Source organism: Aotus nancymaae, unplaced genomic scaffold, assembly GCF_030222135.1.
Source record: "Aotus nancymaae isolate 86718 unplaced genomic scaffold, 86718_ANA_hifiasm-v0.15.2.pri h1tg000032l_1, whole genome shotgun sequence".
Lineage (NCBI taxonomy): Eukaryota > Metazoa > Chordata > Mammalia > Primates > Aotidae > Aotus > Aotus nancymaae.
Window position 1 is genome coordinate 775,580 of NW_026988446.1, and position 70,942 is coordinate 846,521.

Below are 70,942 nucleotides of genomic sequence, written 5' to 3' on the forward strand. Positions count from 1 at the left end.
AGGAGAAATTCAGCAAGTGTAGGTACTTCCTGGGTTCACCTAGTGAGAGAGCAGACGATAAATTTAACAAAACATTTTACTTAGAATCATAATTTACTTTGAGGAGGCCGTGCTCTCTGATAAATTAGATCTTTTGTGTGCAGATAGGAAAAGTAAGGCCAGTTGGCTGCAAAAAGAGTCCACTTTAGAATTTCCTTTTGTATTGCTGGGACTACAGGGCTAGCTGGCCTTAGAGAAGCTGGGACCACAGAATAATTTCACATATACACATATAAATCTATGGGAGGAGATTATGAATGTATATACATATATATAATGGATAAAAAAATCATCCTTTCTGTTCTTGAAGTTTGTGGTGGATTTTTTTTATTGTAACCCGAAATTGTAAAAAACAGACACTCAGTTTTTCTTAATTACCACAGTTACGGAAAAATTCTAATTTTGAAAATAATCAGTGAGTTATAGCTCAGTATGTATGTCCCTGTGCTATTGTGTGCGTGTGTGTGTGTGTGTGTGTGTGTGTGTGTGAAGTGGGAGTAAGCATGAACACAGCAGAGCGTGCTATTTGACCTTGTGAAGCAGCACGTGATTTTCTCTGTTTCTGGTGTCTTATAGCACAATAAAAGTCAAGCCCAAAATGCAGGAAGTGAGGAAGTAGTTGAAATACTGCTAATATTTAGGCTATGACATAAAGTGGACAGCAGTTTCCCTTTAAATATATATTTCAATGGGCTCTGTTAATGAAACCTAGAAAAAGTAAAAGTAAAATGAGATAGAGTGTAAATAATTATGACATTGTGCATAGTATCAGAGAATGTGTAAAACCTGACACCAAAGATTCTGAATTGGCAAAATATACATATGCATAATATGCATATAATATACCTATGTATACAAGTGTACATTTTTTTATATGTTTACATCTATATATGTCATTTATATCCATAAAACAGCAATCCTGATTATAATAATTTATGTAATCCACTCTCAATTATGACTAATTTTCAGTAGTCACATTAATTATTACACATTGTTAACAATTTAGCAGATTCACATGGTTGGTACATTTTATTTTACTACATTTATTACACTAAATGTCTAGCTGTTATTCCTATGTAAAGCTTCCTATGTACACATGCCGTGTGTATGAACAACTAATGAATTAAGACTGTCTAGTCCAAACGCTCTTCACACTAACTGACCCTGTGAAAACCAACACACTACCCTCAGCTCTGTCACTGGTGAAAGGGAGCTTTTGCAGCTCCTCACTTCTTAGTTTTATTGTAAAGATCAGTGAGTCAATGCATACAAAGCACTTCTTAGCATGACACTGCAAAAGTAAACTACACGATGTCAGCATCATTATTCTCAAAAGCAATTTCTTTTTCTGGTCTATTGACTCAAATGTTTGTACTTTTAGAATATTTAGAGGAGCATTAGACCAGTTTGATCAATTTTAATCCCAAATATTTTGGTAAAATGTCTTTCTTGGAACACATTCAGCCTTCAAACATGTGAAAAATCATCCTTTACTTCCACGAAGTTTGTTGGGGATATTTGTTTCTTTACTGTAACCTGAGATTGTGTAAAACACAGCTACTCTGTTTTTTCTCAATTACTGAGAACTATGAAAAATTCTAATTTCCAAAAATAATCAGTGAGTTTTAGCTCGAAGTTTATGTCCCTGTGTTATTTCCTCTGAATCGCAATTGCTAATACTAGTTTCAATCATAATCCTAATGCTAATTCCTCATCATAAAATTAAAAATAAATAAAATTCTAGAACACTGAATGACTCGTATTGAGAATAATTTTTATGTCTAAATTTGCAAGAGTAGTTTTCATAGAGTTTCTGTTGCCCTTTTTATTTCATCCCTTATAATTTGTCTGGAAAGTGGATAAATGGACACCAAGTATACTCTCATAATGTAGACAGTGACTTTTGACCCAAACGGTGACCCTAACCCATACTTGTGGCTAAATAGAAGACATGAGCTACTCACAACCAGCACCAAAGAGGTTTTGAAGGTGGTGGTGATGCTGACCATACGAAGATCCTTTAAATAATAATACAGATTGAAAAGCATCTAAGGTAGTATAGACAGACAGACACACACACACACCAGGCCGTGACACACACATGCACACACACACACCAGGCCGTGACACACACACGCACACACACACCAGGCTGTGACACACACACACACCAGGCCGTGACACACACACACACACCAGGCCGTGACAGACACACACACACACCAGGCCGTGACACACACACACACAACAGGCTGTGACACACACACACCAGGCCGTGACACACACACACCAGGCCGTGACAGACACACACACACACCAGGCCATGACACACACACACACACCAGACTGTGGCACACAAACACAGCAGGCTGTGACACACACACACACCAGGCTGTGACACACACACACACACCAGACCGTGACACACACACACACCAGGCCGTGGTCAGTTTAACTGCTGTGTAGCATCCTAAGCACACGTAGGCATTGTTACATATATCACTGTAATACGCTATCATCTGTTGGTATCATCTTCTCCAATGTATTTAAGCAATTATTGATTAATAATTTTAATTGATTTTATTTAAAAACCTTCTGGAATAGATTAAATGCTAGAGGTCAGTCCCAATATGCCAAGACTGCTATTTTTTAAATGTTTTCTTCCCACTTTTAAAAGTTTGCTGCCTAACAATTAATTAATATGTTGTTATTTTAATGCCCTGGGAATGCTATCATCTTATCTGGAAGAAGCTGCCTTCTATCAGCACCACTGTAGGATCAATGGAAGGGTATAACGCATCCTCTACAGACTTCACTTTCATGGGGCTGTTCAACAGAAAGGAAACCTCAGGTCTTCTTTTTGCCATCATCTCTGTCATCTTCTTCACTGCGCTGATGGCCAACGGGGTTATGATCTTCCTGATCCAAACGGATTTGCACCTTCATACTCCCATGTACTTCCTCCTCAGCCACCTTTCCTTGATTGACATGATGTACATTTCCACCATCGTGCCTAAGATGCTGGTGGATTACCTGCTGGATCAAAAGACCATTTCCTTTGTCGGGTGCACAGCTCAGCACTTCCTCTACCTGACCCTCGTGGGAGCTGAGTTCTTCCTTCTGGGCCTCATGGCCTATGACCGCTACGTGGCCATCTGCAACCCTCTGAGATACCCTGTCCTCATGAGCCGCCGGGTCTGTTGGATGATTATAGCAGGTTCTTGGTTTGGGGGCTCTTTGGATGGCTTTCTCCTAACCCCCATCACCATGAGCTTTCCCTTCTGCAATTCCCGGGAGATTAACCATTTCTTCTGTGAGGCGCCGGCAGTCCTGAAGCTGGCATGTGCAGACACAGCCCTCTACGAGACAGTGATGTATGTGTGCTGTGTTTTGATGCTGCTGATTCCTTTCTCTGTAGTCCTCGCTTCCTATGCCCGAATCCTGACCACGGTTCACCGCATGAGCTCGGTGGAGGGCAGGAAGAAGGCATTCGCCACTTGTTCCTCCCACGTGACTGTGGTGTCTTTGTTCTACGGGGCTGCCATGTACATCTACATGCTGCCACACTCTTACCACACACCAGCCCAGGACAAAGTCCTCTCTGTGTTTTACACCATTCTCACGCCCATGCTGAACCCCCTTATCTACAGCCTCAGAAACAAGGACGTGACCGGAGCTCTGAAGAGGGCACTGGGGAGGTTCAAGGGTCCTCAAAGGGTGCCAGGAAGTGTCTTTTGACAGTCAGCTCCTTCCCATGCATATGGCAAACGGGAGGTTCTGTGGTCACCGTGACTATGCTTTCATTGAAAGATGAAGCAAAAAGGGAGGGAGTGACATTATAACAACATCGCTTTTTGGTCCAGGGTTTCTGCTTCATGGCTCCATAGTCATGTTACAACGTTGTGGTGCTTTAGGCTTCAGAATCAGTTCTCAAAAAACTGAATCTCTCCCTGTGACCTTCTCCTTCCCTCTTTTCACCTGCTTCTTTTTCTCCCCAAAGCAAGCCTTAGTAACTAAAAGTATAATCCAATCTTTCCCCACTTTTGGCCATAAAAAACTATCTGACTACCTTGTCTGACGGGAGGTCATAAGACCTCTGTTTCAAAAGAGGTCCTCTTCTCATGCCCTGGAGGAGGAGAAAGGCCAAGAAGAATCTGATCAGACAGGGCTTCATGGCTGTCCCCACTCAGTCTATCAATATTAAGTCATACTCTTTGTGTTCAATCATATTTCTATACCTTTGTCCATGTTTCAATCATGACTATTCAATCGAGTCTCCATAAAAGGAGAAGCTATGGAAAACTTCTGGACAGCTAAACTCATGAAGGCGTACAGTGTGGTGAATAAGAACCCACCCACATGCCTGGAGGGTGATGTGCTGCAGCTCCACAGAGACAGACGCTCTTGTGCTCTTCCAGACCTCACCCTGTGTGTTCTTTCATCTGGCTGTTTATATGTATCCTTCATAACTTCATTTATAATCAATGGTAAACATAAGTATGTGTTTCCTTGAGTTCTGTGAGCCTCTGTAGCTGATTAACTGAACCCAAGGAAGGGCTGTGGGATCCCCAATTTATAATCAGTTGGTCAAAAGCACAGGACAATTTGGGGCTTGTGATTGGCAATGGAAATGGAAGGCAGTATCATGGGATTGAGCCTCCCTCTGTGGGAACTGACACTGTCTCAGACAGAGTGTGGCGGATGGTCACGGGAGTATGGCTTGGGGTAGAGCATTTGACTGTAGATGGTGGCAGAATGAAGTTGATTTGGAGGGCATCCAATGGCGTCCCCTGCAGAAGTGATTGTTTGCTTTGTGTGTGTCAAAAAAAACCCACTCATCTGGTCCGAGACACCTTCTGTGTTGATTGTTGTGTGTTATGGAAGCAGAGACCAACACAGTGTCAGCGTGCTTTCTTCCTCAAAGAGCGTTCGTCTGGGCAGAGAAAAATAAATTAATGTAAAAAGCATGTCCTTTTGATCTCTTTTCTTTCTCTCCTCTTTTTTTCTTACATGCTCTCTTTCTCCTGCCATGTTCACATGTATTCTAAATCAATGCGAGAGGGTTCCATAAGCACTAAAATGTTTTTCCATTTGCAAGCTGGTAGAAAGAGTCATTGAACATCGTCTCCTTAAACAGGTAGTAATGTATTCACTACACTTGGGTGCTAATTACTTTCAGTAAAAGTATAGTATTATCTTTTGTTTGTTTACAACACATTAGTGAAAACTATTCATCAGCTACTTAAAATCAGTGGACGGAAGCAAAGGACATTGCCCAGAAAAGACATCATGAGAGCACTGTGTGTCTGAGGGGAAGGGGGTTCTAAAACACTGGAGAAACATACAGGAGGAGGATGGGTTAGGAGGGCAGCAAAATGCTTTTCAAACATCTCGTGAGATCATCAAGGTTAGAAATAGCATTAGGTCGTAGTTAATATTCACGTTCTGTATTGATCCAGGAATTGAGGACAGAAAGTGTGTGCCAATCCATGGTTAGTGTCCACTTATATAGAGTTCACTCATCATCAAAAGGGCGACTTTATCAAAATTATAATTCACCGTGCGGGATTATCATCATAGAAGCATTATCACAGTCATAATCATAATCACATTCATCAATCTCTGTCTAAAACTTAGAAATGTATGTGCCTTGCTGGGTTCATCAACCTTTAACAACTTCATAACAAAAGAAGCAGAACAGTGAGTTTCAGGGAAGTAGGAAAATTCTGCAGGATAACAGTTTTAATTAGTGAACCAGACGGCAGGATTTCAAGAAATGTAAGTGATAGAACACTGTATTCTTCAGATGCAGCTTCCTCATTCATTCTTTATGCTTCAGAGCTTTGACTACAACAAACAAAGCACTCAAGAAGTTTACATTCCAGTGGGGAAAAGACAGTGAACAAAACTAAAACACACGTATCCACTGTGCCGCGTGCAGCCACGCGCAACAGAACACACGTATGCACCATGCTGTGTGCAGCCGCTGTGACTAGAGCGAAACATACCCGTGTCGTGCACCCCTGCAGGTCCATTTTTGAGTGAATTCTTAATAGATGTGTTATAGTTCGAATGTGGTTTATTTGTCCCCACGTTGAAATTTCATCCCCAATATGGTGATGTTGGGAGGTCAGGCCTAGTGGGAGACGTTTGGTTCGTGGAGGCGGATCCTTCACGAATGGCTTGGTGCTGTTCTTGTGTTAGGGAGTGAGTCCTCACTCTGGCAAGACTGAAGTACCTCTTGGGGGAAGTGGTTCATTTATGGGAGAGTGGCTTGTTACAAAGCCAGCACATCCTTCAGGTCTTGCTCCCCCTTGGACCTTCTCCACCACGTTTTGAACCAGCATTTGCTCTGCATCAGAATTCAAACAGATGCTGGCACCATGTTTCTCACACTTCTCAGCCTTCAGAACCACAGTCAAAATAAGCCTCTTTGTGGGGTGTTTCAATAAAGATACTTGAAAATATGGACGTGACTTGGAACTGGGTACTGGGCTGAATTTGGAAGAGTTTGGAGGAAGGGCTAGGAAAACTGTAGGAGCCTGAAGGGTGCATTAAGGATGATTACTGTGAAGCTAAGGAGAAAATATAAAGACAAGAGAAAGTTTGCAACTTTTTAGGGATTGTTTAAGTGGTTCTGGCCAACATGCTCCTAGAAATATAGCAAGTAGAGGCCATTCTGACGCGTTCTCAGAAGGAAATGAGGCGTTTTTATCTGGGAACTGGAGCAAAGCTCAACCCGGTTACACAGCTGCAGAGACCTGGGCCCATGATGTCTGTGGCCTAGGGCTTTATGGGAGGCTGAATGGAAGAGTAATGGACTACCATATCTGGTGGAAGAAATTTCTAAGCATCAAAGGTCTTGTGCTGCTATGTAGCCACTTCTAATTGCATAAGGTTTACTGCTAGGAAAAGGGGAAACAGAGTGTAAATTTTTGGAAAATTTGCAGCCCTATGTGGTAAAGAATTAGCGTTTTCAGGAGAGGAAAGCAGAGGTACAGCCAAGGGACCCTTTGCTAGAGATTAGCGTGGATAAAAAGGAGCCAGGTGCTGATAGTTAAAACAAAGGGAACAGTGTCTCAAAGGCATTTCAGAGCTCTTCCACGCCATCCTTCCCTTTGCAGTCCCAAGGCCTGAGAAGGCAAAATTGTTTTGGAAGACTAGCCTGAGCCTGGTGCCCGTGTTGCCTCAGAAGCCTGCTTCATACATCCAGCAGTGGCTCAAAAGGCCTAATATATGTCTCTGGCTACTGCAGAGAGCCCAGATGGTAAGCCATGGCTTCCACATGGTAAGTCTGCAGGTGCCCACAATAAAAGTGCCATGGAGATATTACATGTGCTACCTACATGTCACAGGACAATTAGGAAATCCTGAAAGTCCAGTCAGAAACATGCCACAGGGATGGCGCCACTGGCAAGAGCCTCTACTAAACAAGGCAATGCCTACTGGAAACACTTATGTATTTCTTTGTGGTATTTGTCAGCTTTTTAAGTGTGTAATTTGTTGGAATTTATTTTCTTACCTAAGAGAATATTTATTGTTATACCTGTGTAATCATGATTTGTAGTCTTTTTCTTAAGGAAGACTCTCCAAATTGCATAGGCTTCTGTCTTAGAAAACCTGAGTTCCAACTGCCACTAATTTAAACACCTTTCAGTTAAATATGAGTTACGTGATAAAGAGCCAAGGTAATGCCGGGGTAGACTGCGGCACAGCAGGACCACAGGGTCTAAGACGTTTCCCCAGGAAGGGAGTGCGGGCCTTGTGAGAATATTGGAAGTAAGGAAAATGGGTCTTATTATTTTTGAAGTAACACAAAGATCTGCTTCTCTTATCCCTTTTACTAATTTCAGTATACATTTTAAATTCTTTGCAATGCCGAAAGTGTTCTTATAATGCATTACAAGTTACAAGAAACGCAGGATGATTACATACTAAGTTAACACTTGAGTGACAGGGTATGACCCCAAATGTAGTATCTTTTGCAAGACAAAACTTCCTTAGAAAGTTTGGATTTTTCTTTACTATTTCAAGAGAGAAATGCCTAAAAATTGGAAATGTAAAAAAGGAGATAAACTTTTAAAACAATGTCATGAATGAAGTAAAAGAGAAAAAGCAATTAATTTAATTTCAGTTGCAGCTGCCCAAAACCTGATTTATCTGGGTGTTTAATTATTTTAATTCTTGCAAATTGAGAGGTTACTTTTTTCTTAATTAAGAAAAAAGCAAAGTGAAGGAGCTTGTGACATTTACATGAATTATGTAATTGCATGCTAGGGACAAAGACCCCAGAGACATATTCTGATGTCAGTTTGTCTTCTGAATGGGAGTCCTAGCCATCACCACGATGCAAGCTCTCCTATTTAAGTCACTTGATCTCTGTCTTTTTAGCAGCCTGCACAATGTAGCTGCTGTCAACTTACATTATCATCATTAGCATTTACAGATTCAGGCTGATCTATTTCTAGATCTCCAAGCTACTCACCTATCATTGGCTATTTTTAAAAGTCTCATATTAGTTAGGGACTGATCCTTATCCTTATGCCAACAAGATGTAATTCCATGCCTGATCCACTGTACCTTCTCATTCTTTAAATCCATAACCACTCCCTGCTGCACTCTTCTCTCATCTGTTTGCTTCAGTCCAGAAAAAAGAAGTTTATGTAGAATATAGAAGACCTTCAGTTTGGAAGCTCTGATTTGTGCCCCTTACTTTCTATTTGTGCCTCACACTTAATAGATAAAAACAAAGGTGGAACAATTGCATTTACTCCTTTAGTTCTGTAAGATTTTTCTCTAAATAGTCAGATAACCATATTTGGGGAAGATATTGTGTAAGTTAAGTAACTTTGCAGTCTTTATGCTGATCAATCACAGGATGCTTTAAATAGATTCTGGATTTACCGGAAAGTGGTTCAAGCCGGAGAAATATTAGAGATTGTTGAAGTTGATATGTCTCAGTGTTTAAACTATAGATATTTGTGGACAGTGCTATCATATAAATTTTATATCTTTTGATCCCATTTCTTCTCTCAGTTGTTATGAAGGACTCAGTTATCTTTTGTGTACATCTGAATGTAGCAGATTACTCAGGAAAATTCTATACAGATTTGTGTCTGTGTAATGATTCCTACAAAGTTTTTTATTATTGCAACAGTATATTCACTTATACAATTTTAAAATATTTATAAAGAGAAGAGTTTATCTAATTTTTTTGTAGTATTCCACCTTCTTAGATACTTCATACATATCTCTAAAGATGGTTTAGTGAGGAAAATCCTCCATATCCTGCTCCAAGAAACCATTTCACCATACTTTCTTATTTAATACTTAGAAATTCCCAGAGGCTGACAGAACGGAATATGTGAGTGACTTGCCAGACATCTATCTTGCCTATCATTGATGAAGATAGAATATAAAACCAGCTTTTTGATTAAAAACCTTGTTTAATGTTTAGAATACTACATAACAAATGCCAAAAATAAAGAAGTTTCAAGGGTAGGAATAGACAGGGGAAGAACTCAGGTCAATTTGTCTTGAGACTGAGAAGGTGATTATTGATTATGCCCTTGGTCTGCTTCAAGACAATCCCTTTGCTTTAATCAAAACTTCGCTACCATTCTAAAGATTCCTCAAGTGATTTTACTTTAGAAAATGTCTTTCCTTCCACAATTAGAAGTGAGAATTCATGTGAAAATACTGCTGGGGAAGAAACATAATGAATTTGATTATACGGAGAATTAAATGTCTTATACTCAGGGTCACCATCTAGCCCTGTTTTCTCAAGATACTCCCTTTTTATGCCTGTTGCCCTCGTCTCCTGTGTAGCTCAGCGTTTAGCACTCTCAAACATTGTCTGATTAGATGGTCACCAAGAATTGTGTCAAATTTGATGCAGAGCAGAGTCTGACAGAAGAATGACAACATCAAAAATGAAAAAGTAGAAGAAAACTGGCCACCTGCTGCTGGATCTGCTGTTACTGAAGAGAAAACACATGGACAGCCAAGGGTGAGATTTCAAAAGCTGATTGTCCCTGCTATTACAATTTTACTTAAGGCTAACTTAGCACTCAATTATTTTTTAGTACCCATTGTTTATACCGGAATTTATACATGAAACATGGGTGAAAACTGATTTTCCCCATGATGAAAGGTGTCCACATCCACAAGGAGAAGTGGTGGAACGTCAGCGAGGTCATTCTGACTCATCGTTCCTACTTGAACTCTTGCTTATTTGAAGAACTACAATTAGATAGAACTTACTGTCATGATCTTAAAGCACAAATTTATCATATGCTTGGCCTTATAAAGAAACCAATAGCTGCCTAATTTTCAATGTCTAGACCAAAGATTTTAAATGCATAATAATATCACACATTTAAAAAAATATAGTAACTTAATTAAAGTAAATTGTATATTAATCACATACCTGGATGAAAAATTATTTTTCAAAAATAAACTCAGCATACAGACAGATAAATAAAAACTTTTTGGCCTAAATATCAAATAAAGTTACAATTACAAGTAATTTTTTGGGCAAAATAACTGCAATAAATGGTACATAAGAATATTATTAAATATTAAATATTTTAAAAATTAAATTAAAATGTCCTTATTCTATAGAAAGAAGATACTAATTTTGACAAATTCCCTATATAGAAAAGGGCAAAGGTCATGAAAAATCAAAATAAGTAACAGAAAGACAAAATTATGCATAATATGTTCAATTTTCTTAGAAACCAAAGAAATCCGTATTAATGCAAGTTTAGCTACTCGTGCTGCACACTGGGGTGAGCATGGCGCTGCCCCACATGAGCTGCATTATTGTTAAGCATCTAACAATTTGGGGATAGGCTTCTAAAGCAGAGTAAACCATTTTCCACAGACTATTCCAGAGAATTAACCTCAGAATAGTGTATACTATAAGCAAACTTAGGAGCAATGTGAATATAAACCAACTAAGTAAAGCGTGTGTCGTATCATTCAGTCATAGCAATGTTCTGTATAAAGACCACGTGTGAAACGTGTAAGGTTTGTTCTTGCCAAGTTTAAAAGGAAGAAACTGAGGCCAACACAAGAAGATCCAATACGAAGGAATTTATTCAGCTCCCGGGCGAGGTTCTGTGGTCCGACAGGAGGGGCCGGAGAAGTCGCACAGACTCCTCTCAGACGTGGGGTTTTATAGGGAGTGGAAGAGCTCAATTGGTTGTGGGAGAGCAGGACTACTATTGGGTAAGGTTACAAGCCTTTGTTTGCATACAGGACGTGGCTGCTATTGGCTAGAAAGACTTGGCTGCTATTGGCTAGAATCACAAGACCCCGCTTGCATACTGGGTTCTTTAAGGGAAAGCCAGACTGTGCGAGAAAGGGAGAAGGGAACAACCCAAGCATGTCTGAGCTTTTGGAAAAAAGGAGGGGGGTGTGCGTCTGAGCTCCCAGTGAGGCAATCGGCCTTACAAAACGTATTAAACATTATTAAGTATATATAAAATTGGAAGCATCCTAAAGTTTGAAATTATGCATAGACATAAAAATAGTTATTACATGGGGGCATGGAGGAATCCACTTGATTCCTTTCTTTTTTCTTATTTTCCAAGCGTTCTTAAATGTTGCTATACTACTATGTAATTTTAAAAATATAGGCAATGAGTCAACACTGAGAGTGAGAGGAAGATGCCCTTGAAATCTGAGTTGTTACGGAGCCACTCAGATCTCCCTTTGTGAAGAAAGCTGGGGAGATCTCCAGGGTCTCAGTAGCAAGTTTTAGGGCCAGGAAGATTCAAGGTCAGGGTTTGGGACACAGCTGCCCTGGTAAGGATATTCTAGGACCGATTTTTCCCTCTTGGCTTTAATATTCCCAGTAGCAGTCTCTGTGGTTGTCCTCCAGTAGCTATCCACCATTCTCTGAATTTAATGAGCATAGCCCTCCCAGGATCTTGCGCTTATTAAATTATTGACAAGCAGGGCTGGGTGAGCATTTCCCTCTCTCCATCCTGTGAATTGCTGTGTTTCCCTAATGGTTTAACACAGTGAGTTTCTTTAAAAAGACTAATAGAACAAGGATACATCATAAAACAGCTGGTGGGAAGCTCCGGCATAAAGCTAGTAATGCTTCAAGAATGAGAAAACTGAAAAATGCATAAGGATGTATTGTCGGTTTCATCAGTAAAAATTTGAGAATTTAATTTTCATAGTTTTTGATCCATCCATTACGGTATGGTTGTAGTGAAATGTACAGCGGGGCCCTGGTATGAATTCCCATGTACCAGCCACTGGGCTGCAGCTTTCGTCCAGTTTCTTGTTCTTTTCTCACACACCAAATAAGGAGAAGTCAGCACTGCAGAGGTCTTAAAACCATTCCGAAAGTGCACCTGTGGCCATACATACTACACACGCTCTTCACGTGCCTCAATTCTTGGCTCTTAAAGACAGAGTTGACGCCTTACGCATTCTTTCAGGTCCTTTCAGAACGTCAAACTCTGGCTTACTCAGCGTGCCTCTCAGGAAATGTTTGTGGAATGAATGAATTGATGTCTACTTTATCCTACTGGAAAACAGCATAGAACAATTATAACACTGTCACTGGTTAAAAAGAACCAGGTTCCTCTGGGGAAGTTTCTTTAAGTCGCATTTTTTTTTTTTACCTGTAGAATGGATAAAGCAGTGATCTAGTATTCTACAAAATTTTTCAGAAATGTGAATTATATTTATGAATCAATAAACACTGTTATGAATATGTTCTTACTACTGCTTGTAGGTGAATGCATATAAAAGTAAAGCCATTATTGTTTCTAATTGGTATCACACCTAAATTTTTTTGCTTGGTCTAATTTGGGGTGTGTTTAATTTTGGAGGACTTGTTTGCAGGAAGATACTTGGAACTGTTATATTCTAGAAAAGGGATAATTCTAGACCAGTGCTTTCTAATAGAAATCCTAGGGGAGCCACAGAGATAATTTTAAACTTTCTAGTAGCCACATTGAAAATATAACAAATAATAGGTGAAACTAATTTTAATCTATATTAGCCAAACATATATCTGAAATACTATGATTTTATCATGTAATAAATATAAAATGTTTTAAGGAGATGTATTGCATATATTTTTAATTTTTTTGAATTCTCAATGTAATTTATACTGGCAGCACATCTTAATTTAGAGCAGTCATGTCATGTTTCAGGGGATCCACAGCTTCATAAGACTCATGGCTACCATATTGGATAATGCAGATCTATATGACGCAGAGAGAAACTATCCGAATAGCCCATGAGTGTTCCTAGATGTGGCAAAATATTGTTTAACTGACATGGATATCTTTGCATAATGTAACTTCATATTTAAGAGAAAAATTCCTTTTTTGGGATACACTATCTCTAATATTATTTAAATTAGTTTATCTTTTCATTCTTTCTTAAAAATTTATGCTCCCATTTCACTTGTTAATGAGTTGTATGTTTATAATTTTTGTTGCAATGAGAAAAGCAAACACCACGTGACCCTAAATATTATTTTCTCCCTAGATTTTTCTTCCTATGAATTCTTAAATTAGTTCTCAGAACTCAGAGCTCTTTTTATTTAACATAGACTCATTATTTTCAAATATTCAACCCCTAATACATATAAATTGAGCACTCAAATTTTACAATGTATGAATGTGTCAAGAATGGTGTAAATTAGGTCAAACCAATTCAGTTATTCTTCCATAGGCAAAATGTATATGCTTGATCGGTGATTTTCAGCCTGGATTCTAAGTATGAGAACTAGAGCCTAGTATAGCGAGAGCAGTCTAGGACGGGACAATCCTCCTTTCCTTACCCACCACCCTATTCCTATTCACTCGAGCTGGTTCCATTCTTCTCTGGCTTATGTGCATCCTCCCCAATGTAAGGTCGTACTTGAAAGAGAGATACGAATAAACGTTCATGAACAAAGACATAAAATTATTCCATCGTGAACTCTAAGTTAACAAATAGTAGTTAGCAAGTGAAGAATACCCTGGAGTGAACAGTGATGATGTAATGAGATGTAGTACAATCCTGCTCAGGCAGTTCCCTCAGGAAATTAAGTTGGGCTTCAAGAAATAAGATGGCTTCACCTTGGTTTGTTCATGACTGCATCATAATGTTTCAGGCAAATCAGACACCTTCCAACTTTATGCATCATATCTGTCTCTCTCTTCTGTGTGCCCTACAGAGCTATGGAGTGGGGCAATTATTCCACGTATGGTGACTTTATCCTCTTGGGTTTGTTCAGCAACACCCGTTTCCCCTGGCTTCTCTTTGCCCTCATTCTCCTGGTCTTCGTGACCTCCGTAGCCAGCAACATGGTCATGATCGTTCTCATCCACACGGACTCCCGCCTCCACACCCCCATGTACTTCCTGCTCAGCCAGCTCTCCCTTATGGACATCCTGTACATTTCCACCATTGTGCCCAAAATGCTGGTTGACCAGATGATGAGCCAGTGAGCCATTTCCTTTGCAGGATGCACTGCCCAACACTTCCTCTACTTGACCTTAGCAGGGGCTGAGTTCTTCCTCCTAGGATTCATGTCCTATGATCGCTACGTAGCCATCTGCAACCCTCTGCGCTATCCCGTCCTCATGAGCCGCAAGATCTGCTGGCTGATCGTGGTGGCAGCCTGGCTGGGAGGGTCTATCGATGGCTTCTTGCTCACCCCGGTCACCATGCAGTTCCCCTTCTGTGCTTCTCGGGAGATCAACCATTTCTTCTGCGAGGTCCCTGCCCTTCTGAAGCTCTCCTGCGTGGACACATCAGCCTATGAGACAGCCATGTATGTCTGCTGTATCATGATGCTCCTCATCCCTTTCTCTGTCATCTCAGCCTCTTACACAAAAATTCTCATTACTGTTTATAGGATGAGTGAGGCAGAGGGGAGGCGAAAGGCTGTGGCCACCTGCTCCTCACACATGGTAGTTGTCAGCCTCTTCTATGGAGCTGCCATGTACACATACGTGCTGCCTCACTCTTACCACACCCCTGAGCAGGACAAAGCTGTGTCTGCCTTCTACACTATCGTCACTCCAATGCTCAACCCACTCATTTACAGCTTCAGGAACAAGGATGTCACAGGTGTCCTACAGAAGGTTGTGGGCAGATGTGTGTCCTCAGGAAAGGTGACCACTTTCTAAAGAAATTGCATATGCTGCTAGAGGTTTGAAGTGAAAGATACAAGACTTTATCATTGCCTTTGAATTTAAATATTCTCTGTCTGGAAACAAGTCACCCCAGCAACTGTGGGGCATTTATGGGATTTGGAAAGCTAGTGAGATTTTGAAGATTTCATTGTTTTTTGAAAGGTATGATGGAAACATCATGGAGTCTGTTTCTGGCTATGTTCAGTCATGACAGAAGAAATGGTCATCTTCAGCTACTTCCATGACTTCTGACTTTTCCCCTTTAGACACTCTGTCCATTGACCATTGTAAATAATCAACTCATCAAGTATCATTTCGTTTGTATTTCAAATATAGTGGTCACCATCTTATCCTCACAGGCTATGTTCTAAGACTCCCTGTGGAAGCCTGAAACCATAGTTTAGAACCTGATTGCTGTCAATCACCACACGTATTTGCTCATCTTCTACCATAAATGTAACGCCTTTTCCTTTTTACCTAAGCACTTATCACACCGTGGCTTAAGTTTTGCAGTTTGAGGTGTGACAGCAAAATTACCACAAATGTTTTCTTCTCCTTCTACACAATGTCAAAGACAGAAGATTCATTCTTACTGCAGATCTTAGCAACCTCAGCATGTAACTTTCTTTCTAGCCAGAATCTTCAGTTAAGAACTTGTTGGAATGTGCCTCTGATATGTTTGGCTGTGTCCGTGCCCAAATATCATCTTGAATTGTAGCTCCCATAATCCCCATGTGTGGTGGGAGGGGCCTGGTGGGAGGTAATTGAATCATGGGGGTGTGTTTTTCCCATGCTGTTCTCACGACAGTGAATGAGTCTCACAAGCTCTGACGGTTTTACGAAGGGCAGTTCCGTGACACGCGCCTCTTTCCTCCCACCGTGTAAGACATGCCTCTGCTCCTCCTTCGCCCTCCACCGTGGTTGTGAGGCCTCCCCAGCCATGTTGAGCTGTGAACCCATTTAACCTCTTTGTCTTTATAAATAAATTACCCAGTCTCAAGCATTTCATTACAGCAGTATGAAAATGGGCTAATACAGTCTGTTTTTCAGAGACAGGAGCAGAGGGCTAAAATCTTTAGAAATATAGATTGAACATTTAAAATTTTAATTTAGGTCTTATTAGAATAACTAGCAGGGTTTTGCCAAATACAGATTCACCCTAAATGTCAAATGGCACTTTGGAATGGAGTAACAGAATGGGCAGACAGAATTATTTGAAATTAAACAAACACTGAGAATCTAAGCTCCAAACTGTGGAAATTACTCTCTGAGCTTGTAGCAACCATGCCTATACCTACTGATATAAAAGGATTACTTCTAGAAAAGAGTTAAAGGGCAGGAAGGAAGAGAAGAGAAAAGGAAGATTGAGACGCCACAAAATATCTATCTTATATAAATAATTTAAGACTCTTTTCTATTCTTACAAGATAACTAAATTCAACATTAGACAAAATATCGTGACATATGAATTAGAAACTAATGCCAACCGATACATTGTTCACAGGTCTGTCATTTTCCTCAGGAAAGTTGTTGATAATAATAATAGAAGCCCAACTCACTGATATAGCAGCACTTCTCAAATACTTTCATGACATAGCTATCGAAATAAGTTATAGTTATACAGCACATTGAGGAAAACTATGTGGCTGTTAACAGCAAAATCAACTCCCTTGTGGCTGTAGCCAAATCAGGCACTAAGAGACTAATCCAGGGTTGAAAGGATCAACATTGATTGTAACCCATTTATGGCTCTGTAGGAAGACACATCACTCTGGAGGGAAGGGTCTAGTCAATCAATCCGATAGCTATTTAGAGAACTTTTTAATTTGTGGATGACAAATAAAATGTTCTTTAGGAAGAATTAGTTATTGGATAACATTCTAAAGGCTGAAAAGGTGTAGGGTTTTCTGTCTGTTTATCTGTAATGTAGGGGCGTAAGGTATAAGACGTGTGTCTAATGAATTTGTGAAGACTAGAAATCATGTAAGTCATGTTCCCATTAACTGACCATGCATGAAAAGCACTCAATGATGATTTGTTATTATCATTACTATTAATGATTATTATTACCAGAGTTGTTCTGCTTCCCAAACAAGACCACCTCCTTCTTTCTTTTCCCCATTAGAGAAATAAAATAAACATGTTAGGAAGTTCAATGTTCCCATTGTTTAAATATCTTAATATACTCTTGTGAAAATTTTTTAGAAAATATACTAGTTTTGTCCTCTCACTTTTCTCCTTTCCTTTCTTCCCTGCCCATTGCATCCTTTCCTTCACTCATTTCTTCTTTTTTCTCTTCTGTTTCTCATGTCTCCCTTAGTCCTATTGAATTCAATATTCTTCTGTACTATGCACGAGACAAATAATTCTGGAAAACACTTAACCTCTGCAAGTGGCAAGAACCACTTACGTGAAAATAGGAGAAGGTGGTAGAAAGTGTAGAAGGAAAGTCAAACTCATGGGAGCCAAACCTTCTAAGCCAAAAGTCAAAGTCACACTTGGGAACTTGGTCATGCAAAGCTGCTTCCATGTTGTTCCCAAATGGACAGCTACAAAGACGGAGGGTTACGTGCTCCCTGTTGGCCCTCCCTCGCAGTTGCTCACAAGGAAATTCCTTGCAGCCCCAGAAATTTTTACCCTGAAACCATCCTGTCGAATGTCATGCTGACAATGTAAATTAATGGCTTATCTTCACAGGTACTGGACAGACAGGGGGTCGGCCCTCCACTCACTGGAAACAAATGTGTATTTGACTGCTTCCTCTACTCTGTTCACCTTACCTCATGTAAAAATCCAGATCCACAGGGCACGAGATGAATGCCCAGTTGACTGTTTCTCCACCCTCTCCTTTCTAAAGTGTGAATTCAGTGAACTGAACGCTGATTAAAGCCTCGAAAGAAAGCAACACTCCATTTATCTACAGTTCCCTTTTCTTCTTTCCTTGTTTCTCTCCTGCCTACTGTTGTCCTTTTAAATATTGAAGGCTCCCAACCCTCTCTGGAAATAGCACAAATCTCAGATGCTTCTTCGTTATCTGTAAATTTTTGGTGCCACCAAAAAAAGGAGCAATCGAATATAAGTTTCCTCAGCAAGGAAATTTACTTCTATAGAAGGATGCGGCTCACAGATGGAACAATGGTGGCGCACAGCTGGACAAGGGCAGGAAAGGGTCCTTGTTCCTGAGGGAGGTCGTCCCTTCTCCTGTGCCCTTCCCCTATGGGCTAGGGTTAGACCACACAGTCTAGTCTAATTCTGATTGGCTGTTTTAAAGAGAGCAGAGGTGCGAGCCAGAGCGGTGGGGTGGATAGTTTGGCAGGAAGAATGGTCACAGGCAGGTCAGAGCACGTACCCAGGGGTGACATAGGTCAAAGCAGGTGACCGGATCAGGTGACCGGGATGACTCAGGACGGTCCAGGGGACCGGGGGAACAGATGTGAGCTACTGATGAGAACTGGTGGGAAAGGTTGTTTACTGAACCTACAAGGAAGTTAAACTTTAACATGGAGAATTAAAGCATAAGAGAGCTGAACATACTGACATACTGATTCTTTGAAGAGAAACTTGGGGTTCACTATGTCTAACACTCATTTTGTGTTCCTCTTTCCCAGGTGCATCCTCAACCTTGGCACAATAAACCTCTACATAGATTGAGACTTGTCTCCAGTGCTTTTTGGTTCACACTTTTAAATATAATTGTAAATATTTTTCCCCAAACAAAACAGGCTGGTGACTTTTGAGAAAGAAATTTTTTAGTTTGTCATAGCCTCTATTTCTAAAGAAACTCAAAATCAATTTTCAATTTAGGGCTAGGCTGTCTCTTATCCCCAAATCACTTCTTTTAAAATTACTCTGGAGAGATGCCAAGATTTGATAAGACATTTTCATGATGAAATACCAAGAAACAATTCCAGTCTTTCACTTGGGGAAACAATTCACCCTCTGGCAAGAAAGGATGAACTTCTTCTAATGTTCGTGGTAAACCAAGTAAACTTGGATTAATTGCTAACCCAGGAATTCTTCCTGGGGGATGTGGAAATCTATTATTAGTGAAAAGACTTATTTTGACCTGGCCTCACCTCCATACACATGTATTTAAGAAGCCTGACGTTCCACTGTTGCATTAGAATGACTTGGACCCAGCTTCTCTAAGGTAGGATCTTAGATTTTCATGAAAAACAGAGAGAACATCACCCAGATATTAGGATGTTTTCTTTAGGCATTACTCTGTGACTATTAGAAGGCCACCATACTGTGACCCTATCTGCTAATAACTGAGGCAATGGTCTCTTCAAGCTTAAGAAGCATAAATACATATATTCACTCTTTGGCAAGCAGACACTTGGAAAAGGACATTAAGCGTGAAGCATGGGAAGCTACGGGAAATCGGGTAATAGTTGAGAAGGGCATGAATGGTTTTACTGAGGAAAATGGCACGTAAGAGTGGACAGTTGGAAGACTGTGCTTAGTATTCACAATGAGAAATCTTCAGACTTTAATTTGTTGGTGGCAAGGGTGTATATTATTATTTGATAAGCATAGATTGCCCTTTGAATATTTTTAGTTATTAAAATTTTAATTATTATAATTTAAAATAGTTACATTTTAAGTTAAATAATAATTATTTTTAATTACTGTTACTTGCTGTCTTCACATGCATTTAGGTGTGCCTGAAGGCTTTCTGCACACTTGGAGGAAAAAAGATGTTTTCTCTTTATTTTATTCTAACCTCGTTCCTCTTCTATTTACCCCATAAGGCATACACATGTGCCTTAAGATAAAGTCTTTACAAAAAATAGATAATATTAAAGAGGTCTCCTAGAAGCCACCTTAGCATGGCACATAAAAGCCTGTCAAGCTGAGTAACTGGAGCCGACGGGGAGACGTGGGCTCTTTAGCAACGTCAGCTCCCTACACAGATCCCCACACAGACACACACCATGCTCACACTCTCACATATGAACACACTCCACACACGTGTACACACAACACTCACACTCACAAGCAACCACTATCTGATTCTGTTTCTGTTTTTAACTCACTTAGTCTTGGTTGTATAAAATTAAGGAAGGTAGCTAAAATCATATTTTTCTCCTGTTTCAGCTTTTTTACTTTCTTCTTCCAGGATCCATACTGACACAAGATCTAGGAGTTGGAAATGTCTTCATTCCTTCTTCATAGACATTTGAGGCAATAGAGTGTTTTGGCCCCTCTTTGAAAACCTTGTGAGGTGTGGTCTGGTTATTTACATGGAACACAATGCTCTGGCTCATGTTCTGATTCAAAAGTAATTGGTTATTTTCTTAGGTCATTTTCATTTGTCTCATTCTTGCTTATTTCAGTTTTTCCACGTATATTTTTAAAAGGATGATTGTAAGCTAATTCGGCACTATAGTAATTAACGTATAATATCCATAATGCATTTAAGGGAAATAATAGCTGTTGGTCAAGATAAACTTATTGTCTGCCAAATTAATATTTTTAACTTCCAGCGAGTTATTACAAAAGTTGCTGTACATTGAATTTTATATGTAAGTATTGTCTCTTGACCCATGATTCAAAGCTGTAGCTATCACAGGAAAACCTTTCTTCCATTAGAGAAGGCAAAAGTGACTTTCATCAAGCTTGTCAGGAGTTAACATTTGATGCTCATGTGTTGTTTTTTCTCCTTCTCAACCAAGGTGTGATAAATTTAAGTTTCAGCACAGACCAACACAAAAATTGATTTTTATTTTCTCCCTTTAGGAGTTTACACATCTTTTAGGCCTGTTGCTTATATGCTCATCTTCTCCACCTTTGATGAGCACTGAGAAGGAGCACTGTCTCTGCTGTTCCAATTGTTTTTGCTTCAGCGTAAGGGGAGTTTATTCCTTCTTGACGCTTCGGAGACTGTAAATCTAACTAATCTGGAACCTAAAGATTCAGATGTGTTTGTAGTATTAGTGGCCAAAGCATTTTGCAGAAATAGGTTTCTTCAGTAATCCTGTCACTATAATGGGAAGAAATACACCAAAATCTAATAGCAAAAAGGAACGATTCATCCCTCCGTATCCCTGAAAATATCAAGGGGATGTGCATTCACGTTACTCAAGAATAAAAACATGAGCATTCATTCCATTCAGTTCAAAGAGCGTTTGATACTTCTGTGTCTTCTTCCCTCTAAGCTCAGAAATGTCTTCACATCGGTCGTTATTTTTACTTATAAACATGAAGGATCAGTAAAATGGAAGGGAAATAAATTTAAGGAGGAAAAAATCCAACTAGCAGTGGATTCCTAGGATAATGTAACACTAGGACAGGTATAGAATGCCGCTCTGTTGGGGGAACTGTCACATTTTGGCTAAACAGTATTTTAAGAGAATAGGTCATCATTGAACGATATGATGCAGTACCGAGTCATAAAAGTTTAGCAGAATTCATTGTGTCAACCAGAAAAGCCACCATGATAACGGAACTATGGCCTTGCTGTGAAGCGGAGTTTGTGGTGCTCCTCCTTCAAGATTTATGATCCCGATTATTCTGTGAGAACAAGTCCTCAAAGCAACCCGTGCCTGAAATACGAACTCCTCTGCAGCACAAAAGTCTAACCACACGACACTGTGCTCCTGACCCTCAAGGGAGGTCGTCTGTACTGCTCTGATGTGGCTCACGCTCACAAAGCTGTTCAGTAACAAGAGAAGCCAAAAAAGTCAGTTATCTGATGTTTTCTACCAATTTCTTAAGTCATAATTGTATTATCTTATTACGATCATCTTAATGGAGATGCAGAGAGCAATTTAAATTCAATCAAACCATGTATTGCCAGGCAAAATGGGAAATAAGGCACAGTGACCACCCTCAGGAAACTTTCAATCTAAAGTGGTAAGATTATAAAATGTATTCAGAAAATAGTTCAGAATAAAAATAAAACAGATTCTAAAGGAGACACTGCATGAATTATTTCATTTACATCTCACATCCAGCCTGTATAGACCTATGATGACCTTTCACAGATGATGAAATTGAGTTAGTTGAGAGATTAATTTTCTGTCCAATGTCATACGGATCATTGATACTGAAACTAGGATTTCAAATTATCCTGAAGTAGACGTTCTTTTCTTTATGTCATGGTGCTTCTGACATACTATACCTGGTGGGCTCTTTCTAAATATCAGGTCATTAAATAAGCTACCAGATTTCTGCCTTTACAGGCCAAGGAGCTGTCATGGAACATGGGCATGGAAGCTCTTCTCCAGAACTCCACTAACTTCATCCTCATAGGCCTCATCACCCATCCTGCCTTCCCCGGGCTTGTCTTTGCAATAGTCTTCTCCATCTTTGTGGTGGCTATAACAGCCAATGTGGTCATGATTCTGCTCATCCGTGTGGACTCCCGCCTCCACACCCCCATGTACTTCTTGCTCAGCCAGCTGTCCATCATGGATACCATCTACATCTGTGTCACCGTCCCCAAGATGCTCCAGGACCTCCTTTCCAAGGACAAGACCATTTCCTTCCTGGGCTGTGCATTTCAGATCTTCCTCTACCTGACCCTGATGGGAGGGGAGTTCTTCCTGCTGGGTCTCATGGCCTACGACCGGTACGTGGCCGTGTGCAACCCCTTACGGTACCCCCTCCTCATGAACCGCAGGATTTGCCTGTTCATGGTGGTCGGCTCCTGGGCGGGTGGTTCCTTGGATGGGTTCATGCTGACGCCTGTCACTATGAGTTTCCCCTACTGTGGATCCCGAGAGATCAATCACTTTTTCTGTGAGATTCCAGCTGTGCTGAAGTTGTCCTGCGTAGACACGTCGCTCTACGAGACCCTGATGTACGCCTGCTGCGTGCTGATGCTGCTCATCCCTCTGTCCATCATCTCTGTCTCCTACACGCACATCCTCCTCACCGTCCACCGCATGAGCTGTGCTGAGGGCCGGCGCAAAGCCTTTGCTACGTGCTCCTCTCACATGATGGTGGTGAGCATCTTCTACGGGGCAGCCTTCTACACCAACGTGCTGCCCCACGCCTACCACACTCCAGAGAAGGACAAAGTTGTGTCCGCCTTCTACACCGTCCTCACCCCCATGCTCAACCCACTCATCTACAGCTTGAGGAATAAAGATGTGGCCGCTGCGCTGAGGAAAGTACTAGGGAGATGGGGCCCCTCCCAGAGAATCCGAGTGGCCAATATGCTCAGGAAGAACTAGTGGGGGGCTGAGTACAAACGTGTGGCCATACACAGCTATTCCAGAAAATATGGTATTGGTTCAGAAATACCATATTGGTATTCACAAATTGGTTCAGAATTTCCAGTGTCATTTTTAGCAATTCAAATATCTAAACAGGCAAAGTAATCCTCGTGCAAGGATTATCTAGGAACAATAGCGAGGCGGGCGAGACTCTGCATTAGCCGATTTGTTCTACTGGATTCACCAGGAAACGTTTCCAGAGGGCGTTCTCCATCAAGTACCCCCTAAACCGTCATGGCAAGCCAAGCAGCCCTTTGAAGTGCCCGAACAGGTATTTTTATGTGTTACATGTGGTCACCCATCCTTCGTGTCTGCATTGCCGGCCAACTTTTGGATGGAAATTGCGAGGAGCATTTGCCACCTCCTTCATGATATGAGTAAGATTTTTTCCAGTGCTGATAGTGTAGCAGTTTTACTTAGAAAACTTTTATGAGGGTGATACTATTGTATTTTTGGTTCTGTATTCTTAATTACATTTTATGAATGTTTTTATTTTATCTCTTACCTCTGAAATTATATTATAAATACTTGCCATGCCTTTATTCACGTGGAGTCCAATATATTCCTGGAAATTAATAAATATTGATTGATTGATTGATTGAAAATTGACTATGCCATTAAGATTATTACATGGCCACACCCACAAAACTGTCATTTACACTTGACTAGAATAGTAATAGATAAACATAGAATGAATAAACCAAGACATGTCTTTAGCTAACTTAGTTCCCTTGGAATCAGTTGATCAGTTTTCTTATTCTTGACATCTCATCGATATGCTAAAGAAAAGTATTTCTTTTGTAATTAGTTGGAGTTAAATGTGGTGCTTTGATAGATGTGTGACTTTGGTGGAATCCTAACTAAGCAAAGACCACACTGACTTTTCCACCATACGTTTATTTAACTTTAGCTTCTCCTGTGTGTAAGGTCCTGATATATGGGAAATAAAAAATAAATACTGATGGACCTGGTGTTTATTTTCTTTGTTGATACAAGGTTTAGAAAATATCGGACAAAGTTTTGAGTGGTTACAAGTAAATACTAAGAAAAGGTTATTCAGCCTTACGTTATTGTAGTGTCAACACAGAGATAGAAGGAAAAATGTTCCTCCAGAAGTGTACCTGAAAAGCAGTAAGTGAGTGAAGTGCATTTTGACAGGTTTCCAGGGATATCATGGACATTAGTGATTGGGGCATGGAAGGTGGTGACTTAGTCAACGTTGTTAGGCAGCAAATCACACTGCCATGTGTGCACCTATGCAACAATCTTGCATGTTCTTCACATGTACCCCAAAACCTAAAATGCAATAAAAAAAGAATCTATTCAACAAATTCAGCAGTGGTTACATGAATATGTTTTTTTCATGGTGGTTTATCATTCTTTCCACTGTCGAGGTGTGCACGTTTCTGTTGTAGGCTCTACTCTAATACAATTTTTAAACATTTTTTAATTTCATTTTACATGTGGTGGGTGCCCCTCCCTTCACACATAAAACTAGTTCCACCAAGGATTTTTCCCCAGTCATCTTACCAAATTCTTATATAAGGTAATTTGTGGTCACCAGATTTGCTTCTTTATTAAAACAATATATTAATTTAGTAATAAAATCTGTATGATTTAATAACTTAAAGTTAATTTTAATATTATCTGTTGTGTACCTGAAACAATGCACTAATCCAGGTAATGAGGAACAAATAAAGAGAAGACTGTCCCTAATTTTGAGAACATATTTAACTACATTATCTAATTTTGATTCTGATCTTCACAAAATCTTACAAAGTATTTAGAGAAAGAATTCACCCCATAGGAGATAAACAAGCTGATGTTCACAGCAAATTTTTGCCCCATTCAAGCAAGAGGCAGATGGGGCTTCAGAACCATATCTTCTAACCTCCGGGCTGGTGTTTTGTTGCGAGCCATGATATTAACTGATAAACAATTTACAAAAGAGGGAGGCGGCTGGGCACGGTGGCTCATGCCTGCAATCCCAGCACTTTGGGAGATCGAGGCATGTGGATCACCAGCAGTTCCAGACCAGCCCAGCCAACATGGTGAAATCCTATCTCTACTACAAATACAAGAAATTAACTGGGCATGGTGGTGCACGCCTATAATCCCAGCTACTTGGTAGGCTTGGGCAGGTGAATTGTTTGAACCCAGAGCGGAGGGTGCAGTGAACCAAGATCACCCCACTGCACTCCAGCCTTGGCAACAGGGCAAGACTGTCTCAAAACCAAAGGGGACCCAGTGGGCATCTGCCAGCTTGTTAGTCCTAACAATGACCTGGGGACAAGGTCCCTTCAGAGCAACGTGCTGATAAAACCCACGTTCGTTTGCTGTTGGATGCCGGTTAGGCTGGTCTAGCAAGAACTCGATGACCCAAGGTGAGGGGGAACCAGATTCCCTGTGGGGTCTGTCTTCAGGTGAGGAATATGGATCTAAAATTAACTGAACCCTTGCTTCTACATATCTGTTTTATTTACACGATAAATAAGCATTTATATTTACGCAATATAAAATTGTAATAGAAGAAACCATAAGGTCTAGCAAGGACCCTAAATATATATTTGTCTTTTCTTTGTGCGAGAAACATTGGAATCATTCTCCTCTTAAGTGAACTCCGCCACTCCCTTCTATGTACGTGACAGGGGTCTTAAATCTCAAATCCCCTGAAGGGAGCAGTGCGTGCAGTGCTCCTGTTAACAGTGGTGACACCGGGCAGGACTGGAAACATGCCTATTAATGGGCTCGATGATGTCTGCTGGGAGGTAAGTCATGCCCTCTGCAATCTCACAACAGTGAGTTTTGTGAGTCTGGCATTTGCAAGACCTTTCTCAGGGTACGTTTGGCGAGTTTTTTTTCATGGACCTCAGTATAAATGCAGACACCTGCAGGCAGGCGTATAATGACTGAGAATCGCCCAGGAGTTAGGGAGAATTTTTAGTTTCTGGAAAATTATTAACTTCGTTTTGTCACTTTATTACTTTGTCGACAACTTTTGATCGGAAATTCAAATTTGCCTTGAGTGAGTTTATGGCCTTTTACCCTGAATTCATTTAACTTCTCTTTGGCTGCTTGTAAACTTAAGCGATGCTCAGAATGATGTTGTGTGTTTGGGGAGCAGCTGAGTGGCAGAGAGCAGGAAAAACAAAAGCTGAGTCCCTGAGCCTGGATCCAGCGCTCCCACTGGACTTCTCTGAGCCTCAGTCTTGCCAGCTGTGAGACGGTGATAATTACAGTGATCGGCCCCATGGAGCTGCTGTGAAGGACGCGTCAAAACACTGGCACATGTGCCATGATGCCTGGGACCCAGTAAGCATCACGCAAGTGCTGGCCAATTTATCATTGCAACACGTCTCAATTTAGTTTAAAAACTAAGAAAATTATTTATTGGCATAGAAGTTCCCTATGGCTGTGGTACCAGATTACCACAAAGTTGGTAATATCACAGTCTGCAGATCAGAAGTTGAAAATTGTTCTCACTGCATTGAACTCACGATGTTGGGGAGGCTGCCTTCTTTTCTAGAGGCTTTAGGAGAGAATCCATTCCTTAGCCCTCTCCAGTTTCTAGAGGACACCCACATTCCTTGGCTTGGGGTCCCCTCTATTGTCAAACCCAGAGACTGACTGAATCCCTCCGACCTGTTTTCCAAGTCACGTCTCTGACTCTCCTGCCTCCTCTTTCCTTTGTAAGACCATGGCATTTATGCTGAGTCCAGCAGCGTAACTCAGAATAGTCTCCTCATCTCAGAATTCTTAAATTAATCATACCTGCAAAGTCTTTTTGGTCACGTAAGAGAGCATATTCACTGGTTCCAGAGACAGCAGATAAGGACCTTTGCTGGAGGTGGAAGATTATGCTGCCCACACGTGGTTTCATTTAACACCAAACTAAGTCTATTACACTGTCATTCAATTTAACAGAGTAGCAAGTTAATAATAAGCCCTATGGCATTATTTAAGACAATTTTTCTGATAATAGAAGGCAGATGGAAATCTGCTACTGCAACAAATCATAGACAATAATTTTCTGTCTTTTTATCTGTTTAACATAAAGTGAATTCAAACTATCTTATGAACATCTACAATACAATACAATCTCTGGATATATAATAACATTTGAATCTAAAGTTATCTTTAATCTATCAATCTATCTACTTGAATGAAGAGCTGTCATAGCAAGGACAGAATCAGAGGGCAGAGGAAGGGGCAAGTCATTCCTTTTTTTGTGAATTATGCTGACATCTTAGTTACTCTATAACTAAGTGTATTTATTTTAAACCACAGAGAGTAATTGTCTCAAATTTGAACTATATATAAACCTTAATGATTTAGAAGTAAAAGTTTTATTGCTGTTTGATCGTAAAAAGTTGTGATTTATTTTTGTTTCCTAGAATGAAATTTCTTTTTATAAAATGTGGGTGGATCCCATTTTATGTTCATTTTATTTTGCAGTGAAGATTATCACAAGTGCCTGGCATTAAAAAAATTATTTCTCTTTAACACATTTTATAAAATCAGGAGACGTTTTGAAGGAATTTTACCAGAGGTTTATCATATTAAAAAAATAGAAGTAATGTGCATTTTTTGCTGGCTGCATGTGTTTAAAAATGATTTATTCAACAAAGATTTACATTACAGTCATTTCTTTAGATGCTGAGAGTACACAGTTAACGAAATAGGCAAAAATCCTTATTTCCATGAAGCTTACTTTCTAGTGTGAAGAGGTAAACGCAGAACAAAGTGTAGTGTGTCAGATGGTGTTGAAAAGAAAAGTCAAGTCAGAGGCGCAGAACAGACCCCTCTGAGAAGGTAGCTTTTGAGCAACGCCCCGTAGGACGGGAGGGGACGACCTTGCACCGAGGTCCGGGGGAGCCCCAGGCCCGGGGAGCAGCAGAGCCGAAGGCCTGGGCTCAGGGCTCTTGCCAGGTGGGGACAGAGGACCCGCGAGGAAGCCACGGTAGCTGGAGCACAGGCTCAGACAGACTGGAGTAAGCAGGAGATCACTTGAGAGGACAAAATGCTCAGAACGCAACGGGCCGTAAAGTGTGATCGAAAGCACAACTGCAGGGTTTGAGCGGAAGGGACCTGGTGTGAGGCAGGGTCCGTGTGACTGCGGTGGGGATTCGCGGGGGAGAGCAGGGAGACTGCGAGAAAGTCTGTGGAACTAGCCAGGTAAGTGTGTAACGACGGATTAAGCCAGGCGACTACTGGCAGGGACGTGATGAGAAATACTACACGTTTAATTGCTAGTTTGTTATTAAATAAACGTTTTATTCATTCGTTTTATTTTATGAGTCAGGGTCTTGCTCTGTGACCCAGGCTGGAGTGCAGTAGCACAATCATAGCTCACTGTAACCTCAGACTCCAGGCTCAAGTGACAGGCATGCACCACCACACCTGGCTGATTTATTTATATTTTTATAAAGACGCGTTCTTCTGTGTTGCCCAGGCTCACCTCAAACTCCTGGTTTCAAGTGATGCTTCCACCTCAGCCTCCCTAAGTGCTGGGGTTACAGGCATGAACCACCACACCCGGCCTGTTTTTACTGTTTTACACTTTTTGGGTAAAAATGTTTGAATTTGTTTAAAGGACAAAGAGATGTACTCTATTCTTAGTGTGGGTTAACTTTATTAGGAAGTTTTGGGAGTCTCAAATAGAATGTTTCTTTTATATTTTTGGACTTTAGCAGAATATATTTTTAGACAATATTTGTGTTCAGTTATCTTTGGGAAATGGAATAGAATTTAAAGGATCAGGAGTGGATCAGGAGGCTAAGACTCACTGACACAGAGTTAGAGCTCTGATCACAGAGTATTTCTGGGAGGCCACAGCCTTGAGCTACTTCCACAGTAATCTGAACATATCAATCAGAGGGAAACTGGGAGTCAGCCAATTTAGTTCTGATGTTAATATATAACATGTTTGTATTACACTCTATTAATTAGTTTGTACTGATTCTATTGGTCACGTTTTAATGTCATTGCAATTCTGATAACTTTGGAAAACCAGGTATGACTTCAGCATGGTAAAGGACAACGAGGTAAGTTTGAATTTCAGGTAAACAATGAACCCTCTTTTTTGGTGTAAGTATATTACAAACTTATACTAAAACACATTTTCTGACTATCTGAAAGTCAAATATAGCTGAGGATCCTGTATTTTTATTTGCTAAATCTGGCAACACTGAATAGCGGGGCCAAGGTATCTAGCAACATGTGAATGAGGGAAAAATAAATTAATTTTTACAAACCCTGCAGCATGCATCTGGGCTTGATTGGACTTTCATTTTTACAGACAGAAATGTTTGAGACTCAAGCCCCTGAGGCCTGCCATGCAGGGGACCGGCTGGCAGGAAGAGGGTGCTGAGGCCTGCCATGCGGGGGATGGGCTGGCAGGAAGAGGGTGCTGAGGCCTGCTATTCGGGGGACGGGCTGGCAGGAAGAGGGTGCTGAGACCTACCATGCGGGGGATGGGCTGGCAGGAAGAGGGTGCTGAGGCCTGACATGCGGGGGACGGGCTGGCAGGAAGAGGGTGCTGAGGCCTGACATGCGGGGGACGGGCTGGCAGGAAGAGGGTGCTGAGGCCTGACATGCGGGGGACGGGCTGGCAGGAAGAGGGTGCTGAGACCTGCCATGCGGGGGACGGGCTGGCAGGAAGAGGGTGCTGAGGCCTGACATGCGGGGGACGGGCTGGCAGGAAGAGGGTGCTGCTTTGCTACATGTATGGTTCTTTTCCTTTTTGTTTTTTAACATTTAAATCTTTCTGCCACCTGATATAAGTTAAAGATAAAATCCCTTCTTAAACTGCGGCCCATTGCTGTCACATTCCTGTGTCTGGTCCGTAGCTTTCTACGCCTAAGTTGAGCCCTGGTCTCAGTTCAGGTAAACGTTGGCAGACGTAGCTTGGCTAACCTTGCTCCTGTACGTCTCCTGCTGACGTAGCTTTAACCTGCCAACATTTTAACTTCCCTGCCTGTTTCCCAAACCTACAGCAGCAATGGGGAGCCACGCAGGGAATCAGTTTAGTGTCATTAAAAACTGCTTTTTAAAAATTTAATTCTGGAAACTATTTGCAAATGACTTAGAAGGTAAAAAACTACCTGAAGAAAGTCCCACAAAAAGGTTTGCAAAACAGTGCAAGAACAGGGAGGAGGCCCAACTTTAGACATGAACATCAGAACAATAGGCATGGAAGGCCTGGAAGAGCAGGGCGCTGAAAGGGGGCTGCGGGGTGAGAAATTGCTGTGTGCACAGTCTGCACTATTTGAACTATGGTTACAGTAAAAGTCAAGACTCCACTGCCATGCAACACATCCCGGTAACGACACTGCACACGTAGTCCTTAAACTTATGCAGTTAATTTTTAAAAAGAAATAATAGAAGAACGGAGACATAGGGAACATTTTACTCATGAAGCCCCACAAGTTATCCTAACCCTCCATTTCCTCAGTTATTTGCTTCACTCACCTTTATCCATTCCGTCAATCAATGACTCCATCATTGCTTCACTCGTCTTTATCCATTCTGTCAATCAATGACTCCATCATTGCTTCACTCGCCTTTGTCCATTCTGTCAATCAATGACTCCATCATTGCTTCACTCGTCTTTGTCCATTCCGTCAATCACTGACTCCATCATTGCTTCACTCGCCTTTGTCCATTCCATCAATCACTGACTCCATCATTGCTTCACTCGCCTTTGTCCATTCCGTCAATCACTGACTCTATCATTGCTTCACTCGTCTTTATCCATGCTGTCAATCAATGACTCCATCATCCCTCTTTTCCCAGCTGGTATTTACTTAACCCTGCTATGGGTCAGATGACTTTCTGGATGCAAGAAAAGCAGCATGGACAGAACATATGTGGTTAAAACCCCATTCTTGGTTACAGCGTACGGCAGTTTTGTCATGCAGTTACCATAACCTACAGCCACATGAACACAGACACAGTGAAGAGCTGTTCTCTGACAAAGAGAAATAAGCCGCAGAGTCTGCTCTGTGACGTGTGGGTCAGTCTGCTTGTTCTTCCCCAGCCTCAACTCTGGAAAACTTCCTCCTGACCAGCACCCCCCAAAGGGTCATCTCCACTGCGGACTTCCCATCTCGACTGTGTTCTCCTGCTTCCCGCCGGGTGGTGTCTTCCTCTCCCTGGAACTGTCACAGGCAATATCAATGCAGAACACCACGTCATCCTCTGACTTCATCCTCCTGGGGCTTCTGGTGAACAGTGGGGCTGTGGGGGTTGTGTTTACCGTGATCTTGGCTGTTTTTGTAGTGGCTGTCACTGCAAATCTGGTCATGACATTCTTGATCCGGGTGGACTCTCGCCTCCACACCCCCATGTACTTTCTGCTCAGTCAGTTGTCCATCATGGACACCCTTTTCATCTGCACCACTGTCCCCAAGCTCCTGGTGGACATGGTTTCTAAAGAGAAAACCATTTCCTTTGTGGCTTGTGGCATCCAGATCTTCCTCTACTTGACCATGATTGGTTCTGAGTTCTTCCTACTGGGCCTCATGGCGTATGACCGCTACGTGGCTGTCTGCAACCCTCTGAGGTACCCAGTCCTGATGCGCCACAAGATGTGTGTGCTGCTGGCTGCTGGTGCCTGGTTTGGCGGCTCCCTGGATGGCTTTCTGCTCACTCCCATCACCATGAATGTCCCTTACTGTGGCTCCCGTAGTATCAACCATTTCTTCTGTGAGATCCCCGCAGTTCTCAAACTGGCCTGTGCTGACACGTCGTTGTATGAGACTCTGATGTACATCTGCTGTGTCCTCATGCTGCTCATCCCCATCTCTATCATCTCCACCTCCTACGCCCTCATCTTGTTCACCGTCCACCGCATGCGCTCAGCTGAAGGTCGCAAAAAGGCCTTCGCCACTTGTTCCTCGCACTTAACTGTGGTGAGCATTTTCTACGGAGCTGCCTTCTACACATACGTGCTGCCGCAGTCATTCCACACCCCTGAGCAGGACAAAGTGGTGTCGGCCTTCTACACCATTGTCACACCTATGCTCAATCCCCTCATCTACAGCCTCAGAAACAAGGATGTCACGGGGGCGTTCAAAAGGGTATTTGCATGTTGCTCATCAGCTCAGAAAGTAGCAACAGGTGATGCTTAGAGATTCATTGCCAAGAGGATGGGCTTCCTAAGAACCGCCTCCGTTTGCCCTGTTTCACTAGAGAATATTGGGTCAGCTCTCAGCGTATACTTACTATTGGCAATTAAGATGATTCACCCTGTCTGGATTCTTGCTCCTAAGGGGAGCAAGGGACAGATACTTTACTGTTATGTAGAGACCTTTCAGTGACATATCAACTCATTTATTATTAAGTTAAATAATTTATCTGTGCTTGTTTATTTTCTCTAGGGAAGAAAAACTCCAAATCTTAGAGTTCACGGCAACCTTTCACTCTGACCTAGTTCTCCTTCACCATATTTGTTCATGTTTAAACAATACAAAATGAGGGAAAAAATCTACAAAAGCTATCAAATATTTAGTCAAAAATGCTGTGATTAGTTTTGTAGGAATAGAGTAAAAGAATGCCAATGCACAAGTGGCAAAGAAGATAAAGCACACACGTCAGTCATGTTTTTTATTATAGTATTAACCCCACGTAACTGTGAGATTTTTGGGAGGAAGGACTTGCAGAGTGCCTGCATAAATTGGTTGTGAGTAACATATAACCTGGGAACAACAGCAGCCAACTGCAGGCGGCCTCTGGGGAGGCAAACTTCCCCACGCCTGATGTTCCGGTGCAGGGTGACCTCGGCTCTGTCACCATAAACATTGTGCTCAAGGACATAAAACCCCTTCATAGCGCTGTGATGGGGCCAGGCTTGCAGCCTCCTTGTAAGGCCTGCATTCCATCAACTGCACATAGATAATAAGCTAAAGATAAACACATGTTCTTGTTTTGCAAAACTCCCAAACTGCCACTGTGCTCAATCTTTGGAATGACTCACCAGTTCTGGCTCTGATTCAGTTCTGGCTCAGTGATTCACCCCACCATCACATCACCCTCTCCCCACCATTACTCCACCCCTACCCTGTAGATCAAAGTGATTGTAACCAATAAATACTGTGGGAGATCAGTGCTCAGGGCCTTCACTGCCTCCAGTAAAAAGTGATGGTCACATGGTCCCTTTCACTCTTAATCTGTCTTTTTCTCATTCCTTTGTCACCACCAAACTCAGGGTACCCACGAGTGGGGTGTGGGGCTGGTTCCCTAAGGTTCTAAAATTATCTTTGAATCTCTTACACTCTTGAGTACAGTTGTCAAATACTAGGCCATAATAAATGGTGGGTGAATTGAACAGAACTGAGTATAAACGGGTCGAGTTTCAAGCATTACAAAACTACCCACAGGGAATAGATTCTTAATACTTGGCATCAAAGAACACTCCTGTGCCACTCTCAGGACGCTAGGTGCGTAAACAGGATACTAGATTCATTAACATCCATGGCCAGAAACCTCTATTTTCCAAGTTCTGTGAGATTCAACAGCAACACTTAAGGCACTTGGAATTTGGTTGAGTGGGGTGGGAAGTCCTTGAAGAGTTTTCCATGTGTGTGTTACATGATAACATGCATTCCTATACACCAATAACAGAAAGAGAGCCAAATCATACGTGAACTCCCATTCACAATTGCCACAAAGAGAATAAAATACTTAGGAATGCAACTAACAGAGGATGTAAAGTACCTCTTCGAGGAGAACTACGAACCACTGCTCAAGGAAATAAGAGAGGACACAGATGGAAAAACATTCCATGCTCATGGTTAGGAAGAATCAATATCATGAAAATGGACATACTGCCTAAAGTAATTTATAGAGTCAGTGCTATCCCCATCAAGCTACCAATGACCTTCACAGAACTGGAAAAAACCACCTTAAAGTTCATATGGAACCAAAAAAGAGCCCACATAGCCAAGACAATCCTAAGCAAAAAGAACAAAGCTGGAAGTATCACACTATCTGACTTCAAACTAAACTACAAGGCTACAGTAATCAAAACAGCATGGTACTGGTACCAAAACACAGATATCAACCAATGGAACAGAACAGAGGCCTTGGCGGCAACGCCACACATCTACAACCACCTGATCTTTTACAAACCTGACAAAAACAAGCAATGGGGAAAGGATTCCCTGTTTAATAAATGGTGTTGGGAAAACTGGCTGGCCATGTACAGAAAGCAGAAACTGGACCCCTTCCTTACACCTTATACAAAAATTAACTCCAGATGGATTAAAGATTTAAATATGAGGCCTAACACCATAAAAACTCTAGAAGAAAGCCTAGGCAATACCATTTAGGACATAGGCATAGGCAAGGACTTCGTGACTAAAATACCAAAAGCAATGGTAACAAAAGCCAAAATAGACAAATGAGATCTAATTAAACTCCAGAGCTTCTGTACAGCAAAAGAAACAATCATTAGAGTGAACTGGCAACCAACAGAATGGGAAAGAATTTTTGCAAGCTACCCATCTGACAAAGGACTAATATCCAGAATCTACAGAGAACTAAAAGAAATTTACAAGCAAAAAATACAACCCCGTCAAAAAGTGGCCGAAGGATGTGAACAAACACTTTTCAAAAGAAGACATTCATGTGGCCAACAAACATATGAAAACATGCTCATCAGTGGTCATTAGAGAAATGCAAATTAAAACCACATTGAGATACCATCAGTTAGAATGGTGATAATTAAAAAATCCAGAAACAACAGATGCTGGAGAGGATGTGGAGAAATAGGAACACTTTTACACTGTTGGTGGGAGTGTAAATTAGTTCAAGCTTTGTGGAAGACAGTGTGGTGATTCCTCAAGGATCTAGGAATAGAAATACCATTTGACCCAGCAATCCCATTACTGGGTATATACCCAAAGGATTATAAATCATTCTATTATAAAGACACATGCACACGTATGTTCATTGTGGCACTGTTTACAGTAGCAAAGACTTGGAACCAACCCAAATGCCCATCAGTGATAGACTGGACAAAGAAAATGTGGCACATATACACCATGGAACACATGCATCTATTAAAAAAAGGATGAGTTCATGTCCTTTGCAGGGACACGGGTGAATCTGGAAACCATCCTTTTCAGCAAACTGACACAAGAACAGAAAACCAAACACTGCATGCTCTCACTCATAGGTGGGTGTTGAACAATGAGAACACATGGACACGGGGTGGGGGCATCACACACTGGGGTCTGTTGGGAGTAGGAAGCTGGCAGGGGAAGATTGGGGAGGGATAACATTGGGAGAAATGCCTAATGTAGGTCAAACTATATAAAATATAGTTTTTTATGTTTTTATATAGAATCTAAACACAGAAACTATATTTTATATAGTTTCTATATTTTATGCCAAATATAGTTTCTTATGCACAACTATGTTTGGCATAAATAAGAAAAATTAGAAATAATACAAATATCTAGTAGTTTTACATTTATGTACACTCAAATACAAACATACTTTGGTTTAAGATGTGGTCATAATATTTTCAAAGACGAATGAAATGGATACAAAATTCTATAAAGAAAATGATATTAATTATATTAACTATATGAAAATAGCTAAAAAAAAGGAAAATCCGAACTGTTTATTTAGTTATCTTTGGCATTCTGGAGTATGTATTGTTGCTTCTCCTTTTTATAATAATATTTAGTTTTTAAATTTTCTACAGTGATCAGTCATTACTAAGCAAACCAGTAAACATATATAGAAGAATATACTCTGTTAAATGTGTTATCAATGGTCTAATTTGGGTTTGTTCCACTCTTTTCCCTCATGGCAGGATGATGCAATGATTTCACTGGTGAGAGGAGTGGTCTTCAAGGAAACATTCTGGTGAGGTCTGTATACTATTAGTAGCTACTTATTGTCCTTTGGAGGGTTATAGGAGTTAGGCAGTTGGAAAAGTCTACAGAATCAGGTCCTATAATTCAACAAGGGCTAAAGAGAGACTCCTCCAGCACTGCTCTCAGGGAGGCCACCACAGCCCTGTGAGGGGTCCCTGCGGAGAGCATCATTCTTCAAGTTTGTGGTCACAAGACCACACACATTAGACTCAGCAGCATCAGCTGCTCTTCAGGGAGAGCCCTCAAGTTCATATCAGCTTCATCAGTGCTGCATCATCTGCAACTCTTTCGCAGAAAAACAGGCTGGTGTTTCACTGATCATAGAGCAGATTGATCAAAATGAAAATGACAAGGCTTTCGTTCATCGAGATGACTATACTGGAAGCATCTTATTGGAAATAGAATTCCTCAGGGTATGATATTTCTTCCTTTGGTCCACTAAGAAAGAAATAGTTTATCAAATATTAAATTAAAAATTTATTAAATATATTATTTTATTAATATTTAATAATAATAATCCATAAATATATGCATTATTATAGAATTATATATCAATTGATATAATTATTAATCACCAATATAACATAGTTAATACATAATATTTAATACAGCAAATATAACATTAATTGGTAAAATATTATACTAATATATAATTACGTATTATATATTAATCATTATAGATCACATAAAATAACTAGCATTTATTATAAATGTATTTAACCTAATATTACACACAAAGCTATAATTTAGAAAGTACTTGCTATGCATATTATCATATCTGAACCTCTTGGCAATCCTATTAATTAGGCTACAGAAATAAATAGTGTGTATCCCTACAGGTATATATGGAAAAAAAATACTCAAAAGTTTTAGGTGACTTGCAACATACCTCAGAAAATAAGAGAGCTAAATCCAAAAATAATTGATTTCACATCTGGAGGCTTTTCTTCCTGGTGGTATTTTTTTCCAGGCAAATCTGATGCAAATTTTTTTCTCTAAAAATTGGAAAAATGTTGAATATTACAGCTTTCTTTACCTCTCTTCCTTCCAACCTCCTTTTCTTCTTCCTTTTTTCCCTTTGTTTTTAAAAACTGATCTCCCAGACTATAAATGAGGAACACGTGGATGAGTGAGAGATGCTTGATAGAGGTTTAAGCCTCATGGTGAGCAACATAGTTCTACTTCCTTGGTGAAGATGGCACATCACTTTGGAGTATCAATGCCCACTCAGGAAGAGGGGTCCTCTCCTTCCGACAGTGCAGATGTTACGACTCTGAAGCCCGTGACTAGTTTGCTTGCTTCACCGTGAAGGTTTAGTTTTAGAAATAGCAATTCAGCTTGAAAATAGTGTATTACTTTTGAATGAACCTAATTGCTGTTCTTCTGTCTTGCATAGCCCTCCGTTGATTTCCTAGAAGGACACAAATTAACTGATTTGGTTAAGGAGATTTACTGTTCTGCAGCTTTATAAACTGTGTCTCCTTGTTTCAGTGTCTGTGGAAGAACAGTAGATTGAACTACATGGCCAAGAAATGCTATATCCACTCTCACTTTTGTTCTCCTGGATAGACCCAAGATATGCTCACCCTGACTAGGTGATGTCCATCTCACTAGTGATGTGCATAATTGTACTCGTTGTAAACCACCTGTTCAGTTTGGAACAGGGCCTCCTTACCCAGAGTTAATCAGCTCTAACAAGCACCAGTCTTATCCTGGACACTGTCCCTAAATGGACTCAGTTTTTGGGAGCTGACATTAAATACACTTTACTTATTTCGCTGAGAAGCCAGGCAGTAAGTGAAAATGCTTCTCTCCTATAAACTGTGGAAATTCCGTTGAGTCCACTTTGTCTATTCCTTGGTTTTTCCTTGAGACGATGTGATGCGGGTCGGTGATCACCATTTGATCTGGCACGTGTGTTTTATCTGTCTCAGGTTTTCACTCCAACCCAGGATACCATGACTCACATTTTGCACTTGTTTTGTCTTATTTTATGGGATAGACCGTGACTGACATGGGCTGGAAATGGGCTGATACTGAATTTCCGAAACGGTTTACCTGGATTCTCTGCTTCCTAAGTTCTTGGACATCTGAGAGGAAGGGCCTCTATTCTGCTTCACTGCTTGACATACATATGCTTCATTCTTAGACGATAATTTTTTTCAAATCTTTCTGGATAATGTTGTTTCGTTGTCTTTTACAATCTACTGAATGATTTTACCAGTTTTTTGAAGTTTATTGGGAATTCTTTATTTTGCCTTTATACTTAGAAAATTACTTTCTGCTCTGGGAAAAAATAGTTTCTTAATTAATTAGTCTGGTAATTTATTAATTACAATTGACTCAAACAATCTACCATTTGTTATGGCCAATGATATGATGTTTATTTACTGAAAATACCTTCGGTCCCCTTTGGTTTTAAGCCTTTTAACATAATAAAACAATTTGTTAAAAACTGACATTACTGTATTCTTAAGCTTCCTGTGACCTCTTGTGTTAAGTATCTCTAAAACAAAAGAAAAAGAATCCAAAGAGATTCGTCTTGACCAGGGAAAAATTTTTGAAATAAAAAAGAAAATAATAATGACCAATTACAATAATTCTTATTTACAAATTTTAAGTTAATGATAACAAAGAATAATACAAAGTGTAAGTTGTAACGTAAAAAAGGATACATAAGAGAAATTGCAAAATAAAAGGATGAATATCATGTGTGTTTTATTGAAACATTTGACACCTGTTATTAAGATATTGAACACTAATGATATCTGAAACTTTATTCATTTTATAAAGAATAGATATGCGTTTTCCTTATCTAAGAAGAAAATAATAATAATGGGCATCCATGTGTAAATCACGGAATTCTGAACAAGGGAGAGAAAATGCTGTGAACAGGAAGGTGCTGACCAGCACCACTGATCTCCAAACATAACCAGCTAGAAGAAGAATCCCACAGTCTATTACAAAGTGATTAATTGACTAGATGCTCTGAGAAGAAATTGGAACTCGGAGGATCTGAAGATACTGAGTTATCTCAACTGACTGTTCACAGCCAGTTACAGGTAGAATTCTTCATTCCACTTTTTCCTCCCCTCTCACTAGTGCACTTGATTAGTCTTAAAAAAGAAGAAGAAGAAGAAAGAAAAGAAAATTCCAACTTCAGAGACCCCATGCCTTAACCATTAGGAAAAGAAACTGTAGGATGAGTAACCCACATACAATAATATGTTGGATGTCACAATAAGATAAGTATAAATTGAGGCAAACTTCCTTTCACCAAGATTTTATGGGCAAAATGGAGAGGTTGTAAGAAAACATATGGGCTTGTGAAATCGAATTACATTTTACTTTAATTTTATAAAGAAGTTTCAGACCAAGAAATTCCAAGTGAGGTTCAGCCCAATCCCCTCAGAATAAACTACTGATTGGATGATAATGCTGATTTCTGAAGCATCATTGATCTGAGATAGCCATAATTTTTTCTGATATCTTGAAAGATTGGCAGAACCCCAACAAATTAAAACATCATTATGGAAATCATGAAAATATGTATAAATAACTCACAAAATTAATACCTTTGTAATAGGTTAAGTGAAAGTATAAAAATATATTTTAAAATCACATGTAGTAAAGCATTTAAATCATTTTAGAAAAAATTGACAAGTTGTACTAGTGTCTTTACCAATACATTTAAAGATATTTCACTAAATTGATAACTTGTATAAAGGTTTTGAGATTTTATGTTTAAAATGTGTACAATTGCTGGTTGCTTAGGATATTGCTTTTAAATATTAAAATATTGTACATGCATAGATTTGTAACAAGATATTTAATATTAAGAAACACAAGTATTACTAATCCTTTTTGTAGAAATGACTCTTGAAGGTCAAATATGTAGAAATACTTATAATATTCATTACTAGCTCTTTAAAATCCCATGGGAATGGGATTTGAGCAATATAGGTACATGCAATGATAAGATACTAACACCCCAAAATATAACAAATGTAAACATATACAAGTAAAAATAACAAAAAATATTAGTGACTATATAATCTCCTATAAGAAATATTTTAATTTCAGTTGTATGGACATCTTTACTGAGAATATAAATATTAAATGGTGAATCAGATTCACAATCTAATGTGCTATCTCTTTTTAGTGCAAATTCAGAGTTGATGTTAGAAATAAACTCTAATTGTTTCACTGATTTTTAAAAAGTAAAGTAAAGCAAACATACTTATGTGTGGTGCAACATGATTATAAATAACATAAAATTTACTTTGTCCTCCAGGTAAAGCCACCTCAACCCATCATTCCAACATGTGGCTGGCCAACCGGACCCTCGGTGATGACTTTCTCCTGTTGGGAATCTTCAGCCAGACCTCACACCCTGGCCTCCTTTGCTTGCTTATCTTCAGTATATTTTTGATGGCAGTGTCTTGGAATATTATACTGATACTTCTGATCCACATTGACTCCTCTTTGCATACTCCCATGTACTTCTTTATAAACCAGCTCTCACTCATAGACTTGACATATATTTCTGTCACTGTCCCCAAAATGCTGGTGAACCAGCTGGCCAAAGAGAAGACCATCTCGGTCCTTGGGTGTGGGACCCAGATGTTCTTCTACCTGCAGCTGGGAGGAGCCGAGTACTGCCTTCTAGCCGCCATGGCCTGTGACCGCTATGTGGCTATCTGCCAACCTCTCCGTTACTCTGTGCTCATGAACCATAGGATATGTCTCTTCCTGGCCTCAGGCTGCTGGTTCGTGGGCTCAGTGGATGGCTTCATGCTCACTCCCATCACCATGACCTTCCCCTTCTGCAGATCCCGTGAGATTCAGCACTACTTCTGTGAGGTCCCTGCTGTTTTGAAGCTCTCTTGCTCAGACACCTCAGTTTATAAGATTTTCATGTACTTGTGCTGTGTCATCATGCTCCTGATCCCTGTGACAGTCATTTCAGTGTCTTACTACTTTATCATCCTCACCATCCATAAGATGAACTCAGCTGAGGGTCGGAAAAAGGCCTTCGCCACCTGCTCCTCCCACGTTACAGTGGTCACCCTCTTCTATGGAGCTGCTATTTACAGCTACATGCTCCCCAGCGCCTACCACACCCCTGAGAAAGATATGATGGTGTCCTTTTTCTACACTATCCTTACACCTGTCTTGAATCCTATCATTTACAGTTTCAGGAATAAGGATGTCACAGGGGCTTTGAAAAAAGTGCTGAGATTGCGGAAAGCTCCATATTAAAGTGTGAAAGAACTTGAGTTGGTCCTCTCACCACGTTAGGGGTCCTTCCAACAGTCGGCATACTGTGGTGATGTCTGACTCCCTGAGCTGCTATTCAGTGGGTTTCAGCCCAATGTTCTTCTCTCCTATCGAGATGATGTTCCCTTGTAGCATTGATCTCTAGTCCAGTCCCTTGAGCCAAAAGTCCTAAAAAAGGATTACAGTTGAGAACTCTGAAAATAAATCTGTGTTTATGATGCTTGAGCACCTTAGACCACATAGAAAATTTACGTTTTGGTATCATCAGGGGCTCAGTGATGAGTATGAAATAACACCATATTCAGATTTTCCTCGGCATCCACTCCGTTCTCAACAGTTTTCATTCACCACCTCATCCTACCCTCACCCTCTGTGGGTGAAGTTAAGGTCGCCCACATTTCACAGGTGACAAAACAGCTTTTGAGGCTTTCCCTGACCTTCCCCAAGCAAGAACTCCTCAGGGGCAGGTGGTTCATTTAGCCATAGGCATTCGGGGCTAAACACTTTCAAAACCTCAGAGATTCTAAATGTACAGTTGAGATTTTTCTTCCATCAGAATTTCTAGAATGTGTTCTCAATCAAGTTCTTATTTTTTGTGATGATATAAGAAGTCAAACCTCCCAAAATTAGACTAGAGACGTGGGTTATCCAGAACATTTGTCTGGAGTAGAATTGGTTTATTCACGGTCTTTCTTAACCAGAGAAGTACGGAGGTTTCTCACATTTCTCCCTGTTCAAGCCAATGGTGACACACACTTAGAATACAATTTCAAATCACAGTTTAATGTATATGCATGGTTGTATTTTATTAATTTATTTAAAAAATAATATAACAATTATAACAACTTGTGTGATTATCATGATTTGGCAGCATTTTTGGTGTGTTACGTGTGGAATACTTCTATTCTCACAGCCTGTTATTAGCCTTACTCTACAGTTGATGTAACTGAGATTCCATGGGGAAGCTGATGTAACCTGACCAAGGGTACGCAGCTTATAAAATGCTCGACAGGGATTTAAGCCAGGCAGGCAGGTCAGTGTCCCTGACAACTGCGTGTGCGGCTCCTGTGGGGTCTGTGGCCTTTTCCTCATGGCGTTGCCTCTGCGTCTGGGAGGGCCACACTCCAATCCTGGAAACACGGTAGCTCTTTCCATGCTTTCCCCTCTTCAGAATGCTCCTTTTCACCTTCAAGTATGAGGATACCAGGGTAACTTTCCATGACTACACTCTCTTCCTTTAGGCCCCAACTCGTCCATTCATTCAGCAGACGACTACTCAGCCTGGCTGAATGGTGCTGTATTGTGTACGTAACACATTTTCTTTATCCCTGCATCTCTTGGTAGACAGGATCGTTGCAGCAGAAGGGGCACGAGACACGTTCTCCATTTATTTTGCAGATAGAGTGGAAAGACTTTGTTCACATATTTGAGGTGGGATGTGAGGACAGAAACCAGGGATAGCAGAGCGCCTGAGTCGACGCTGATGAATGAAGACGCTCGTAGGTGGGGAAAGACTGGGACCTCGCTTTCGTCTGTGCTTTTACATGGCGCTAATTAATGAGACATTTAAGTGGAGATGTTGAGTAGCCCATGGAATACGCCAGTTTAGAAACAAATACTCTTTACAGATACGTGAGTCATTCTTGCAATACCCTTTTGTTTAATGACTGCATGTCGTTCATCATCAAGCCTAGTTGATTTACGTGACCTTTGGTGTAAAATCGTACTGTTCCACACTGTCTTGTTTTGTCTGATCATATAACAAGTATATTACTATATTCTGTCAAGGAGGAAAACTTTCCCTCTACCTACCCACATAGGTTTTGTGAATCAAACGTTTAAAAAGCAGATTAACAGGAGGAAAAAAAGGTTTATTCATAGGCATGTGAAAGCTAACAAAAGAACTAGCTAGCTTGTTAAATAGTTAAATTTAGAGGCTTATATTCCAGCTTAGTAGAGGAAAGGACGTGGGGAGAAAAGGTTTCTAAGGGAAGAACAAACAGGTTTCTTTAGGAAAGACAAACGTAGTACTTAGGAGAAAAAACAGGAGACAAGGAAGTTTGTGATGATGTTTGTTTATGAAGGTGGGAACAGCCTTTCTCTCTTCTCCATGGCCGTGAAACTCTCCAGAGAGGGGCTTCACTGTAGGGTTAATCTTGATCTTCTTCCCAGTAGTGACTCGCCCTGAAGAGGGAATGTGCAGCAGTAGCTTATTTTAGTCTGATCAGGGAAGTCCTGAAAAAGCTTCCTTCTGCATCTGTTGACTCTCAAATGTCTACAGCTTAGAATAATCTCCACACCAACCCTGGGGTTCCAGCAGGGTCCCCACACCTCGCTGCAAAGTGTTCTGGTGTAAATAAAGATTCCCCAGCTCCTCCACAGCTGATGTTTTCTCTCCCTTAATTCTCAGTGTGAAGATCACACCCTCAGCAGCTGCTCTCCCTGCTTCCGCTCCCAGGAGCATCAGCCTTGAGGTCTGAGCTGAAAGTTTATGCCTCTCCGTGAGAGCACTGGGGCATTTCTATAAGAACCCTCTTCTTCCCTTCTTCAGTGAGACCTCATCCATCTTCATACCTAGAGAAGTCTGGGGCACTGAACCCAAGAAGCAGGTGGGGTCAGCTTTACACACTTTTGGATACTGCACTCCAAGCTACCCAGTGTCAGGGACATCGCCCAAGCCTCTGGAATCCAAATAAAATGACTTTGAGGCAAGCCTCAATCGATTTAGAGTTTTATTTTGCCAATGTTGAAAAGAAAGAGACATAAGTTACAGTAGTGCCCCAGAAATCTGGAGAATCAGGGTCCATCTGAGCCTCCCACAGGGTTACTTAGTTGTGGGATCAGCATCATAAGAACATTGTGCAAGTTTGAATCCTGTGAAAGCTTTTCCTCGCCTGGACCCCCACCTTTTCACAGACACTTATGAAGCGTTGCTGTGGCTGCCATGGTTCCAAACTCTGCCTTGTGAGGACACAGCCCTCTTGGCTCTCAGTGTGTGCAGCTTCATCTTTTAAACTTGGCACTTAAAACAACCTTTACCGACCGCCTCTGCCTGCATCCTTTATCCTGATACCCATCCAGCTTTGAAAGCAGACGTACCCAGAGTATATTGCAAGAATTTCACACACAGGATTCTGAGGTCGGGGCAGAGTTCATTATACCTGTGGCTTTACAGTCTGTGGGAAAGGACCCTCCTGGGACCTGAATGGTTCATTCAAAATAATTTTCCCTAGCAATGGGAAGCTAAGGATCAAGAGTAGGAATTGAGAATATCAGGAAACAGGTGCATCCCAGGATGTGTGGCAGAGGATGCAGTGCAATTCCTACAAGATGGCAGCACAGGGAGTCATACAGCTGCTGCTTACACGTCCCCCGAAACGCACCTGGGTTGAAGAAGGAAGCCATTAGAAGAGTGAATGGGGTCTTTTTTAACCTAAAGTACAAACAAGTAATTACACACGCACTTCTGGACATAGCGGCTTTTTAATTCTCTGATGTCGTGGGTAGGCAGTGTTGGGGAGGAAGACATTCAAGGTCTCCAACTTTTAAGTGTTTATAGAAGTGTTTGGAAATGTTTGTAGATGGGCTTGGAAGTGCCTAAGAGATCAAAGCAAGACTTTCAGCAGAACAAGAGCAGTCAGAATTGATGAGATGACGGGCGTCAGCTGGGGGCTTCCACTACTGAAGTTCGCACAGAAGGTACGGATTTTTACGTTATTTATCACTTCCACATCCTTCAAGTTGCAGGCACTTTCAGTTGCACAACCCATGCCAAAGATTGATAGTTTATCGTTATCTGCAAAGAGAAAGATCCAGGGCTGAGACTTGTCTCTCACCTTGTCTCCCTCCTCATCCACATCCTCAGGTCAACCTACCTCATCACTTGTGGAAGAAAAGGGTGTGCAGAGTGCCCCAGAATCCCTGCGTTCTGCCTTCTGTACAAGAGGCATCAACAGTTGCACCAGCTCCATCCAGGGACAAAGCCTTATTTCCCTATGGTTCCAATATCTCTCCAGTTTCGGAGAGACCCCTAAGGGACCTTGCTCTCTCAGATGGTTGACTGCCACTGGGGCCTTTGGGTCCTGACTAAGGGAGGGATTGTTGATGTAGGGAAAAACACTAGCAAGACGTCAGACCTCATGCATTTGGCTAAAATATTTCTGTGCAACCTGTCCTCCTCCTTCCCTTTGCTTTCTTTGGAAAATCCAGAGTGAAACATTGCACATTCCTCTCAAGATTATATCTCTTCTCCCCAGGGCTAAGTTTCTCGGGAGATTAGGACTGAAATCTCATTGTATGCCTGTGCTACCCCCATGATAAGATGGAGTAGAGAGACTGCCTCACTTTCAACAACCCCAACCCTCCTCTGTGTCCTACATGACATCACATTGTTCTCAGTCACCTGAACACATCTAGACAAAGGGCCCTTGGCCTGGTAGAACTAGACCCTCCTTTGAGCACTTCCTCCCTTCCCCTCCATTCTCTCTCCCATCATTTAACAGCTCCTAAAGCACCGCTAATTCCAGGAAACCGCTTAAAAATTGATCTGAGAACGGACAGCAGCTCATCCAACTGTACAGACTAGAAAGAAGAAGATTAGGATTGAACGGAACATGCACCCTTCAGCACAGACACACTTTTTCCCTACTGAGGAAAATTACAAATCATTCTATAGACTTCAGAATGACACCATAAAAAATTAACCCTTAATCATGGGGTTTGGTAATGGTAATAATGGCAGTGATGATGACAGCCAGAACTGAGGTGCCGTCACCCCTTCATTGCCAGTGAGCCAAGAGTTGATTTCAGGACATAGTGACAACATCCTCCTCAAGCCTGAGTCCTGGCTACGGGAAGCAAGTGTGTTTTCTATTCTCTTCTCCTTCCAGACGTCTCCTTCCAAACCTTGGCGGGATAAGCGAACATGTGGCTACACGTGCTCATCAGCCTCTAGGATAATTCCCAGCGGTTCCCGCCCTCTGGCATTTGTGCACTTGCACAGACCTCTCCCATGTTGTGTCCGGCTTGATCTGTGTGTGACTAAGTGCAAGTGGAAGTGATGTGTCACTTCTGAGGTTAGATTATTAAAGCCATAGCTCCTCCGTCCCTCCTGTTATCACTTGTTCTGGGAGAAGCCAGCTGCTATGTCGTGATGAAACTCAGGCACCTGTGAGGCTCAGAGGAGAACAAAGACCTGCCGACAACCGTGTGAACCAGCTTGAAAGCAGACCCTTCATCCAAATGACCACAGCCCCTATGACACCTTAACTTCCATCTCGTGGGAGACCCTGAGCCAGAACCACCCAACTATGCCACGTCCAGATTCCTGACATGCAAAAACTGTAAAATAATAACCCTTTGTTGTTTTCAGCTCTGAATTTTGGGGTAACTAGTTATCCAGCAGTAAGTGGGTAATGTATTACAGGAAAATGAACACCAAGATGCTACGGATACCTGAGCCTGTAAACACAACACAGCTTTTCTCTTCCCCTTGACAGGCGAGCGAAGTCTGGTTACAGGTAGAATCACTTTCACTGTAGCAGGTAGGACAGATAATGCCATTGGGATCTGAGGACTTCCGAGCCACTGAATGCAGAGAGAAAAAATTCATCTTAAGGAATAGGCAGATAAAATTAAAAACATCATGGTTATTCTAGGATTTCTACACACACGCATATGCACACACACAATTACAGCGAGGATGCCATGGGAGGAGGGAGGAGGATTGTAGGTATTAGATGTTTCCATGTGAAGTAATAAAAAACATTTTATAGGAACTCAGTGTTATTTTCCCTTTCCATGAATCAACCCCTCTCTGCCCTGGCTGGAGAAAAATATTTGAAGAATGGTAAAGAATATAATCTGTAGTCTAAGAAGACACTATTGACGGAGTGAGGAATTAGAGATGAGGAGGCCGGGCGCGGTGGCTCACGTCTGTAATCCCAGCACTTTGGGAGGCTGAGGCAGGCGGATCACAAGGTCAAGAGATCGAGACCATCCTGAGCAACATGGTGAAACCCCGTCTCTACTGAAAAAAAAAAAATCAGCCAGGCATGGTGGCGTGCGCCTGTAGTCCCAGCTACTCAGGAGGCTGAGGCAGGAGAATTGCTTGAACCCAGGAGGCGGAGGTTGCGGTGAGCCGAGATCGTGCCATTGCACTCCAGCCTGGTGCCTGGTGACAAAGCAAGACTCAGTCTCAAAAAAAAAAAAACGATGAGGAAGGGCAAATCTTTCAGCTGGAGTAGGAGAGAAAATTATTTAAGTCCACAGACTCACATTTAGGGAAAATCCCCAGAACCAATCACTGTTACCCACCATCAGTCTCCCCTGCAGGAGAGGGACTTCTATGTAGCGATGATGCCCACAAGGAGAGCTACGGGGAGAAGGACGGGCAGCTGGCAAGTAACATCAGTAGGGGCCTCGGAAGCAGAGAGATGGACTGTGGACGGGTTCTTAGAAGGCAGAGGCTAAAACCCGTGGACGGGGAGCAGGAGCAGGACGGGAAGGAGAGCACAGAGCTGAGCCGGTCCTCACCTTGGAAGTCCGCTTCGTTACAACTGTCAGTTTTGCAGCATTGATGGCCGTAGCCGAATGTGATCTTATCCCCCAGTGTTGCCGAGAAGGCCAGTGGTTGACACTGGCTTGAACAGCCTTTCTGCAGGATGGGCTGCCCTACACAGAACCAGACCCCAAGAATTTTCTCTCTGAGGCGCAGAGGCAGTGAATCCCGATGGGCAGCCCTCCCCACTCCACTTCTCCAAAAGACTGCTCTGCCATTGGTCCATTTCACAGAATAAACCAATGGAGGGACAATAGGTTAAATTTGCTAAAAAGGGAGTGTCATTCCTCAGCGGTTCCCACCAGATGGATCCATGGGCCCGGGGCCACCCAGACCTTTCCCTGGACACTCTGTGTTTGGCACAGATCCCATCCCTGCCACCTCCTGCCACCCCGCTCTCCCAGTCCCATCCTGGCAAGACATCATTTTAGGAAGAAAGGATGAACTAGACGATACATGAAGAAATGAGGAGATACATCAAGTTTCTGAAAAAAGCAACCCTCTCACACTAAGCGCCTCCTTTATCTGAGTGTCCAGCGGCTTGGGCAGGGCAGCTGGTGGGGCCTACCTGGTGATGTAATATTAAATTGTTTCTTGATGCTGAAGCAGATTTCAGGGTTCGTACAAGTGCCTGGGGTAGAGCTACACCCGTCGGCAGCACATTGTACACATGTGACACTCTCTACTGAAAGGAAATAAATATTGTTGAAAAAATAATTCAAGAATGAAAGCTGTCAAGTCATAGCTGATGTTTCCCATAGCCAGAGATCCCTGGGAATCAAAGTGCCATGACACCTGCTCCATGTGGGGCTGGATGGGTCTGGGGAGGCCCACAGGGTCCACAGTTGCCCCCTAAGGAACTTTATTGCCATCCCCACCCTTCAGGCCTTTGGGAGGAAGGGGCAATTGCTCATTCTTACCCACAGTACTGAAAACAAAAGTGGCAAAGGCACAGACGATGAAGAGACTCTTTAAGCTGGAGGACGGGGACATGATGGCTCCTTTGATACGCTGCGGAAGTGAGAATGGAGGAGAAAGGGATACAGTAGGCCCAGGCTCCTGCCATCACGTGTGCTAGAAAGGTCTGGGCTGTTGCACTTCAAGGAAAGCACCCCCTTAGCTGAGGACACAAATTTCTCAGTTTTGAAGTCACCGTCCCACAAAGAGCCAGCCACCCTGACGTGGGTATTACCACCCCACCCTGCAAATGCTCACCTTCAAGTATTCTGGATCTTCTTGTGGAGGGACTGCCTCTGAGATGGAGAAAGGAAGACAGAAATGAGCAGAATCCTGAAGATGGACTCTTGCTACCGCTCCTTTTCACTTCCTTTTATAGGACTGTATTTCCAGTGGCCTAATAATTAACCACTGCAGACCAATGTCATCTTGACACAAACGCAAGTGCGGTAGATTGCACCGGTCTCGGGAGGCACTGCAGGAACACCTGCTCCCGACCCTCTGATTCCCTAATGGAAAAAGACTATTGTGAGCTTGGCAAATAAGTCCGCAAAAAAAAGAGTTAAGAACAGCTTGTCAGTCATAACTGCCTAGTCGCATGTTCTTCAGCAACAATTTTAACTCTGGGTCTCGCACAGGTATTTATCAAGCACCAGCTCCACAAGTGGACACACGAAATGCAACTGCTGTTGTAGCAGAGATGTTGACGGAACTAGAGGTTGCTGTGGAAGACTCCAAACAATAAATCTCTTCTGGAATTAAGTGTCGTGGGGGTGGGAAACTGCCTCTCTTTCAAAGAAACAGCATGCTTCCCTTTTTGAATAATATGAATTATGAACTCTTAGATAAAAGAGTTTTGGCCACCAGAAAGCTCAGAGTTGTATTTTATACACGATTTCTCGAATTGCCTCCTCCTGTCCTTGTATGTTGGTATGTTCATCCTTTGAAGACTACTTGTCACCATTCAAAGGCCAGTAGAGATATTAGCAGTAAGCCTCCTTGTGAGAGAACACGACTAGGAGAAAGTGTTCATCGTGGTGGGGAGTGGAGGGGGTGGTTCACGGCACCTTCGGGCCTCTGTTTGTGAGCTGTAAAGAAGAGTCCAAAGTCTCACTCCCTGGGTTCTGCGGGGATTGAAGACACAGAGCGTCTCCAGCCACAGCCACCGTCATTGTCCACCCGTTTCTTAGGGTAATTCTCCGGCCCACAGCCACCGTCATTGTCCACCCGTTTCTCAGGGTAATTCTCCAGCCACAGCCACCGTCATTGTCCACCCGTTTCTCAGGGTAATTCTCCAGCTACAGCCACCGTCATTGTCCACCCGTTTCTCAGGGTAATTCTCCGGCCCACGGCCACCGTCATTGTCCACCCATTTCTCAGGGTAATTCTCCAGCCACAGCCACCGTCATTGTCCACCCGTTTCTCAGGGTAATTCTCCAGCCACAGCCACCGTCATTGTCCACCTGTTTCTCAGGGTAATTCTGAGATCTCCTTCCCATGAGATCCGTCCCTCCCGTTCTCCTCCCAGAATCAACTCTATGACCTGCTTATATTTCTCTAGACAAGGAACTGGGCATCTCCCTCTGCCCCATTTTCCTTCTCCCTCTGTCTTTGTTTTCTTGCTAATCTGTTGTTAGGGCATAAGCTCTATCCCAGGCTACTTGTTTGAAATGGGAGACAAGGGAGATAAGATAAACACCTTTATAAGCAAACGTTGAGAATTTGTTATTACAACATATGTCATTCTTCATTGGTATCTATGGACAAGTTAACATTTCTAGCCATAAAAGGCAATAAACCCTCCTGCCAGGCACTGAAATGCTGGTTGCACAGTCTGACAGTTCAGGATATTGTGGTTATTCTCTACAGTGGGCAGGGAGGAGCCTCCTGGTGTCCCTTTCAGCTGAATGTTGAAGAAGAAGATGTCAGGCCTGCAGGAGGGAAGCGACAGGGCTGTCCAGGTGCGTCCGAGGCCAAGGCACGGAGGAGCAGGAGAGGGACAGGACCAGGACAGAGGTGGAGGTCAGCAGGGTCTTGCTGGAATCCCTGCTGAGGCACAGCACGATGCCAAGAAGTGATGCAGCAAACTTAGCAGGTTCTTGTTTATTGAACAATGTCGATTAAGAATTTCAGAGGAGACAGAAACAGGAGCTCAGAGGCCAGAGGACTCACCAATCCCTCAGACATGGTTATGGTAGAAGAAGCCCTTCAAAAATGTCGGGAAATGTCAGCTTGCATTCCAGACAGAACTCTGCTCAGGCCCCAGAAAATGACAGCGCCAGGACTTGCTGGACAGATTCTGGCATTCATTCTAAACATTCTCTCACCAACTCTCCCTTCCAAGAAGATGTATGGACTTCCCCAACCTAGGAAGGAATCCCAGACTCCCTGCCTTGTGGCACTTCATGAGCCATCTCCTCTACCACCAGCCTGTCCCACCCCACCTGCTTAAAAACTCATCTTGCCAGGGGTTGGAGGAAAAGTCTGCAAAAATCCCACAATGTCATGGCATGAGAACTCAGGAGAGGTCAGGGCTCCACAGCTTTTCCTTCTTGAAGGCAAGTTTTCAGGAAATGGCCAAGATGTAATTTCATTTTCTATAACCTTAAGCCAACCCAAGCAGAGACAAATATATGTGACACCCAACCAAGCACAACGTGCAGCCCCATTCCAACCTTCTCCTGTTCAACCTCCATCATAACCCCAAGATAACAGAGAAAAACCTTGTCTCTTGCTCTCTTTAAAAACAGGGAAAAGATCACTTCGCCTGGAGAGGGGCTGGTTGTGTGCAGTGAGAAGAGGCTTTGGAGTGAGTCCTGTCTCTAGCTCTGCCACAGAGCACTAGTCTGAGCCTCGGTCTCAGGAAAGTGCAGGGAAGATGGCAGTGCCTACTTCCCAGAGTGGGAGAGGAGATCGTGCGTGCCTGTCGCAGTGCAGGCACGTAGAGTGGACTTCCCTTTCCATGTTAGCAACATGTGAGCAAAAATCAGCAACAGTTTCTGGTTGGCGTAGCAAGGTCAGTGGGGCCAGTCAACCTGCTGGAATGCTCTGCAGATGCCGATGTGGACGTGAAATGGGAGCAAAAACGTAAAACGAGTGGGCATCTTGTGTTTTTCTTCTACCGTCTCAACTGAGGAGATGTCTCACAGGGTGAGCAGATGCCCAGAAGCCCCCAGAGGCTTGGATCCCCAGATTGGAGACTCCCCACAGAGTCCTGTGTGTGCTTGTGTAGAAAGAAAGATGGCACCTTCATTTTTACTAACTTCTATCTGAAATGTAGCCTTTCCTTCCATAAAAATGGAGCCCACAAACCGCAGCAAAACCACCCACCAGGAGTCATCACTGAGGTTTTCTTATGACGTGGCCTCCTCAGATGTCTGAAAGTGTCCTTGGCCTTCATCAGCTGCTTGGATTATTCCTATCAGTCCCACTGACAGGTCTGGTATCTAGCACTATTCCACATGCTGAGAAGGGGTTCGTAGGGTCCACAGCCTGCCACAGCCCCATGGCACAGACATGGTTTCTAGTGAAAATAGCAAAATCCGCATCTCCCTCCCAAAGCAGTGCTCTGCCCCACGCCCATGCAGGAAGCATGGTCCAAGGCTTACACTTTACAATCCTTTCTTCCCTTGGCCCATTAGACCTCTCCCCTTTTTTCTCTAGTGTCACTTACCCATGAATTCTGATAGTTTCTGGCAGACGAATGTCGGGCCGGGAAGCCAGACTTACAGTGTAGTCTTGGTTACACGTTTGCGGGTTACACCCGCCGACCTGCTGGATGCTGTGGGCTGGCTGTCAGTGTGGCCTGGAGTGTATGGAACCCGCCCCCACACCCCGCCCGTGGGGACCCCGAGTCCGGTGGCGACAAAGTCAGAATGGAAGTGGGATCGGGGACCATCACTTGTGCTGCAGCAGTGAAGGCCCCGAGCTTCGGTTCCCACAGTGTTTGTTGGTTACAATGACTGAGCAGTCGGCAGGCGGTGGGGCGACGCCGGGGCATTCGTCGGTGAACTGGAACTGGCGGCTCATTCTAAGGTCTGCTGGCAGCGGCGGCTCTGCAGGAAACTTCGAAACGCAGAAGCGTGTGGTTATTGTCTACAGATGGCATTCTGGGTGCAGCTGGAGGGAGGGAGTCTCACAAGGAGCCTGCAAGTCTGGTTACTTTGTGATACTACGAAAGGGGTGTTAAGCCCCCGAGCATGCTATGCACTGTAGCCGAGTTGAGGCCACTCTGCACTGGAAACAGGAGGCTTAGGGCAGTTTGCCTCCCCACAGGCCCGACGCAGCACCGGGCACGGACAGCTCCTCTGGGAGGCCAGAGCTTTCTCATGTCGGCAAGGAGGTTAGACTGGAGACCCTTGTGGGTGAAGGGTACTGAGCGCAGGATGCAGGAGCTGGGAGTGTAGAGACAGAAGAGCCAGGCCCACGTGGAGGGCCCTGGGGACCTGCAGAATGCCCGGCCCTGCCTCCACTGTCCTCACCGACTTGCCATTCTAGCCCTTATTATGTTACAACCCCTGGCATAGCATAGGAGGCTTCATCTGAAGGTCTGAACAACTGCCAATCATCCTCAGAAACTGAAAGCCAAGTATCAGCAGGTCACAGGCAGGTCAAGGCAGGGAAAGTTTCACTCTGGAGAGGTTTCACTTTTACTCACCAACCACAAGTCTTCTGTAAGGACTATTTGTGTAGCCCTTGACCACTCATGTATTAACAGCTTAACGTCTTTTCTTAGCATTTTATGACAGTCACACATGTATATGAACTTATATATATATATAACATGTATGTAAACATATGCTATAACTTCTATATAAAGATATCAATTTTATCATATTTACTGTTATTTGGTTCAAGGTCTTTGATTAACATTCAATATGGGAGATTTTTTGTTCTGGTTAAAATGCCATTAGTTTTGATATAAGCAAATCTCATAGCTTTTCCTAGCTGTGAGCTCCATGGATGAGATTTCCATCTGCTGAGTTCACTCCTGCATCTTCAGCACATGTGATGCTGACACCTAGTTAGTGCTTGGTAATTTTTGTTGGTGAATGATTATTATTCTTGATCCAAGAATGGCAATTTTCTATTGTTTGAGGCTTTCTATTTAACTCTTAAAACATGGAAAACAACATGGAGTACTATGTGGTGATAGATTTCAACTTTAGGGCCCACATTCCTCAAAAAACTAGCCATGCATGGTGGTGGACCCCTGTGATCCCAGCTACTCAGGCTGAGAATCGCTTGAACCCAGAAGGCAGAGGTTGCAGCCAAGATGGCATCACTGCACTCCAGCCTGGACAACAAGAGTGAAACATCTCAAAGAAAAGAAATAAAGAAACCAGCTGTCAGACCCTAAAGACTAATGAGGCAATGTGCCATAGTCAACATGAAGTTTTTACTTCAGCCAAAGCCACTGAGAAGATAAACAGGTCGTGTAGAACCAGCCACAGTCCTCATCTCAAATCCTCTTCTGTCTCTAGAAATATGTGCAGGCAAGTGTTTACAGGCTGGTGTTTATTCATAATCACCCTCCCCAGTGTAAAGTGATAGGCAACCATTCTGCAACTTCTCAGTCAGTGGTTCCCAACTCAGCACAAAGAAGCACTTTCAAAATTGCATTTTCTGACCTAAAGTTTCACCAATTGGGTGTCCCCAGTCTTTGAATTTTCAACTCTCCTAAACATTTCTGACTGTGGTATAGAAATAGAACATGTTTGGCAGTTCATGTACCCAACTTTTACACATTGGAGAAACCGATAGAAGCACGTAAACTAAGCATTATTGGTTGTTACAACTCAATGTTGCCCCTAAAAATTTGTATATTGAAGACCTAACCCCCAGTACCTCAGAATGTGACTCTCTCTGTGTTACTGGAAGAAGGCTCTTGAGTGAGTTGTCCGGGTCCTTGGCATTTTGAACAAAGAATTGGACAAAATGCACAAAGTAACAAAGGAATGAAACAGAATGAAGTATCAAAAGCAGGGATTTATTAAAGCGAGGAAGCCACAGGGTGGGCGTGGGCCCGAGCAAGCGACCGAGGACCCGTTTACAAAGTTCTCTGGGTTTTAAGTACTTCTTTGTGGTTCCTTATCTGGATGAAGGATTTGCTCTGTGGCTAAAGGCTGAGGTGAACTGGTGCCCTATGCAGATGAAGGGGTGGTCCCTGCTTGGCCTGCAGCCAGTCCAAGGCGCTCTCTTTTCCATCCGAGCCTTGGTGGAAGCGGGAGGGTTGTAGGGAGAGGAGCCTTTGATTCTTTGTTATCGCTGTGGGAAGACGGAGATTTTCCTTTTGGCTTAGTTGTAGGAAGTTTGAGTTCACTGGCCTCAGGTTTCCTGCCCCCAGACCTTGGTGTTTTCTCTTTTAGGTAATTAGCACAAATTGGCCTCAGATTCCTGCCCCAAGACCTTGGAGTTTTTCATTGATTTGGCATGAACTGGCCTTAAGTTCGTGGCCTCCAGACGCTACTCTCCTGCCTCATTTGGAAATAGGGTCTTTACAGGGTAAATAAGTTACAGTGAGGTAATTGGTGTGGGCCCTAACTCACTATGTCAGTAAAAAGGTTATGAATGTTGTTATGTTGTGTTGTTAAGCTATTATAAACATTTGTATACAACTTTTGGTGTTTACATGTTTTGAAATCTCTTGGGTAGATACCTAGAAGTGGAACTTCTGAGTAAGAGGGTAACTCTGTGTTTAACCTTTTGTAAAATTGCCAGTGTTTTACAAAGTGGCTGCACTATTTTATATTTCCATCAGTGTGCATTTCTCCACATCCTCACCAGCGTTTGCTGCTGTCTTTTTGATTACAGCCATCCTAGTACTGGGACCCAGGACGAGATGTAGTCTGGCAGTGGCTCCACTCACTAACGTGCCATGCTGCAGCAACCTGGGTCCTGGGACGGTAGGGGAGCCCCGCACAAATTCTTTCTCTGGATTAGTAGAGTCATACGGACTCTAGGCAGCACCCTATACTGGACTTAGGGATGGCAGGCAGCCTTGGGCTGTGAGGTATGAAGTATCATCTCATTGTGGGATTTTTTTTTTTTTGAGACAGGGTCTTGCTCTGTCACCCAGGCTGGAAGGCAGTGGTGCAATCATAGCTCACTGTAACCTCGATCTCTTGGGTTCAAGCAGTCCTCCTGCCTCAGCCTCCTAAATAGCTTGTGCTACAGGCACATGACACGACTCCTGGCTAACCTCATTGTGGTTTCAATTTGCATTTCCCTGGTGGCTAATGATGTTGAGCATGTTTTCATGGGCTTATTGGCCATTCGTATATTTTCTTTGAAAACATAACAGTCTTTTGTTAACTTTACTTGTAATGGCTAAACACAATCCTTTCCCTTTTTAAGCTACTTAAGAAAAGCAATACCTTAAAATAATACATCAGCTCATGCCTGTATTCCCAGCACTTTGGGACGGCAAGGCAGGCAGATCACAAGGTCAAGAGATCAAGACTATCCTGGCCAACATGGTGAAACCGCATCTCTACTAAAAATACAAAAATTAGCTGGGTGTGGTGCTGGGTGCCTGTAGTCCCAGCTACTCAGGAGGCTGAGGCAGGAGAATCATTTGAACCCATGAGGCAGAGGTTGCAGTGAGCCAAGATCACGCCACTGCACTCTAGCCTGGAGACAGAGCAAGAGTCTGTCTCAACAACAACAACAAAATCAATAATTAGATGAAACCATTGTCTAGATAACTCTCCTTTGCTGATTCTGTTCTTGGCACTCAGAAATGCCAGCATTCCATGAAGACCTGCAGTCCCCATACAAGGAGAGGCACAAAACATGAGAATTACTAGTTTAAGTCACATTGTACACTGAGTTTTGTGGTGGGTGGTTTTTATCTTCTTTAGGGAAGCTTAAAACAATACATATTTCCTCCTACTAACAGAGTTAAGCTTGCTTCATCTGCTTAGTGTCCTGAAGAAATTTCACAAGCGATTATGAGAAAATGTAGTTTCAAAACCAGCAATGGCATTAATATCCACAACCCGTTATGGAGATTTTATAAGCTTTTCTGTTTGAAAATCAGTTTCTAAAAATGAATTGGTTGCAATAAGGGAATGATAATTCTACTTATACAGGGCAGTAGAGGGAAAGCTGGAAAAAGAACACAAGCAAACTTGAATGTTGATGCAGTTTTATTCATTCAGCAATTTATATAAAGACATAAATAGGGAGAGCCTATTCACAGGCCTGCCACCAGCACCACCAGCACCCATGCATGTCACCCTTGGGATGAAGACTGATAGCAAAGGGGGGCAAAATAATATTCCATGCAACTGGAAATCAAAAGCATACAAAAATAGCTACACTTATGTCAGACAAAATAGACTTTAAGTCAAAAATACGTAACAATAGACAAAGAAAATCATTAAATGATGAGGAAATAAATTTAGCAAGAAAGTATGACAATTATAAATATATACACACCCAACACTGGAGCACCAATGTAAAGCAAATACAACTAGAGCTTTATTATTTATTTACAATGTAAAATAAATGCAATTAAAAGGAGAGATAGACCCTCAATGTAATGACAACTATAAATATATACACACCCCACACTGGAGCACCAATGTAAAGCAAATACAATTAGAGCTTTATTATTATTTATAATGTAAAATAAATGCAATTAAAGAGAGAAATAGACCCTCAATGTAATAATAGTTGGAGACTTTGTGAAAGAAAAATAAATCTTGGGGCCCCAAAATCACTAAGCTAAAGGGAAAAGTCAAGCTGGGAATTGCTTAGGACAAACCTGCCTCCCATTCTATTCAGTCACACCTCTGCTCACTGAGACAAATGCATATCTGATTGCACTTAGCCTTTGGAGGGGCTAATCAGAAACTCAAAAGAATGCAAACATTTGTCAGTTACCTACCTATGACCTGAAGCTACCTCCCTCCTTCAAGTTGTCAAGGCAGCTTCGAGTTATCCTGCCTTTCCAGACTGAACCAATGTTCAGCTTACATGTCAATCAATGTCTCTTGTCTCCCTAAAATGTATAAAGCCAAACTGTGCTCTGAGCACCTTGAGTGCATGTCATAAGGACCTCCTGAGGCTATGTCCTGGGTATGCATCCTCAACCTTGACAAATAAACTTTTTAAATTAACAGAGCTCAGATATTCAGCGTTCACATTTTGTTAACCATGGAGGGATTCTGCATGGAGATGCCCCTTAAACTTTGACAACTCCTGACATTGCTTGGTACCAGCATGAACTAACTTTATGGCTCAAGCCAATAGGACAATTTGCTGAGGTCTGGGAGCACCCCCTCTAGATGAAACAACAGCTAGAAAAAAAATATTTAGGCAGTTAATGAAGGTAAGAGAGTCCTCAGCAAGGTTTGCCTTTTAATAAAAAGGAGCCCCAAATCATTTCTCTTCTAACAAAGAGCAGCCTGAAAAATCAAACTGCAGACAGAAAAGCAAGCTAGAAGCTTGCATGGGCGAATGCCAGCAGCTGTGCCAATGGAAAAAGGCTCCCTGAGGGCCAGGCATGTTCAACACGAAGGCTCCATCTTCCCTTTTCTTTGTCTACCACATGTACAGAAAAGAACAGATAACATGGTGCTGGCCAGGTAGAGGACCCATCTGCATAATAAAAGATTAGGATGGGGCAGCCAGCTTTTTTGTGTACTATGTAAATGGCACACCTGGTCCTACCAAGGATCTCTCATCCCCTATGTAAATCAGACTATGCCTCCTAAAGCTCACCCATAAAACTTCATGCATTTCACCACAAAACCAGAAGACCCACTCGAGAGCCTTCTCTCTCTGGAGAGAGTTTTTTCTTTCTCTAGTCTATTAAACTTCCACTCTTAATCTCACTCTGGTGTGTTTGTGTCCTTGATTTCCTTGGTGTGAAGCAACAAACCTTGGGTATTACCCCAGATAAACAATGCTGCTTCACAGAGAATACCTGCTCTCCCAAAATTTCGTTGAGATCTAAAGTTTATTTTGCTATACAACTCAATTTTTTGAAGTTTTACTTGCTTCTAACAATGAAGGCAAGATTTCCTGCTTCCATGGTGATGGAAGGCAGCTAACTCCTTTATGGAGTTTAAGCTCATGCCCACCAGGGAAGATGAGTTTGAGTTTTTATCCTGACTCTAGGATGGCAGAGAGCTGTCTTCACATGGAGACTCATCCCTAAGTAAGTTAACAACCAGCTGGTCTTAATTTCTCTCTACCATTAGAGTGTTCAGTAATCACATTGGGGTTGTTTCTTCTAGACGTTCTTCCACTGGATTTGACCAATTCTACCTGACTTGGTCAAATCTGAATGAGAATTCCAAATTATGGGTAACAAAGCCTCTCTAATTTGGCTAAAATTCCTCTCCACTGCAAAGAACAGGTGAAAAAAACACACGCTTGGTTTCAGAGTTTGCTTCCTGTCCTAATAAACAAATATATTTTCATTTTATTTTCTTTCACACTACACCCCCTTCCCCCTTTGCCATCTGCAGTACCACAAAATCTAGAGAAGACTTCTAGTGACTTGAACCTCTTTAAAGAATTCAGAACAAAGGCATCACTCAGCCCTTTGGGCATACTTTTCTGTTAAGAAAGCTTAAAGAGAAATAATTTTATATGAGAAAGAATCTTGTATGGCGTATTTTGTCCTAGAATAAAATGACTGGTTGTTTAAGAAAGAGGGATGTTCAGGAAAACTCAGAAAGTTCAAGCATGTCATGAATGGTCTGTGTGAGACACAGTAAGAGGATTTATTTTTTTTTAAAACTTTTATATGATCAAGTTGTCTATTAATTAAAAGGAAATAATAATGGTCTTTCTAGAGATTGGGCTTAATGTGAAAAAAGAAAACACTTCTACACTAATTCATTAGAATGATAAAATTTTCTTAGGGGATTGATTTACTCTTTTTTTTTTTTTTTTTATATTTTTTTTTTATTTATTTATTTATTTATTTTTTTTATTGCATTTTAGGTTTTGGGGTACATGTGAAAAACATGCAAGGTTGTTGCTTAGGTGCATACGTGGCAGTGTGATTTGCTGCCTTCCTCCCCTTCACCCATATCTGGCATTTCTCCCCATGCTATCCCTCCCCAATTCCCCACCCCCCCGCTGTCCCCCCCACTCCCCCACAACAGACCCCCATGTATAGTGCTCCTCTCCCTGTGTCCATGTGTTCTCCTTGTTCAACACCCGCCTATGAGTGAGAACATGTGGTGTTTGATTTTGTGTTCTTGTGTCAGTTTGCTGAGAATGATGGTTTCCAGGTTCATCCATGTCCCTACAAAGGACGCGAACTCCTCGTTTTTAATGGCTGCATAATATTCCATGGTGTATATGTGCCACATTTTTCCTGTCCAGTCTATCATCGATGGGCATTTGGGTTGGTTCCAGGTCTTTGCTATTGTAAACTGTGCTGCTATGAACATTCGTGTGCATGTGTCCTTATAGTAGAACGATTTATAATCCTTTGGATATATGCCCAGTAATGGGATTGCTGGGTCAAATGGAATTTCTATTTCTAGGTCCTTGAGGAATCACCACACTGTTTTCCACAATGGTTGAACTAATTTACACTCCCACCAACAGTGTAAAAGTGTTCCTATTTCTCCACATCCTCTCCAGCATCTGTTGTCTCCAGATTTTTTAATGATTGCCATTCTAACTGGTGTGAGATGGTATCTCAATGTAGTTTTGATTTGCATTTCTCTAATGGCCAGTGATGATGAGCATTTTTTCATATGCTTGTTGGCCTCATGTATGTCTTCTTTTGTAAAGTATCTGTTCATGTCCTTCGCCCACTTTTGAATGGGCTTGTTTGTTTTTTTCTTGTAAATCTTTTTTAGCTCGTTGTAAATTCTGGATATCAGCCCTTTGTCAGATGGGTAGGCTGCAAAAATTTTTTCCCATTCTGTTGGTTGCCGATTCACTCTATTGACTGTTTCTTTTGCTGTGCAGAAGCTGTGGAGTTTGATTAGGTCCCATTTGTCTATTTTGGCTTTTGTTGCCAATGCTTTTGGTGTTTTGGTCATGAAGTCCTTGCCTACGCCTATGTCCTGAATGGTTTTGCCTAGGTTTCCTTCTAGTGTTTTTATGGTGTTAGGTCTTATGTTTAAGTCTTTAATCCATCTGGAGTCAATTTTAGTGTAAGGTGTCAGGAAGGGGTCCAGTTTCTGCTTTCTGCATATGGTTAGCCAGTTTTCCCAACACCACTTATTGAACAGGGAATCCTTTCCCCATTGCTTGTTTTTATCAGGTTTGTCAAAGATCAGGTGGTTGTAGATATGTTGTGTTGCCTCCGACGCCTCTGTTCTGTTCCATTGGTCTATATCTCTGTTTTGGTACCAGTACCATGCTGTTTTGATTACTGTAGCCTTGTAGTAGAGTTTGATGTCTGGTAGTGTGATGCCTCCTGCTTTGTTCTTTTTGCTTAGAATTGACTTGGCTATGCGGGCTCTCTTTTGGTTCCATATGAATTTTAAGGTGGTTTTTTCCAGTTCTGTGAAGAAGGTCATTGGTAGCTTGATGGGGATAGCATTGAATCTGTATATTACTTTGGGCAGTATGGCCATTTTCACGATATTAATTCTTCCTAACCATGAACATGGAATGTTTCTCCATCTGTTTGTGTCCTCTCTTATTTCGTTGAGCAGTGATTTGTAGTTCTCCTTGAAGAGGTCCTTTACATTCCTTGTTAGTTGTATTCCTAGGTATTTTATTCTCTTTGTAGCAATTGTGAATGGCAGTTCGTTCTTGATTTGGCTCTCTTTAAGTCTGTTATTGGTGTATAGGAACGCTTGTGATTTTTGCACATTGATTTTGTATCCTGAGACTTTGCTGAAGTTGCTTATCAGTTTCAGGAGCTTTTTGGCTGAGATGATAGGGTCTTCTAGATATACAATCATGTCGTCTGCAAATAGAGACAATTTGACTTCCTCCTTTCCTAATTGAATACCCTTTATTTCTTTTTCTTGCCTGATTGCTCTGGCTAGAACTTCCAGTACTATATTGAATAGGAGTGGTGAGAGAGGGCATCCTTGTCTAGTGCCAGATTTCAAAGGGAATGCTTCCAGTTTTTGCCCGTTCAGTATGATATTGGCTGTCGGTTTGTCGTAAATATCTTTTATTATTTTGAGATACGTTCCATCGATACCTAGTTTATTGAGGGTTTTTAGCATAAAGGGCTGTTGAATTTTGTCGAAGGCCTTCTCTGCATCAATTGAGATAATCATGTGGTTTTTGTTTTTGGTTCTGTTTATGTGGTGAATTACATTTATAGACTTGCGTATATTGAACCAGCCTTGCATCCCCGGGATGAATCCTACTTGATCATGGTGGATAAGCTTTTTGATGTGCTGTTGTAATCGGCTTGCCATTATTTTATTGAAGATTTTTGCATCTATGTTCATCATGGATATTGGCCTGTAGTTTTCTTTTCTTGTTGAGTCTCTGCCAGGTTTTGGTATTAGGATGATGTTGGTCTCATAAAATGATTTGGGAAGGATTCCCTCTTTTTGGATTATTTGGAATAGTTTCAGTATGAATGGTATCAGTTCCTCTTTGTATGTCTGGTAGAATTCGGCTGTGAACCCATCTGGACCTGGGCTTTTTTTGGGTGGTAGGCTCTTAATTGCTGCCTCGACTTCAGACCTTGTTATTGGTCTATTCAGGGTTTCGACTTCTTCCTGGTTTAGGCTTGGCAAGAGGCAGCTGTCCAGGAATTTATCCATTTCCTCCAGGTTTTCTAATTTATGTGCATAGAGTTGTTTGTAATAATCTCTGATGATGGTTTGAATTTCTGTGGAATCTGTGGTGATATCCCCTTTGTCATTCTTTATTGCATCTATTTGATTATTCTCTCTTTTCTTTTTTATTAGTCTGGCTAGTGGTCTGTCTATTTTGTTGATCTTTTCAAAAAACCAGCTCCTGGATTTATTGATTTTTTGAAGGGTTTTTCGTGTCTCTATCTCCTTCAATTCTGCTTTGATCTTAGTTATTTCTTGTCTTCTGCTAGGTTTTGAGTTTTTTTGATCTTGCTCCTCTAGCTCTTTCAATTTTGACGATAGGGTGTCAATTTTAGATCTCTCCTTTCTTCTCATGTGGGCACTTATTGCTATATATTTTCCTCTAGAGACTGCTTTAAATGTGTCCCAGAGATTCTGGTATGTGGTGTCTTCATTCTCGTTGGTTTCGAAGAACATCTTTATTTCTGCCTTCATTTCATTGTTTATCCAGTCAACATTCAGGAGAAAGTTGTTCATTTTCCATGAGGCTGTGCGGTTCTGGGTTGGTTTCTGAATTCTGAGTTCTAACTTGATTGCACTGTGGTCTGAGAGACTGTTTGTTATGGTTTCCGTTCTTTTGCATTTGCTGAGGAGTGATTTACTTCCAATTATGTGGTCAATTTTAGAGTAGGTGTGATGTGGTGCTGAGAAGAATGTATATTCTGTGGATTTGGGGTGGTGAGTTCTGTAAATGTCTATTAGGTTTGCTTGTTCCAGGTCTGAGTTCAAGTCCTGGATATCCTTGTTAATTTTCTGTCTCGTTGATCTGTCTAATATTGACAATGGTGTGTTGAAGTCTCCCACTATTATTGTGTGGGAGTCTAAGTCTCTTTGTAAGTCTTTAAGAACTTGCCTTATGTATCTGGGTGCTCCTGTATTAGGTGCATATATATTTAGGATCGTTAGCTCTTCTTGCTGCATTGATCCTTTTACCATTATGTAATGTCCTTCTTTGTCTCTTTTGATCTTTGTTGCTTTAAAGTCTATTTTATCAGAGATGAGAATTGCAACTCCTGCTTTTTTTTGCTCTCCATTTGCTTGGTAAATCTTCCTCCATCCCTTTATTTTGAGCCTTTGTGTATCCTTGCATGCGAGATGGGTTTCCTGGATACAGCACACTGATGGGTTTTGGCTTTTTATCCAATTTGCCAGTCTGTGTCTTTTGATTGGGGCATTTAGTCCATTTACATTTAGGGTTAATATTGTTATGTGTGAATTCAATCCTGTCATTTTGGTGCTAGGTGGCTGTTTTGCCCTTTGGTTGATGCAGATTCTTCATTGTGTTGATGCTCTTTACCTTTTCGTGTGTTTTTGGAGTGGCTGGTACTGGTTGTTCTTTTCTATGTGTAGTGCCTCCTTCAGGAGCTCTTGTAGAGCTGGTCTGGTGGTGATGAACTCTCTGAGTTCTTGCTTGTTCACAAAGGATTTTATTTTTCCTTCACTTATGAAGCTTAGTTTGGCTGGATACGAAATTCTGGGTTGAAAGTTCTTTTCCTTAAGGATGTTGAATATCGGCCCCCACTCTCTTCTGGCCTGTAGGGTTTCTGCTGAGAGATCTGCAGTGAGTCTGATGGGCTTCCCTTTGTAGGTAACCCGACCTTTCTCTCTGGCTGCCCTTAGTATTTTCTCCTTCATTTCAACCCTGGTGAATCTGATGATTATGTGTCTTGGGGTTGCTCTTCTAGAGGAGTATCTTTGTGGTGTTCTCTGTATTTCCTGGACTTGAATCTCAGCCTGCCTTGTTAGGTTGGGGAAGTTTTCCTGGATAATATCCTGAAGAGTATTTTCCAGCTTGGATGCATTCTCTTCGTCACATTCAGGTACACCTATCAAACGTAGATTAGGTCTTTTCACATAGTCCCATATTTCTTGTTGACTTTGTTCATTCCTTTTTACCCTGTTTTCTCTAATCTTGCCTTCTCGTTTTATTTCATTGAGTTGATCTTCGACCTCTGATATCCTTTCTTCTGCTTGGTCAATTCGGCTGTTGAAACTTGTGCATGCTTCACGAAGTTCTCGTGTTGTGTTTTTCAGCTCCATCAATTCGCTCATATTCCTCTCTAAGTTGTCCATTCTTGTTAGCATTTCGTCAAGTCTTTTTTCAAGGTTCTTAGTTTCTTTGCATTGGGTTAGAACATGTTCTTTTAGCTCACGGAAGTTTCTTATTATCCACTTTCTGAAAGCTGATTCTGTCATTTCATCACACTCATTCTCCATCCAGTCTTGTTCCCTTGCTGGTGAGGAGTTGTGATCCCTTGTAGGAGGAGAAGTGTTCTGGTTTTGGGTGTTTTCATCCTTTTTGCGCTGGTTTCTTCCCATCTTTGTGGATTTATCCACTTGTTGACTTTGTAGTTGTTGTCTTTCTGATTTTGGTAATTTTAAGTCTGCTGTGGCAGAACTCATAAACCCCCTGCTCTTCCCCCCAGGTGTTCTGTCCCAGGGAGTTACGGTTTTATGATGTTCCCCTGTGCGGTTGCTGTTTTCCCTGCCCACAAGGTGGCAGCCTAGTCACACTCAGGTTGCAGAGGCTTCGCTAAGCTGCTGTGGGCTCCACCCAGCTTCCGTGTGAACTTCTGGGTGTAGTTAGAACTGCTTCCGATATGTTGGCCCGCCCCTGTAGTGACGGAGTCTCTGTAGTGGCGGATTGCCTTGGTAGAGAACAGCAGGGTGCCTATGGAGAACGCCCCTCCTCCACAGAGCTGGACCGTCCTGGTTTCAGTTGTGTTTCAGGTCTTCTTGCTGGGTAAGAGGGGACACCGTCTCATCTGATCTGCCTCCGGAGCCGCTGCGTTGGCTAAAGCCGCGGCTCTGAGATTCGTGGCGCTGGCCTGGCTCCCCGTTTCAGCTCCCCTTGCTGGCTTATAGGGGACTCAGACTCTCTCACTTTGTACAGTGAGCCGTTGCCTCAGGGTGCCGGCCCAGCGGCTGCGCCGTTCAAGCCAGCGGCGCCAGCGGCGCTGGCGACCCGTGTGGCTTCTCAGCGTGTGAATCTCCTGGTCTGTGGGCAGTAAAAATCAGTCTGGAAATACGGCGTCCACTCACCCTCTGTGCTTTCTCTCGGAGCTGCATTCCCGAGTTCCTCCTAAGCGGCCATCTTGGATCTCCAGCCCTGATTTACTCTTAATAAAATTGTAAAAGATTTTAATTTTTTTAACCAAAAGTTCAAATTTTATTGCATCTTTCCATTTCTAGTTTTATCTTCCCTTTTAAAGAGTGAGAAATAGTAATGCTCTCCAACTCATTTTTCAGCTTATATAAGTTTTTTTCCTCAAGTTCTGTTCGTTGTGGCATGCTAACAATATTTTCTTAAAGGTCTAGAGGAAATTTTTTTTCCAATATAATATCATGTGCAGTGCAGGTCTTTTCTTTTGCCTTTTGGTAACTGTCATAACAGATTTTAGGGTATATCAAAATGATTCCTATACCATTAAGTTTTGGTTTGCTTAGGGAAAAAATTGAGATTAAAATAATTTTTTTAAATTAAGGTTATAACATTTGTGTTATGGGCTTTTAGAGTTATAACATTTGTATGGGCTTTTAGAGTCATTGTTACATCGAGTTACAGGGCTTTAATTCCTGGGTCTAAAAAGGACACCAAGTTCTGCTAAATCTTAAACACTGACAGCAATTAAATCCTCATCTTCAGGCCAGGTAGAGGAAGCCAGTCAAGATAAACTGCAATCCTGAATGCAGGGCCAGAAATTAAAGCTATTCAGCTCCTTAAGGCCCTGGGCCTATCACAGAAGAGGTGGGCATGTGAGATTTTAAGAGGTGATTAGAGATAAATAAGTTTAGTTTCTCCATAAATTAATCCTTAATGTCAAAGTCACATTGATGCAAGACCAACATATGGACCCTTGTGTCAGATTAACAATGTTTTCTTGAAGCATTAATCGACTCTTTAATAAAGGTTATAAAAATTATAAAAGGCTTATGGATGTTATATCTTATGATTAGGACTAAAATTTTATAGATTTTTAATAAAATATCAAGAAACAAATTTAATTGACTTAATGCTGTTTTTATTCGGGGTTTTTTTGAAAATTGAGTCTCCCATCTCAAATAATGAAGGTTTTCACCTGTTTTTGAAATCCTTGAGTTATCACTTTAGTTAAATCAATGACTTATTTTACAATGACCTGTAATATCAAGTGTTTTAAATTTTTGATATTTGACAAACTTTCCAAAATCAAGATACAAATTATGTCTTTTTCTGACCTAATTAATCCTTGTGGAGTTAAAAATGTACATTGAATATTTGTTTCTGCATTCTCTGTTCTGTTCCATTGGTCTATTTGTCTGTTTTCATGACATCACTATGCTGTTTTGGTTTGGCTTACAAGTGAGGTGGTGTGATGAGTCCAGCTTTGTTCTTTTTTCTCAGGATTGCTTTGGCTGTTTTGGTTTTTTGTGGTTTCATATGAATTTAAGAATTTCTTTTTCTGTATCTGTGAAGAATGTCATTTGTATTTTGATAAGGATTGAATTGAATCTGTAGATTGCTTTGACTAGTACAAATACTTTAATAATAATTCTTCCAGTCTATGAACATGGGATATCTTTCCATTTGTTTCTGTTTTCTCTTCAATTTCTTTCATTAGTGTTTTATAGTTTTTATCATAAAGCTCTTTCAACTCTGGTTAAATTCATTCCTAGGTGGGTTTTTTTTGTAGCTATTATAAACTGCTTTCTTGATTTTTTTCAGATTGTTCACTATTAGCAAATAGAAATACTACTGATTTTTGTAGGTTAACTGTGTATCCTGTTACTTTACTGAGTTCATTTAGCAATTCTAACAGTTTTTGGTGTAATCGTAAGGTTTCTCTAAATATAAGATCATGTCATCTGCAAACAAGGACAATTTGACTTATTTTTTTTTTCTAATTTGGATGTCCTTTATTTCCTTCTCTTGTCTAATTGCTTGGGCTAGAACTTCCAGCACTGCATTGAATAAAAGTGATGACAGTGAACATCCTTGTCTAATACCAGATCTTAGAGGAAAGGCTGGATGTTAGTTGAATGTTAACTGTAGAGTTGTCATATAGACCTTTATTGTTTTGAGGTGTGTTCCTTCTATACCCCATTTGTTAAGAGTTTATCATGAAAAGATAATGAAAGTGTGTTAAGTGAAATAAGCCAGGTACAAAAAGATAAATATTGCATGTTTTCACTCATGTGGGAACTAACAAAGTTTATCTCATGGGTATAAAGAGTAGAATGGTGGTTAACAGAGATTAGTAAAGGTAGGGGGTGGTTGGGGGATAAAGAGAGGTTGGTTAATGGATAACAAAAATACATTTCAATACAAGGACTAAGTTCTTGTGTTCAATAGCACAGTAGGCTATAATTTTTGTATGTCAAAATAGCCAAAAAAATAAAAAGATTTGTGATATTCCCAATACAAAAAAATTTTGATAAAATTCTGAAGTGATGAATATCCCAATACCTGGATTTGATCATTATGTATGATATGCATGTGTCAAAATATCACATGTACACCATAAAATATCGTGTGTCCAGGTGTTGTGGAGGGAATGCTCAAGTCAATGGATTGTGAGCAGGGTGTTGCCTGTCACTTCCAGGAGGGGAGAGTGGAGATGCCTGGGGCTAGAGTGGAGTGAGCTGTACAGAGGCCTAGGGGAACTGCTGGAGAGGCTTTCATATCTTCACTGGGGTGGGGGGTAGTTACATGGGCAAGTTTGTTGATACTCATCAGTCTGCACACATACATTTTATTGTATGTATATCCTGCATAAAATATAATTTTGTGGACAATTTGATTCTAAATAAAACAAACTAACATGGGCAAAAGAGCTTCACAAATTATAAAGCATTGTGGAAAGACAACGGCATTATTTGTCATTAGTCCAACCATATGGTGTGAGTGTAGAATTCTGCGGGGTTTCTTAGATATGGGAGCTTATCCTAGAGCCCAGGCTGGGCTTAAGGAAGAATTGTCGGTAAAGGGCTTTAGCTTAGGGACAAGGTATGAGACCTGGCTCAGGCACTGGAGGACAGGAGTCTAGAGTTAAGCATGAACAGCCATGAGAAATAAAAGGGTTAGTGGCACTTTGCTCAATTCTCTGCTCTGGGTAAGGAGGTGGGAGACAGTAATGCATGGACGTACATCTGTGGGGCACTAGTTTATCCTCCATTAATAGGATGAAAAACATCTACCCCTGGGCAGGTACCACTATTTCTGTTTCAGTTTCTTGCTGCCCTTTCTGCTGTCTTTCCACCTTCATCCTGTAGTCTAGGCAAGCTTCCCAGAATGGAAACCTAATCCCACTCTTACCCTCACTTACTATACACTGACTCCCCATGGCCCTCAGTCTGAAGCCAGAGTCATCTACAGTGTTGTGGAGACCTCCTGGGATCTGATCCTGCTTGCCCTTCAGGCAGCCTCCCATGTGACCCTCTGCTGTTACCCAAATATGGCACTGCCTCCTCACACCAGCCTTGAGCACTGGGGCTTCCGGAACAGTCAGCTGGTAGCGCAGACCATGTAGACAGAGGCAGAGAAGCCCCCACAGCAGTCTGTGAGGGTGAGTGAAGTGGATCGGAGATTATGAGACTGAAACAGAAGCAGCTATAACCTTAGTGAGGTTGGCACAGTCCAAGGGAGCTGAGCTGGGACAGTTCCTTCTACATCAGCATTTCTTGTGGCCTCTCCTCTTCCTAGTGTGCTTACAGAGTACCTTCTAGACTACAATCTTCTGCTGTTGACATTTACTCCTCACCAAGCTCTGTGCTAAGCTTCACAGGGAGATCTCACAACCCCATGTAGCAGACCTTAGCACTATCCCCATTACCCAGGTGGAGACACTAAGGCCCAGAGAGGAAAAGTCTCTTGCTCAAGGTTCCAGGGCCCGAATTATGAGCATAAGTGATGGATGCCACGGCCAGCCCTGGCCCCTAGGCCATTCTGCATAGCTCTCTGGGCTCTCTTTCTCTCTCTCTCTCTTTTTAATTGTCAGCCAGCTGCAGACAGAGCACTTAACTGAGAGTCCAGTGAGTCATGGGGGATGGTGGAACCCTGGGATAAAAGAAGCGTGACACCTGGTGGGGCACAGTGGCTCATGCCTGTAATCCCAGCACTTTGGGAGGCCGAGACAGGCAGATCACTTGAGGTCAGGAGTTCAAGACCAGCCTGGCCAATATGGTGAAACTCCATCTCTACTAAAAATAAAAAATGTCTAAAATTACAGTTCAAAATAAAACTCTGAAATAAGTAACAGTGCATGCGGTGATGGGTCCTCGGGGCACTGTCAGCAGTCCTGGCTAATGGTGACCCATATCAGTTTACAAAAAGAAATTTCTTATAGCAAACCCATGTTCCAAGTTCAGCTCAAAAGGCCCATCTTATTTACTAGACCTGGACCTCTGGGCATATTCGATTGAATGGTTTTCTTGCTCCCTTGGTATTTGATAGGGAGTTAGTTACTCTGTGCTTGATCAGAAGCTCTCTGAGGGCTGGACTGGGCCTCTGCAGCCACATTCCATTCTGCACAAGACAGAAAACTTCCTCAGCTGGGAATGGAGCTGGCTACCCGGTGAAGCCCAGACAGGACGAGTATGCTGGTCTGCAGCAGCCCCTCCAAACCCTCTTTGGGCCCCATTGTGATGGGACGCTGAGGTGACGTTGCTGTTTTCTTCACACGCTGTGGACTTCTGACCACAATCAGGACAACTGTTGAAGAGCCATATCTGGACAACACAGAAGGAGCTTCTGTGTGAGGGGATAGGGCAGGCTGGGGGCTCCTTGTGTGTGAGGGTGGGGATGGTGGCATGTTGGTCTCCAGGGTACAGGGCTGCAAGGTCAAAGGGCTGGCTTCTCAGAAGCAAGATGAGCAGGGAGCAGGGATCTCATCGAATCCCAGAAAGGAATGTGCACAGGTTTCAAAGGCAAGGACTCCACCTCTAGCCCAGAGGTGGGCGGTGATGCTAGAGGGCAGCTCCAAGGAAGCCCAGCCCAGAAGGCATCAGGACAGACTTGGGCAGTGAAGGGACCAGCGCTTTAATAATGCAGTAACAAGGCAGCTGTCGGCATTACCTGGAGATGTGT

The 70,942-nt window shown here is 41.9% G+C and overlaps 7 protein-coding genes across 9 annotated transcripts in view; 5 read left to right on the top strand and 2 right to left on the bottom strand.

The window, feature by feature from the left end:
* Positions 1-2,820: 2,820 nt before the first annotated feature.
* On the top strand, positions 2,821-3,777 carry LOC105731082 (olfactory receptor 2T1). The gene has a single exon (XM_012472659.3). It carries the CDS (start codon positions 2,821-2,823, stop codon positions 3,775-3,777), a length of 957 nt encoding a protein of 318 aa, XP_012328082.3.
* Positions 3,778-14,237: 10,460 nt separating this feature from the next.
* LOC105731088 (olfactory receptor 2T27) lies at positions 14,238-15,191 on the top strand. The gene is given in 1 exon segment (XM_012472664.2): positions 14,238-15,191. A coding segment is annotated over 1 exon segment (954 nt).
* A 4,106-nt stretch (positions 15,192-19,297) lies between these two features.
* Positions 19,298-24,742, top strand: LOC105731128 (olfactory receptor 2T2). Of its 3 annotated transcripts, none has more exons than XM_012472746.3 (2): positions 19,298-19,347; positions 22,385-24,742. In XM_012472746.3, exon 2 carries the CDS (start codon positions 22,406-22,408, stop codon positions 23,378-23,380), a length of 975 nt encoding a protein of 324 aa, XP_012328169.1. In that variant the 5' UTR covers positions 19,298-19,347; positions 22,385-22,405; the 3' UTR covers positions 23,381-24,742. The 3 variants fall into 3 exon arrangements, with proteins under 3 accessions (XP_012328169.1, XP_012328167.1, XP_012328170.1); XM_012472744.3 differs by having other exon boundaries at positions 19,304-19,347; positions 20,940-24,742; XM_012472747.3 differs by lacking the exon at positions 19,298-19,347 and adding an exon at positions 20,396-20,424.
* A 6,619-nt stretch (positions 24,743-31,361) lies between these two features.
* LOC105731084 (olfactory receptor 2T11) lies at positions 31,362-32,553 on the top strand. The gene is made up of 2 exons (XM_012472661.2): positions 31,362-31,436; positions 31,591-32,553. Exons 1-2 carry the CDS (start codon positions 31,362-31,364, stop codon positions 32,551-32,553), a joined length of 1,038 nt encoding a protein of 345 aa, XP_012328084.2.
* A 6,717-nt stretch (positions 32,554-39,270) lies between these two features.
* Positions 39,271-41,571, top strand: LOC105731085 (olfactory receptor 2T10). Its single transcript, XM_012472662.2, has 2 exons — positions 39,271-39,371; positions 40,604-41,571. Exon 2 carries the CDS (start codon positions 40,633-40,635, stop codon positions 41,569-41,571), a length of 939 nt encoding a protein of 312 aa, XP_012328085.2. The 5' UTR covers positions 39,271-39,371; positions 40,604-40,632.
* A 3,499-nt stretch (positions 41,572-45,070) lies between these two features.
* On the bottom strand, positions 45,071-52,844 carry LOC105731079 (protein RoBo-1-like). The gene is made up of 7 exons (XM_012472655.1): positions 52,779-52,844; positions 49,364-49,401; positions 49,069-49,159; positions 48,717-48,833; positions 48,124-48,261; positions 47,044-47,175; positions 45,071-45,385 (listed from the first exon to the last, which is right to left on the bottom strand). The coding sequence occupies exons 1-7, from the start codon at positions 52,780-52,782 to the stop codon at positions 45,195-45,197; spliced, it is 711 nt and encodes a 236-aa protein (XP_012328078.1). The 5' UTR covers positions 52,783-52,844; the 3' UTR covers positions 45,071-45,194.
* A 15,751-nt stretch (positions 52,845-68,595) lies between these two features.
* LYPD8 (LY6/PLAUR domain containing 8) overlaps positions 68,596-70,942 on the bottom strand; it is a 12,784-nt gene continuing 10,437 nt past the window's right edge. Inside the window, exon 6 of the mRNA XM_012472648.2 lies at positions 68,596-70,942. This exon is cut by the window's right edge and continues 330 nt beyond it. The gene's annotated coding sequence lies outside the window, so the exon portion shown is untranslated.

What these genes read in the sequence shown, in the direction of transcription:
- LOC105731082 (XM_012472659.3), top strand. Translation starts at nt 2,821, where the DNA reads ATGGAAGGGTATAACGCATCCTCTACAGACTTCACTTTCATGGGGCTG.
- LOC105731128 (XM_012472746.3), top strand. Translation starts at nt 22,406, where the DNA reads ATGGGCATGGAAGCTCTTCTCCAGAACTCCACTAACTTCATCCTCATA.
- LOC105731084 (XM_012472661.2), top strand. Translation starts at nt 31,362, where the DNA reads ATGAACACAGACACAGTGAAGAGCTGTTCTCTGACAAAGAGAAATAAG. An exon ending in GTCTGCTCTGTGACGTGTGG is followed by an intron (nt 31,437 to 31,590) that starts GTCAGTCTGCTT and finishes GAACTGTCACAG; the next exon opens with GCAATATCAATGCAGAACAC.
- LOC105731085 (XM_012472662.2), top strand. Translation starts at nt 40,633, where the DNA reads ATGTGGCTGGCCAACCGGACCCTCGGTGATGACTTTCTCCTGTTGGGA.
- LOC105731079 (XM_012472655.1), bottom strand. An exon ending in AAGATCCAGAATACTTGAAG is followed by an intron (nt 49,160 to 49,363) that starts GTGAGCATTTGC and finishes TCACTTCCGCAG; the next exon opens with CGTATCAAAGGAGCCATCAT. An exon ending in ATTTAATATTACATCACCAG is followed by an intron (nt 48,262 to 48,716) that starts GTAGGCCCCACC and finishes GGTTCTGTGTAG; the next exon opens with GGCAGCCCATCCTGCAGAAA.